Source organism: Salmo salar, chromosome 05, assembly GCF_965601325.2.
Source record: "Salmo salar chromosome 05, fSalSal1, whole genome shotgun sequence".
Lineage (NCBI taxonomy): Eukaryota > Metazoa > Chordata > Actinopteri > Salmoniformes > Salmonidae > Salmo > Salmo salar.
Window position 1 is genome coordinate 53,390,319 of NC_138295.1, and position 51,833 is coordinate 53,442,151.

The following is a 51,833-nucleotide window of genomic DNA, read 5'->3' on the forward strand; positions in this document are numbered from 1 at the left end:
AGCCGAATGTGATGGACCTGAGCTGGCACGGTTACACGTGGTCTGCGTTGTGAGGCCGGTTCGACATCCTGACAATTTTTCTAAAACGACGTTGGAGGCAGTTTATTGTAGCGAAATGAAGATTCAATTCCATGGCAACAGCTCCGGTGGATATTTCTGAAGTCTGCCTGTCAATTGCATGGTCCCTTGAAATTTTAGGCATCTGTAGCATTGTGTTGTGACAAAACTGCACATTTTAGAGTGGCCTTTTATTGTCCACAGCACAAGGTGCACCTTGTCATACTTGAGTAAAAGGAAATATACCTTAATAGAAAATGACAAAAGTCACTGAGTACAATACTACTTGAGTAAAAGTCTAAAATAATTTGGTTTCAAATATACTTAGGTATTAAAAGTCAATGGAATTTCTAAAATGTACTCAAGAATCAAACGTAAAAGTATAAACCCTTTCAAATTCCTTATATTAAGCAAACCAGATGGAACAATGTTCATTTTTTATTGACGCATAGCCCGGGGCACACTCCAACACTCAAGACATAATTTACATATGAAGCATTTGTGTTTAGTGACGCCGCCAGATCGGAGGCAGTAGGGATGACCATGTTCACTTGATAAGTGAATTGGACCATTTTCCTGTAAAAATTAAAATAGAACTTTTGGGAGTCAGGGAAAATGTTTGGAGTAAAAAGTACATTATTTTCTTCAGGAATGTAGTGTACAACCGTGGCCAAAAGTCTTGAGAATGACACAAATATTAATTTCCAAAGTTTGCTGCTTCAGTGTCTTTAGATATTTGTCAGATGTTACTATGGAATACTGAAGTATGATTACAAGCATTTCATAAGTGTCAAAGGCTTTTATTGACAATTACCACGGGCGGAAATCCCGGGGGGGACAGGGGGGACACGACCCCCCCATCCTGGGAAAAATATGATTTGTCCCCCCCAATATATCACTGAAACATAACTATGTAATTTAAATAATATTAATAATATGCAATGAAAGCAATTGTGCTGATTATAGACACTTAAAAGCGCGTTTTTAAGTTTCAAAAGATTGCGACCCCCCCACCCTTTGCCTCACAATGGTTTGATCCACTGCCAGTTCCTTAGTTGGCAAGGTAACAGAGGGGTCGTATCCACTGTCTGAAAGGCACTCAATGAACGTAACTGACGTGAGGTTAATCCAGTCAATCGCGCACACACACTAGCTGAATATGCAGAGCTAGCGCGCAAATATTAACTATTAAGCTAGCTAGTACCTATTCCATTTATGTGGCCTCGTCAAAGATGGAATCTTTGCTATCGTCAATTTATTCCAAGATCAGCATGCAGATGATGTAAGTTAGTGCTTCAAAGTCCCTGTGATAAGGTTAGCGATAAACTGAAGTCCAAACTGAACAGAACTACACTCTCTTCTACCATTGTCTTAAATATATTTAATGGTCTCGTTGCAAAAGCTAAATTGTCGCAAGGGAACTTTTATTTATTTATTTTATTTCACCTTTATTTAACCCGGGTAGCAAAGATTATAGCAAACACCACTGAAACGGAATTGGTGCTCGCTAGCTTTGCAAATTCAGCTATTGTTGGAAGCCAGCCAATATGAAACAAACTATTCAAATTACAAAAAGTTGCAGCATATGTTGTGTAAATGGTGAACTCATACAGCTGTCAACTCTTGTCATTTTAATCCGTTTCACATTTGCTAGCTACCTTTTAGATCGAAGCCCAAATAGAATGATAAAAGATAAGATGATAGAAGCCCATCTCCTACTGTAAATAACCTACACACTGTGTGTGTGTAGCCAGCCAGCCAGCCAGGTAGAAAAATGGCAGAAAAATAAAAGACGGACATCAGAGTATTTTTCAGTACACCAAAACGCAAAGTAAGAACCCTAGTAGCCTAATATCTCAAAGACTAGTTGATAAAATGTTCATAAGAAAGAAATGAAATTCTAATGGAAATGTTTCACAATGATGTCATTAGGCAGAGCAGGCAACAGATGGCACACAGACAGCAGAGTTGGGGACAGATATGCAGGGACAGACTGGCAGAGACAGGGAGTCTCAGGTAAGTTTGTTGAGTCTTTGTTTGGCAACATTATGAAAGGTTCTCAATTTTTTTGACTTGTAAAATAGGAACATAATTGGAAAATGCCATGGATACCCCCACTCTCAACTTAAACTGGTGACTGAACTAAGATTTGTTAAAGGCAATGGTATTGCTGTTGTGATTAGTTGTGTAGTTTTGGGTACCGGTAGTTAGGAGTACGGAAAACACCTTATTTCTTTGGTTCCTCAATATACATTTACCATATTACAATGTAGGCTATGTGTTACAGCACTACTTTTGGTGTCCCCCTCAGGAATTGCTCTTGAGAAAATTTCATATAATTGTCCCCTCCAAAGTTGATATCAGATTTTCGCCCCTGACAATTACATGAAGTTGATGCAAAGAGTCAATAACTTCTGGGCCACATCCTGACTGATTGCAGCCCATTCTTGCATAATCAATGCTTGGAGTTTGTCAGAATTTGTGGGTTTTTGTTTGTCCACACGCCTCTTGAGGATTGACCACAAGTTCTCAATGGGATTAAGGTCTGAGGAGTTCTGGCCATGGACCAAAAATATCAATGTTCCCCGAGCCACTTAGTTATCACTTTTGCCTTATGGCAAGGTGCTCCATCATGCTGGAAAAGGCATTGTTCGTCACCAAACTGTTCCTGAATGGTTGGGAGAAGTTGCTCTCGGAGGATGTGTTGGTACCATTCTTTATTCATGGCTGTGTTCTTAGGCAAAATTGTGAGTGAGCCCACTCCCTTGGCTGAGAAGTAACCCCACACACAAATGGTCTCAGGATGCTTTACTGTTGGCATGACACAGGACTGATGGTAGCGCTCACCTTGTCTTCTCCGGACAAGCTTTTTTCCAGATGCCCCAAACAATCGGAAAGGGGATTCATCAGAGAAAATGACTTTACCCCAGTCCTCAGCAGTCCAATCCCTGTACCTTTTGCAGAATATCAGTCTGTCCCTCATGGTTTTCCTGGAGAGAAGTGGCTTCTTTGCTGCCCTTCTTGACACCAGGCCATCCTCCAAAAGTCTTCGCCTCACTGTGCGTGCAGATGCACTCACACCTGCCTGCTGCCATTCCTGAGCAAGCTCTGTACTGGTTGTGCCCCGATCCCGCAGCTGAATCAACTTTAGGAGACGGTCCTGGCGCTTGCTGGACTTTCTTGGGCGCCCTGAAGCCTTCTTCACAACAATTGAACCACTCTCCTTGAAGTTCTTGATGATCCGATAAATGGTTGATTTAGGTGCAATCTTACTGGCAGCAATACCCTTGCCTGTGAAGCCCTTTTTGTGCAAAGCAATGATGACGGCATGTGTCTCCTTACAAATAACCATGGTTGACACAGGAAGAACAATGAATCCAAGCACCACCCTCCTTTTGAAGCTTCCAGTCTGTTATTCAAACTTAATCAGCATGACAGAGTGATCTCCAGCCTTGTCCTCGTCAACACTCACACCTGTGTTAACGTTAGAATCAGTCAGCTGGTCTTTTTGTGGCAGGGCTGAAATGCAGTGGACATGTTTTTTGGGGATTCAGTTCATTTGTATTGCAAAGAGGGACTTTGCAATTAATTGCAATTAATCTGATCACTCTTCATAACATTCTGGAGTATATGCAAATTGCCATCATTCAAACTGAGGCAGCAGACTATGAAAATTAATATTTGTGTCATTCTCAAAACTTTTGGCCACGACTGTAGTAAAAATTGGCTAAATAGTAATGTACAGATACCCCAAACTACTTAAGTAAAAATACTTTAAAGTAATTAAGTACTTTACACCATTGCTGAATGGATAGTTGTGGACCTGTGTGTAGCCTATATTTCTGCAGCTGGAACAGTGTGCAGGTGGAAAACATTAGTAATACAATCCGTCATTACCCTGGTTAAATACAGATCGGAGGTGAAACACAAACTCAAGACAAGTGGTTCAACAATATTAGACCTCTTTTATTTTTCTCTTGCAGTAAACTTTGTCATTGGATTTTTCCCAAAGAAAAATAAACAAATAAAAAAATGTCTTAAATTATTTTTTAATTAACAAAGAAATTATACATGGAAGCCTAGTGTTAGAGGACTCCATCCTTAGGTTTTCTTTGAATCCACGTCATCAGTGAGCTGGAGGTTTGCTGGTCGGCCAGAGGACCTAGAGGCTCATTGTCCAAATTTGCCCTTTACAATGTTACCTTTAGACAAAATCTCATATAACCTCATAAGCAAAACACCAACTGCAGCAGAGGACTCATGCTGGGTCCAAAGCTACAGGAAGGGAAAAATCCCTATCCCATTCTTCCCCCAAAACTTTCTGGGGAAAGCTGAAAGTGCTCGTGTAGGGATCCTGAACCCCAAAAGACACCAAATGGATAGCGTCTATGAAATTGCCTCTATGCCATGCATGAGTGATATTAGGACTGGTGGTATTGCCCTAGGATAGTGAAATACCCTTCTCTCTTCATCACTTTCCCCCTCTCTGTTCAGAGCATCAGTCCAACATAGGTTAACATTCCCATAATTTCCAGCTTTTCTAGAATACTGGCTAAAAGATTCCCGATTTCGTGCTTATTCCATCCGAATCCCGGTTATCTACCGACCGGGATATCTCGAAAAACTGGGAAATTTGTGGAAATTACCAGAATTTTGCAACCTTTAGTACAACAAAGTTTGACAGATTTCCTGACCAATCAACACCTTACTATCAATTAAATCAAACCCCTAAACGTAATCCCACAACCCTCCTTTAGAATTATCCGTCTCTACATCGCTATCAACAAATGACAGAGGAGCAAATGTCTAAGTGTTGGAGAAAATGTGAGGAGCTACTGCTTCAGTTTGACAGCTTTGTCTTAACCTACATAATAAAAGTAAAAGGGAAACATTTTGCATACCTGTCAATAAAATAGGCATATAGAGCCACAAGAAGAACTTCTCAACAACAGACAAAGCAAAATGCAACATGGATCCTTGGCCATTTTTTACTCTCAAAACTTAGAACAAATGCAGAGAAAAACAATCTTTTTTTTTCTTTTCCAGACCGAGTTTAAAAGAAACAAGGTGCACAATCCTATCAACACATTTAATTTGAGTTGGAGAAACACTTCAAGACTGGGTAACACTTAAAGTCAAGACTTCTTGTGCTCTCTTCCTGTTGACCAATATTCCAAAAACTTAAAAAAAGGATTGTAAATCAAAAACTTTAAGTAGAGACTTTCAGAGCTGGAGAGGGGCTGAGTGTGACCTCATACTCCAATTGAAAAGCCCACTAGAGATGAAACAAAGCAACTTCCTGTGGCCTCAATACTCATCCTCCAATGAGGACACTGACTATCGGGGCCTCGCTTTGACCTCGAACCTCTGAGCCGTCTGCAGGCTACACTACCAGAGGCCGGAGGCTTCTGCTTGTGGTGTTTCCCTCCAACACGCTCCTTCTTGAAGAGGGTTTAGAAGTGGTTGACTCCTAGCTCATAATGAGAGATTGGGGAGTGATGGAGTGCTCTCCTCTTCTTTACCGTATAGGCCCAATACCCCCAGCCTTGGAGCAACGGAGGTCGAGGTGATGTCGTTGGCGTTCTTAAAAAAAAGGTGAAAGGTCGTCGTCGTCACCTTCGTGGAATCCCCTCGCCAAACTGGTTTCCTCCAATCCTGCCTCGGCATGTGAAAGAGGAGGGCAGTGCATAGTGCAGAGCTGTGACATGACATTCACTCAATGTTGTTTTCGTTTTAGAGGGGTGAATGAAACATTGACAAACGGAATATCGATGGTGCTTTTTCCCCCCTCCTCACAGACACACACAGACGTACACACACACAGACAGCCTCAGGGTTTGGGAGGGGGTAGGGGAGGAGTGCCTTGCATCCTGCTGCCTCCATACTGTATGTGGTGTTGGGCCCGCTAGTCTAGCTGGGCCGGCACTGCACCTGGCCGTCTGAGCTGTCCTCATCGTCCGAGCCCTCTGGCCCGCGGCCGCTGAGGCCCGTGATGCGGTAACCCATGTTGAGCAGCATGACCTCCAGGGGGTCGGCATTCATACGCCGCTGGTTGGCTGCAGCAGCGCCCTCCATGTCCTCCACCACGCGCCCGTTCCCACTCTCACTCTCCGTCTGGATGACAGAGGGCAAAAGGATGGAGAGAAAGAAAGGTAAGAAAAGGGTTCACTTCTGGTGTATTGTAAAGTCAACCTTTTTATTTTTATTTTTTTACATCAGACTACTACAAAAGGAGGCCATAGGAAAGGATAGATCATACTGCAGCCTCAATTGTGACAATCCAATAACCAGATGTACTACTGTGTTTATTTATTGCATAATCCTTGATAGTTTTTAATCCATGTATTGGCAGTAAAAAAAATGTTTTGCAACAAATACATTCAATCAAAGAATCAATCATGTTAGTGATTGAATGGATTGCTTTTTAAATGCATCTACTCTATGTATAGTGTCCTTGGTGCTGAGCTGTTAGCTTTTTTTTACATCCTGTTTCTTGCTGTATGTAGCCTACCATTCCACACAAAAGAAGTTTGCTCATTGGGGAAATTAAGTTATTTGAATTTAATAGAATTTAATAAATGTTGTTAATGACCTCCGGCCTGGGGTTCCAGAGCCGCACCACAGGGTCGATGCCGCTGGTAGCCAGGAAGCAGTAACTGGGGTGAGGCTGCAGGCAGTTGACTATGGACTCGTCCCCCTGGAGGATCCGCACCAGGTTAGCGGTCTCCTTCTCCCAGATGAAAAAGGAGCCGTCGTCGGAGCCGCTCACAATGTACTGGCCTTTACTGTGAGTGGGGGGGGGGATTATATATACACACACACACTAAACAAAAATACAAACGCAACAATCTCAAAGATTTTACGGAGTTACAGTTCATATAAGGAAAATCAGCCAATTTAAATAAATTCATTTGGCCCTAATCTATAGATTTCACATGACTGGGAATACAGATATGCATCTGTTGGTCACAGATACCTTAAAAAAAAAGTATCTGGCGTGACCATTTGCCTCATGCAACGCCACACATCTCCTTCGTATGAAGTTGATCAGCCTGTTGATTGTGACCTGTGGAATATTGTCCCACTCCTCTTCAATGATTGTGCGAAGTTGCTGGAAATAGGCGGGAACTGGAACAATCTGTCGTACACGTCGATCCAGAGCATCCCAAACGTGCTCAACGGGTGACATCTCTGGTGAGTATGCAGGCCATGAAGAACTGGGACATTTTCAGCTTCCAGGAATTGTGTACAGATCCTTGAAACATGTGGCCGTGCGTTATCATGCTGAAACACGAGGTGATGGCAGCGGATGAATGGCACAATGGGCCTCAAGACCTGTGCATTCAAACTGCCATAGATAAAATGCAATTGTATTCATCATCCATAGCTTAAGCCTGCCCATACCATAACCCCACCTCCACTATGGGGCACTCTGTTCACAACGTTGACGTCAGCAAACCGCTTGCCCACATGACGCCATACACATGGTCTGTGGCTGGGAGGCCAGTTGGACGTACTGCCAAATTCTCAAAAACGAGAGAGCCGTCTTATGGTAGAGAAATGAACATTTCATTATCTGGCAACAGCTCTGGTGGACATTCCTGCAGTCAGCATGCCAATTGCATGCTCCATGCACATTTTAGAGTGGCCTTTTAATGTCCCCAGCACAAGGTGCACTTGTGTAATGATCATGCGGTTTAATCAGCTTCTTGATATGCCACACCTGTCAGATGGATGGACTTTCTTGGCAAAAGAGAAATGCTCACTCAGGGATGTAAATCATTTTTGGTTGTGGAGAAATACGCTTTTTGTGCGTATGAAACATTTCTGGGATCTTTTATTTCACCTCATGAAACATAGGACGAACACTTTATATGTTGCATTTAAATTTTTGAACGGGAGAGAGAGTCAACTATTAAACCTTGTCATCGTTTGATACTGCACACATTTACGGCAGACATTTCCGTAACATTTCATTTGAAGGGTACTTAAATAAGGACTTCATAACGCATTCATAATCAAAACGTTCATAAGCAGTACATGAGCATTCTTTTATTCTTATGTCAACTACCACAATTTGATACCTTATGAACTGCTCATGAATGCGTTATGAAGTTCTTCAGGAGGCACCAAAGTTTCTATAGAACAGCATCATGTGTTTTCTTTTAAAAGGTCTAAAAAATGTTGTTGTACACTTATATACAGTGCATATGAAAAGTATTCAGACACCCTTTTCCATATTTTGTTACATTACAGCCTTATTCTAAAATGGATTAAAAAAATACTCAATCTACACACAATACCCCATAAAGACAAAGCGAAATACCTTATTTACATAAGTATTCAGACCCTTTGCTATGAGACTTCGAAATTTAGCTCAGGTGCATCCTGTTTCCATTGATCACCCTTGATATGCTTCTACAACTTGATTGGAGTACACCTGTGGTAAATTCTATTGATTGGACATGATTTAGAAAGGCACACACATTTTGGGGAATATTCAGAGGTGGAAAGTTTCTGTGGGAATATATGGGAATTAACGGAAATATATGCAAATGAATATTAACACCATTTACAATGTAGATGTTTTTTGCATTGGATATATTTACCATATCATATGGAGACAGACACATAAACCTTTTACCTTATCATAAGTAGACAATTGCAAATGATTAAATCCTTCCAATAGAAAAAAAAAAAAAAAACTGTTACGAATTTAACTTCAAATAAGTTGACTCTTCACATGGGATGATTTCATGGAACAACAAAAGAAAGGGAATATTGAATGATCCATCGCATCTCCCAAAAACTTTTCAACATTCATCTGTAAAATGATAACCAAAGCTTTAGTTTCTAGACTATCTTCCTCTCAGGCTTCCGTCTTCTCCCTGGACCTCCTCAATGTCCACCTCTTGAACATCAGACTCTGAGGTCTCATCTTCACTGTCACTTTCCAACCTTGTTGAGGATGGCTCGTTGTCAGGCTCAAAAAGCCTCAAATTTTCCCGGATGGCCACCAATTTTTCAACCCTTGTATTGGTCAGCCTGTTGCGTGCTTTGGTGTGTGTGTTCCCAAACAAGGACCAGTTGTGCTCTGAGGCGGCTGATGTTGGTGGGATTTGGAGGATGATGGAGGCAACAGGGGAAAGAACCAAGAACCTTGCCCAAGGTGGCGAGACACGATAGTGATGACACCATAGGCCTTGTTGATCTGCACCAGACAGGATGCTCTTGCCAGCATACTTGGTGTCCAACATGTACGCTGCTGCGTGTATGGGCTTCAAGCAGAAGTCTTTACGCTTTCTGATGCATTTCAGAACTGCAGTTTCCTCTGCTTGGAGCAACAGTGAAGTGGACAGGGCAGTACGGATTTCTTCTTTTAAATCTGCAAGCAGAGTCTGAATATCAGACAGGATGGCATTGTCTCCCTCAATCCGTGCAATGGCTACTGCTATAGATTTCAGGAGTTTCAGGCTGCTTAACACTCTCTCCCAAAATACATCATCCAGGAGGATCCTCTTGATGGGCTGTCCATATGGGCATACTGTGATAGGGCCATTTCTTGGAGAGACTTCTTCCCCCCTCAAGGAGACTGTCAAACATGATGACAACACCACCCCAACAGAGGTTGCTGGGCAGCTTCAATGTGGTGCTCTTATTCTTCTCACTTTGCTTGGTGAGGTAGATTGCTGCTATAACTTGATGACCCTTCACATACCTAACCATTTCCTTGGCTCTCTTGTAGAGTGTATCCATTGTTTCCAGTGCCATGATATCCTTGAAGATTCAATGCATGAGCAGCACAGCCAATTGGTGTGATGTGAGGGTAGGACTCCTCCACTTTAGACGAAGCAGCCTTCATGTTCGCAGCATTGTCTGTCACCAGTGCAAATACCTTCTGTGGTCCAAGGTCATTGATGACTGCCTTCAGCTCATCTGTAATGTAGAGACCGGTGTGTCTCTTGTCCCTTGTGTCTGTGCACTTGTAGAATACTGGTTGAGGGGTTGAGATGATGTAGTTAATTATTCCTTGCCCACGAACATTCAACCACCAATCAGAGATGATTGCAATAAAGTCTGCTTTCTCTATGATTTGCTTGACCTTCACTTGAACTCTGTTGAACTCTGCATCCAGCAAATGAGTAGACAAAGCATGTCTGGTTGGAGGGGTGTATGCTGGGCGAAGAACATTCAGAAATCTCTTCCAATACCTGTGAGCATCAGAGGTGAACCAGTTGCATACACAGCTCAAGCAAGACATTCATAAGCATTTCTCTGACTACGTTCCTCCACTGAGTCAAAAAAACTTCTGATTCCTGTTGCAATCGATAACGTGTCTGATTCATAATTTTCACCTCGAAATAGAAGTAGAGGGACTTTTGTCAGAGGTTACTTGTGAGCGCTGAGGGAAATGTAAGCACTTGGCCAGATGATTCTGCATCTTTGTTGCATTTTTCACATATGATTTGGCACAGTATTTGCAAATGTACACAGCTTTTCCTTCTACATTAGCTGCAGTGTAATTTCTCCACACATCACATAGTGCCCGTGGCATTTTCCTGTAAAGATTAGAAAAAAAATAGTAAAAAACAAACAAATACAATTCCATGTATAGATAAATAGTTAAGCAGTTAAATTAAACAACTCCTTTGTAAGATAAATATTTTAAAATGAAACATATATGGAAACAGGTGAATTAACACTCAGTTAGCAGGATCAAGCAAGCTAAAACCCACATGGTAGCAAAAATGAACTAGCAGAAATTGTTAACAAGTTAGAAATTATTTTAAAAAACACTGTTGTAGGCTACTATTTACTAGTTAACAAAAAATCATATAGGTCATAAAATATATTCACCCCACCCAGTATTGTAATCAAAACTTACCAGAAAGCATGTAGATCTTGGCTCAGTGTAGTCGTGTGGGCTCAATAGCATCTCATTAGTGTGCAAGATCTTGAGAATCAGCTGTACTTGTGACGGTAGAATGTACTGTGCATGCAGACGGTTTCAAGTCCAATGAATTGGGGATAGTTTAACCAAAATATGCCACAAGACCTAGAATTGCCTTATGTGTATCCCACAAAAAAGGTTCACTGTTATAAGCTAACTTTTTTGATTAATTTAAGCAAAATTCCCCAAATTCACGGGCTTAACTTCCCATGGAAAAATTCCGTAAATTTACCGGAAAGTTTCCTACCCTTCACAACCGTACACACACCGGTCTATAAGGTCCCACAGTTGACAGTGCATGTCAGAGCAAAAACCAAAGCCATGAGGTTGAAGGAATTGTCCGTAGAGCTCCGATACAGGATTGTGTCGAGGCACAGATCTGGGGAAGGTTACTAAAAAATGTCTGCAGCATTGAATGTCTCCAAGAACACAGTGGCCTCCATCATTGTTAAATAGAAGAAGTTTGGAACCACCAAGACTCTTCCTAGAGCTGTCCGCCTGGCCAAATTGAGCAATCGGGGGAGAAGGGCCTTGGTCAGGGAGGTGACCAAGAACCCGATGGTCACTCTGACAGAGCTCCAGAGTTCCTCTGTGGAGATGGGAGAACCTTCCAGAAGGACAACCATCTCCGCAGGACTCCACCAATCAGGCCTTTATGGTAGAGTGGCCAGACGGAAGCCACTCTTCAGTAAAAGGCATATGACAGCCTGCTTGCCAAAAGGCATCTAAACAAGATTCTCTGGTCTGATGAAACCAAGATTGAACTCTTTGGCCTGAATGTCAAGTCTGGAGGAAACCTGGCACCATCCCTACAGTGAAGCATGGTGGTGGAAGCATGGTGGTGGAAGCATCAGGGACTGGGAGACTAGTCATGATCGAGGGAAAGATGAACGGAGCAAAGTACAGCGAGATCCTTGATGAAAACCTGCTCCTGAGCACTCAGGACCTCAGACTGGGGCGAAGGTTCACTTTCCAACAGGACAACGACCCTAAGCACACAGCCAAGACAACGCAGGAGTGGCTTCGGGACAAGTCTCTGAATGTCCTTGAGTGGCCCAGCCAGAGCTCGGACTTGAACCCGATCGAACATCTCTGGAGACCTGAAAATAGCTGTGCAGCTACGCTCACCATCCAACTTGACAGATCTTGAGGATCTGCAGAGAATGGGAGAAACTCCCCAAATATAGGGTTGCCAAGATTGTAGCATCATACCCAAGAAGGCTTGAGGCTGTAATCGCTGCCAAAGTTGCTTCAACAAAGTACTGAGTCTGAATACTTGTGATGTGATTTTTATTTATTTTTACATTTGCAAAAATGTCTAAACCTGTTTTTGATTGGTCATTATGGGGTATTGTGTGTAGATTGATGACGCATTTATTTTTTATTTTTTATCAATTTTAGAGTAAAGCTATAACGTAACAAAATGTGATAAAGTAAAGTGGTCTGAATACTTTCCCGAATGCACTGTATCCTCCCAAAAATGTAATGGGGAAACATAACCAACGTTTTAGAAGGCAGTGTCTTCTTCAGGGTTGACTATGCATTAGCCGTCAGCTCATGCTTTTTTTTAGGTCAGCAACTAATATTAACGTATTGTGTTTTTATAGAAGGTATAATATATCAGTGTCTAAAATGCTCCACTGACCTGCCAAAGAAGTTGGCCTCCTTGATGTCTGTGGTGGTGTTACAATGACCACAGTAGCGGTGTTTGTAGTCATAGCTGCGCTCTCTCAAGACGACCTCGTCTTCCGGGATGGACTCCTTCCTGCTGAATGTGTGGAAGCGGATTGAGCTGTTGCCCTTTTTGTCTTCAGCTACAAACAGACACGACATGGAAATAAACAACAACAACTACTAAACAATGCATTATATCAAATCCGTACACTAATTAACACTGTATTAATTTGCGCAATTGCCCTTGTGGAATACATAAGGTATTTTGAATTGAATCAATATCATATAAAAAACATATTGTAAGTCAAATGTGGAAAGGTGATGGGAAAAGTCAGAGGTCAGCCAAAATCACACTTTATTTGTGGGGGGGGGGGGGGGGAACAGACGATTACCCAACCCAGCATCACCATTAACCCCTTCTCACCAGAGTCCATCTTGGAGAAGAGGGCGGCCTTGATATCCTTATCTAGGGCGTCGCAGGCGCTGCTGTGGGCTTGCTCGGGGAACTTGCCCTTGAAGTCATCCAAGCACTCCAGAGCCTCGGCCACGTACTTCAGCTCAAAGAGGCAGCGTGCCAGCCGGAAGTGGGCCTTCAGGTGCCCAGGGTTGAGGGACAGGGCTTTCAGACAATCCCTCAGCCCATCATAGTGGTCACCGTCCCTGGGGGAGAGAGAGAACACATCACACAACAGTAAATACCACACACACACACACACACACACACACACACACACACACACACACACACACACACACACACGTACCAGCATAGTGGTAAACCGCTTTAAACGTGATGAAACAAGGACGTTATAGCTTTTTTTCTTCCGTTGCAAAACATTTTGCTACAGTATGCCCTACTGAACATGACCATGTTCTGTAATAGGAGAAACACAGAAGGAGAGTAAACAAGGCTAATGGGTTAGCTCGGGCTCTAGGTCGAAAAAGCTGCCGTACCACTTGCGCTTCATGTAGGCGGCGGCGCGGTTCCCGTAGAGCATGGCGTTGTGGCTGGCCTCGTGGATGCCCAGACTGTAGAACTGGATGGCCTGCGTCCACTGCTGCCGCGCAAACGCGTCGTTGGCCTGCTGCTTTATCCGCTCCAAGTGAGGCGGCAGCTCGCCAGAACTAGGGAAGAAAGATGAGGACAAGATGAGAAAGCGATGAGAGAAACTAGGGATGTCACCCCCCCCCCGCCCGCCCCATAGCGTAGTGTTTCTATAAATACACTGGGGCTAGGCTGTTGCTAAATGTAACATGTGGGTGAAAATGAACGATTAAAATCAAACATGAGAAAAAGATTACCCAGAGAAAACTTTGCTTTCTGCGAATCGAAGACGGCTGGCTGGCAAGTGAATTCCATTTGACACACCGTTGGTTGTCTTTCCATTCTGAACATCTGTTGGGAGATCAAGATTTTAGAAATCCCCATACAGTTCTGGGCATTACAAAGTTGTACTGCAGCACAGTAAAGAACGTTTGCCGCAAAGTGGATGTAACTGCACTGACAGCAACATTTTTCAAAAATGCATTTCATTACATGGTTTATTGCCAAGTGATTGATAATGACCTTGGTGGTTGATGTCACCCTGCGAGAGAGTAATTTGTCACATAGACAATGTACCTTGATGTAGATTGCTGCTGCAAGGCATTTTGAAGAATTCACTTTTTAATGCCCAGATCTGTATCTAAACTATGGGCAGAGTTTCAGCAAGCAACTGCATCCCTCCATTGGTCATAAATAATACATTCTGTATATGTCATTTTAATGGCCAAATACTCTAGTAAGTTTTGGGCTATTTCCATAGTTATACCTGTTAATTGGCACTTTTTGGGAAGCAGATAGGTGTACGGCTTCTGTTTGAACGTCAAGTCAAATAGATACACCTGCAGACAAGAGAAAACACATTCCCGGCAAAGTTACCGTTTTGAACCAACCAAAGGTAATCATCAACTTTAATGATTTGGTTTGAGAGTTAAAGTAGTATGCTTGTTGGAATTCAAACCCGACAATCTGAGAAAGAGATGGTTTTTTGCCTAGTGAGCTGACCTGGAGGCATAACTTCTAGGACGTTTCCTCTTCTAGGAAGCAGCCTTACCTGTTCTCCTCCCATGTTAACTAGCAGCTCGGTGCCGTCGGGGCTGAAGGTGACGTAGGTGGCCACTAGGACCCTCAGGCGGTTATTGTAGTCAGGGAGCTTCACTGGCAGGTGCCCTGAGGTAACGGAACAAGAAGAAATTGGGTGAGAGGCATACAGAATCACCTTACCTGTCCCACTAGTTTAGTTCCATGTACTGCAAATGACTGTGTTAAAACCCACACATTGTCCATGTGTGTTTTTACTGTTTATAATACATTGTAGATACTGTATGGGCTTCATAGAAAGTGTTCACAGCAGTTTTTTTTATTAATACATTTGGGGCAATAAGCCAAACGATCACACACACACACACACACACACACACACACACACACACACACACACACACACACCTGCGACATAATACTGCCCCGCTCCGTCTGGGATGGGCTTCTGCCTGTCGCAGAATGTGTGCACTCCTGCCGATGTGCTCTGACTCGCAGACTTCCTGTGAATGGAAGTGGAGGAGAGAAACATAAATGATTAACAAATCATGCTCCCTCTGTGTATATAAGAAGTCTCAAAGCTGAGATAATAACATCGGTATGACTGATGATAGTCCAGAGTAGTAGGGAGACATATTAGACGATCTATCCAATAGTCGTGCATATTCCTTACGTGATATGAAATGAAAAACTATTCAATTAAACTCAGAATTTGACAGTCAGGCAGTGAGAGCTAAATCCTAACTTCAGACTTGAGATGACTTGGACTTTCAGGTCAATGGAAACATGAGTCACATGCATCGATCTCAAGTTAGGATTCGAGCCTGACTACTACACACCTGTGGTTGTGGATCATGCGCATGTCATAGAGGCGTACAAAGGGCCCGTTGGCCCCCACTGCTAGATAGTTATTATTTTGCGGGTTGACAGCCAAACACTTGGCCTCCACCAGCTGACCACAGTATTCCGTCAGGTCGATGAGCACTTCTGAACGCTTACTGCTTTCTCTCAGGTCATATTGCCTAAAACAGTAGTAGAAGAAAGCACATCATGAGGACATCAATCATCTCCAGAGAGTCAGAACTAAGCTCTTTAAAATATTGTTTGTTTTGAATTCTAATCAAATACTAGACTTTTGCAAGGTTTAATTAAAACTGCAATTTGTGTCCAAAGCCAGCTTGCTCAAAAAGAAACTACTAACTACTATACTCTGTACATGGGATACATATTTTGAGGTTGTAGACTGCTGGTTCGGGTAGTCAAAAACACAAGCCACGATTGCAACATTGGCCCTTTGAGTCATAAGCAGCAGGGGGAGGTCAGGCAGTGATGTACTGTAGAGAGAATAAAATACTAAAGCCCCCCCCCCCATCATTAACTTCCTGTGTCTGAGCTGACCCCCTTATGGGAACCATAGCCTGAAGCCAACCACGCATCTGCAGTAGTCCCCAATGCCCACTGCGCACCTTAGCTTTGAAGGGTAGTTAAAGGGTATTCTCTGGAGATACATTAACCTCCAAGACAGTGTGTGATGGAAGTGCTTCTGGAAGCATGTAGCCACAGAGACCCAGAGAAGAAGTCCCTGGGAAAGCCAAGGAACTGGTAGGGAACAGCTTGAGGTAAGAAAGGGGCCCATGGCATAACATTTCCATTCCAACCATACTGTTTCATGTCATCTTTTCACCTTCGATATTCTACTACAAGCCAGTAGAAATAACATGATGCATCTGACAATGTATCTGACAGTGTCACCTTAACCAATAAACATCTTTGGATGCGACAAGGATGCTCCAATGGTTAGCTAGCTACTGGGGCTCTGACCTGATGATGCCGTCCTCCGCAGCACTCCAGAAGGTGTTAGGCCACATGGGGGCCGTAGCAATGCGCTTGACGCGGTTGGTGTGGTCAGAGAACATGTGGATGGTCTCCTTGACCGACACGTCGTGCACGTGAACCTTGGTGTCCGCTGCACCCGTCACGAGGATACGGTCACCTGAGTGAGGGAGAAACTGCAAGTGGGGGACGGGAAAAAAGGAGAGGATAAAATAAGAAAGAAGCTTCATTTCTACACACAGACTTTCCCATCAAGCGGTTTATGTTTTTACCTTCACAGAGAAGATGTTTGCTGCATGCCCTGTGTGCATAGTGGTGAGCTTCTTGTGTTTGAAGGGGTCCCAGATGATGCAATGTTGGTCATCTGAGCCCGATGCCAGCAGACTGCATAGAACAAGAGTAAACATTACAGATAGGCCAACATAAATGTAGAAGTGATAAATATGGTCATTTAAATAGAACCCTGGTTTCAGCTCAGGACTTACTCTCCCTGTTCGTTCCATTCCAGGCAGTTCACACACCCAGTGTGGCCCTGTTGACACAACAGATACAGGCTGTCAGATTGGCAAAGGCATTAATGTTGTATGTGTGCAGTCACACCACACACACACACACACACACACACATCACCTGCAACTCTGCCTCCAGTCCAAGTCTACTGATGAAGGGGTCTGTGACATGATACTGCCTTTGGAAGCCCAATGCTCTCTTGTCCTGCAGACATTAAGGCAAAACATCACCGGTCTCTCAACAAAATCTCCTGTCTCACTCTGTCCAACATAATTAAAGCATTTCGGTGAATACTAGTGTTCATTATTGAATAGATTGCAATGCATATTGCATTTCAGAGTTGTTGATTTTGCTCATGTATCCTGAAAAGAAAATATGAAAATGTTAAATTTTGTAGGAATTAGTTAGGGCAGTTCGTTTATTTCATTAAAAAAACAAAAAAACATTGGACTCACCCTGATCTGCCTGTGCAGGATGTCTCTGGTGATGTTCACAGCAGACATGGCCTCACAGCAAGTCATAGAGCACGGACTAGAGGTGCAGGGTCCGAGGGTCAAAGGTCAGATGGCATCTGCACAGTCTCTAGGAATTGGCTGCAATTTGAGAAATAGAATAGAACGGACATCACACAAAGAACATGCTTACTTAAATAGGATTAATGTGCAAACATAGATGTTTGTTTCTCTACTAGGTACATCAGTCAATGGACACTGGAGTCATTTACACCTAAATTGATGAGGGGTTCCCAAGTGTTTGAGGTTTAAATACTGAAACATAACTGTTAGCTAACTACAACAACAACTGGTTATATCTCAGCTAGCCAAGCGGTGGTCTTCAGACAGCTATGTACACAACATTCCTTCCTAATACTAGCCATTGCGACTGGTGATGTTTACATTAGCCAATTAACGTTAACGGTAGCTAGCTGGATTAGCTGCTGGGAAGCTAGCTACCAATAGCCAATAACAACAAGCCGTATACGCACAGTGACAGCAGTCTAGGTTGGCCTCCCAAAAATACAGACATACAAATACAGCTCCGTCATCTTAACTAGATATTTCTAGCATTCCCCCCAAAAAGCGTTGTACCTGTGTCGTCTGGGCTTCAACTCGAAATCGTTACAAATCTTTGCCCAAATTTCCAGATTACGATAGAGCCAGCTATCCTGCCAGTTACTGTCTGAGCTACAGTAGCTAGCTAGCTGAGCTAACGTGAGATTATTTAGTCAAGGAACAGGGAATTCTCTATGCTCTAGTTCTCTATCTAGCACTTTAGCTACTCCTTACCAATGAAAGTCAAACTGTAACAAGAGCGCTTCATATGACATATTTTGGTAAGAATTTACAAGTGTTGACTGTCAATGCTTACTTACATGGGTTTATCAACTGACTGAACCCTCCCACTACCCTTACGTGAAATAGCTGACGTGAACTAGCCTTTGGATATGAATTTTAGGAAGATAATTATGAGTACACCGCTCTGTGAATTGCACCGCTGTTTTTCTTCGTCGCACGACTGTACTGTTGAGTGACAGGTCAACTCTACAAATGAAAAAGTTGCAAAAATCCTTTGCATGTTTTTTTTTCTTCTTTTTTTTCTCAAGTGTGTAAAGTATTTAAGTAAAATACTTTAAAATACTACTTAAGTATTTTTTGGGGGGGATATCTCTACTTTACTATTTATATTTTTGACACCTTTTACTTTACTACATTCATAAACAAAATTATGTACTTTTTACTCCATACATTTTTTCCTGTCAAGCAAAAGTAGTAGTTACATTTTGAATGCTTAGCAGGACAGAAAAACATCCATGGTTATCCCTACTGCCTCTGATCTGGTGGACTGGCTAAACATAAATGCTTCATTTGTAAATTATGTCTAAGTGTTTGAGTGCACCTGTCTATCCGTCAATTTTAAAAATCATGAACATTGTACATCTGGTTTGCTTAATATAAGGAATTTGACATTCTTTATACTTTTACCTTTGATATTTAAGTATATTTTAGCAATTACTTTTACTTTTGATACTTTAGTATATTTAAAGCCAAATACTTTGACTTTTACTCAAGTAATATTTTACTGTGTGACTTTTACTTTTCTATTAAGGTATCTTTACTTTTACTCAAGTATGAAAATTGGATACTTTATCCATGTCTGTATTTTTCTACTTATTAACCTAATGCAATATGAGATCAGCAATGACATTCAGCACTGTTTTCCTGGTGAGATGTATGAAGGAGTGTGGCCTGTGGGACAAAATAATGAATTAATAATAAATTAATCCTGAAATAATTCATAAAATAATAGATATCCTGATACATATGTAAATGTAAATCAGGATATATAAATGTATCAAGACAGTCGTGAAGAGGTCTCGACAAAGCCTGTCCCCCCTCAGGAAACTAAAAAGATTTGGCATGGGTCGTCAGATCTTCAAAAGGTTCTACAGCTGAAACATTGAGAGCATCCTGACTGGTTGCATCACTGCCTGGTACGGCAACTGCTCGTCCTCCGACCGCAAGGCACTACAGAGGGTATTGCGTTCGGCCCAGTACATCACTGGGGCTAAGCTGCCTGCCATCCAGGACCTCAACAACAAGCGGTGTCAGAGGAAGGCCCTAAAAATTGTCAACGACCCCAGCCACCCCAGTCATAGAATGTTCTCTCTACTACCGCATGGCAAGCGGTACTGGAGCGCCAAGTCTAGGACCAAAAGGCTTCTCAACAGTTTTTACACCCAAGCCATAAGACTCCTGAACAAGTAATCAAATGGCTACCCAGACTATTTGCATTGTCGTCGTCGTCCCCCCCCCCCCCCCACAACCCCTCTTTTACGCTGCTGCTACTCTCTGTTAATCATATATGCATAGTCACTTTAACCATACCTACATCGCTAGTTATTTGTTTACTGTTGTTTTTATTTCTTTACTTATCTATTGTTCACTTAATACCTATTTTTTTTACTTTAAAATCCCACTGTTGATTAGGGCCTGTAAGTAAGCATTTCACTGCACGTGTCAAATAAACTTTGATTTGAAATGGTATTTCATTACTCTCAATCATGATATTACTGTATGTCAGTGAGACTGGTCCAGTGGCATGGACAATCGTCCCATAAAGTGGAAAGCCCCTGTAGACATTCACTAGTGCTCACCGTTGTATCAACATTATGATATCAGATCAGTGCAGATGAGGACAGGAAGCGGTTTTAGAGTATTGACATTTTGAAATGGAGAAGCAAAGAACTCAGCTTCGCAGAAGTCACAGGTGAACCTTGCTGCTGTGCAATTAACATAACAACCAAAGAGGTAGTGCTGAATTTCCCCAAACTTCTTTGCAACTTCTATTTATTACAGCTGGTGGTCTGTCTTGGTGAGGCAAAGTGTTCAGTTCACAAGCTGGAGACAGGCATCCAAGGGTAAGCACCCATTCTATGGATGTTCAACTTCTTTCTTAGAGAAATTCTGAATGTGAGATTTATCCCTTGGCAAAGCTTGGCACAGAGGCTTCTTCTACACACTCTGAGGAAGGCATAGCAGCCAAAATACGTACGTATGTGGTTTTAATTATCCTTGTGGACATGACAAGATCATAAAGGCATTAACTTACACAAAAAATGAGGAGTGACACGGTATTTCTTCAAATATGAACATTTTATCACGAGTCATCCAAAGACTATCTTCAAAATGTTTTGTACACCTGTTTTCACCCAGGCAGCACTCTCCGCCTCTAATTCTATGATCGATTTGTTGTGACATAAACTGAAACTTGGAACAAAGTGTGCTTTTTTCTTCTTCTGTGTATGTCAGAAAGTCAATGCCATGGTTCTGGAGATTGTGTGGAGACTATTGTCACCAGTGCAGTGGAGTCTGTGTCTTCTATCCCTTCTGCTTCCCATAGTATCAATGATATGTGCGATCCGTTCAAAAAGGTAATACTTCTTCCTGTATTATGGCCCTTTATGAGCATTTTTTTAGGTATTGCTGACATCCTGTCTGCATTCTTCCGTTAGTAGAAAGACGTCCAGGTTGTCATTGGCTGAAATGGGACCGATCTCTGGTGAAAGGGTCAGTGTACAAAATACCTGGGAATGTACCATTCACCTTACCAATTCATTTACATTACCATTGACTGTTGTTTGTGGATGTCCTACTCCAGAAAATAGTACAACTTAACGTAAAGCTGGAATTCAAATGTATGGAATAATCAAACTGAACTGAAAGCAATGGCTCCCTCTGCTAATACCTATATGATTGCTCATTGCAGCCCCCAGATTCAATTGAGGTCACAACCTCAGAACTAAGGAAGAACATCATTGGACCAGCATCCTCAAAAAGAAAGTCAACCCAGTCCCAAAGAGAACACAGAGGTCAGAGTCAGTTGTTCATTACACTTGGAGTTGGACATGTTTCCCCACATCACACTCAGCTCACTGTTTATGTTTCACTCTATGCAGGGTCTTTCCCAGGGCAGGATACCCCAAGGTCGGTGAAGAAGGCTTTGAGGCAGTTGCCTCCCTTACCTGAGCTAGAGAAGAGCAGTGTCCGACGACACAGCAGCTACACTGGGTCCGTAGTGTATGACGTTGTCGCCACAGAGGTTTGTAATCCATGGCCCACTACAGACAACAAGGCTTCTCAACAACAGACAGCAGATGGCAGCAACCACCTGGAGGAGGTAGATGAAAAGGGGGAAGTTCCGTTCCCTGTCTATGCCACAGTCAACAAAACCAAAGTTTGCTCGAACTCATCAAGACGTTCACCACTGTATGCCAAAGTGAACAAGACTAGCCCCCGGACTGTGAAATCTTAACTACTGTTCTGCAGTGACTGATAATAAGTCAACACTGTGACTGACATGTCCTCCAAATGCTAAATAGTCTACTGTGTTTTATGCCAACAGTTTATTTGAGATAATTGCTTCAAATGCCAATCTGATTCTTGTAAACGGATGGCAAGTGTAATCCAATAGATAACAAGAGTAAAAAGTATCACTCAGAGTCAAATGCATAAATTCGTTTAGTTCTTTCTGAAATGTTAATATGCGTATGTTTCTTATGTTGTTTCTCAGGCCCACAACGCTACAAAGACACAGAAATGACTTCTGTTGTAATTTACTTGAGTCTCAAGACAATAAATTAAGTTTGTTTGCTCTATGTTCAATAATTCTACTGCACAATCTACCAATTCTATCATAATCAGATCAAAGGACTACGCCAGACAAATGGAACGTTCCCATGTTTCCCATCTATTTTAAAATGGGCAGGACTCTGAAGTTGCTAGCAGCTTGTAGTGTTGTTAAGAGTCAAATCAGAGACGGTTAGCTAGCTGAACTCTAGAACAGCAGCTGGCAGAGGAGAACGAATTCTTGACCCGAAATTACACATGTGCTAATCTCGGCACACTCAAGGAGTTCATTTTCGAGTATTGCAGAAAAGGTAGGTTTAGGTGACGAAGTTCTGTTTCGCTGTCGCTATGTGTTGCAAACGTTACTGATAGTTAATGTTATGTCTTTAACGCAATTTAGCTAACGTTCGACTTTGTATTGAGCTGGCTAGCTAATATTTGCTAGGCTGTACAGCCTACTAGCTTATCTAGCTAACTTGTTTAATAAAAAGCTAAAACACAATAGACATTTTAAGTTAGCTAGCCATCGACTTTATATTATAGTTGCGTTAGGTAGGTAACAGTAGGTAGTTAGCTAGTTAAAGTTAGGGTCCATGTTATTCCTTCCCCCCATTGAAGTTAACATTTTACAATGGTTAAAATAAGGGTTATGGTATGGTTTACTGTATGCACGTCCCAAGGATTCCGGATAGCACTGACCGTGTTCGCTATGTAACGTTATTTAGCTAACCAATAGACCAATATCTAACTGGCGTAAACTATATAGAAAGCGAGATATGTGTGGCGAATTTAATAATCTGTGTGGCGAACTAACGTCAACTGGAATATGAGATCATCAGCTGATGTTGACACTGAGTGTTTCTGATATAACTGTAGCATCCCCCTCGCTCTCTTGGCTCTTAAATTCAGTTTAGACTCTCTCACACCCCTCCATTAAACCACTCAAGCCCTCGTTATGTAATTTCGAGTTGCGTGTTCTTGCCAGCACAGTTGATCTGTGTCTGCCCAGAAATACTCACTGAAATTCCTGATGTTCCTCTGTTGCTGTGGCTCTACTTTGTAGTCTCTTGAGCAATTGCTGTGTTATTATATAACAAAGGGGAGGGAAGGGCTTGTGTTTAGTTCCTTCCTATACTTTTCTCTCACTGTTCTGCACATCACATTGCTCTAGGGCTAGAACATTTGTCCACTCAAGGAGCAGCTTCAGCAGGACACAACGTTTTGAAACGTCCAGATATAAATATGCTATGTAGAACAAACATGCATCTCCAACATGTAGAACAAGGAGTCATGTTGACTCTATTTATGGCATTTCTATCTGCAACTGAATGTGGCCCAGAACTTCACACAGATGTTCATATTATCACTCTCTTTTCTTGACAGGTGACGTGAGTGGAATGACCACCTCACAGAGATACCTGGAGTCTAAGATGACAGGTAAAGCTTCCCAGTCTAAACAGTTTGTGCCTATATTATGACATTTTGGTGTTTGGCAGGTTTTTTCCCGGCTGTTCGTGCACACCACATTTTTTTCTTGAGGCAAGTTCAAGTTTGGTAGCAAGAGTCTACTCCCCTTCGTTGGTGATTGGTCAACAGTACTACTCCAAGTAGGAGTGTTTGTCATTCAACCAGAGTCTACTAGTTTTCATGCAAAAAAATTCACTTGAGAAATACTGCACCCCACAAAAAAAATGCATAACTAAGATGTCCTCGGCAAAAACGTCAAAATGAATGACAGTTTTCTTGATTTATCTTAGATTAATAAAGACTATTTTGAGGAAGGGTTTCTGGCAATGTTGCTACGGTGGCTCAAGTGGGACAAACAACAATATTGCCTTCTCGTTTTTATTTTATTTTTAAGCAGAGGTCTTTAGGGAGTATGAGAACACACTGTCGCTTCGCCTAACCAAGTTCTGCTTGGAGCAAACAGAACCTATGTAGCTGTGCGGGTGCCTTTAGCCTCATCAAAATGAAGAGGGGGGGGGGGAGGAAAACACTGTTAGTGTCACCTTGTGGATGTTGGTTGTGCTTTTCGCACATCATGTATGCGTTCCAGCTGGGTTTCCTGACATGGAGTGGCAGACGCCAGCTGTGTCTGAGAAGTTCCAGAGCCGCTTTGGCCGCCGGCCTGGGACAGCGGACAGTGGGGACACGGGGCTAGGCGCCACCCCATCTGACAGCACAGAAGGTGAGAACGTAGTCCCCCCCCCCCCCCCCCCCTGCTCTGACTTCCTGTCGTGTACTACCACAACACCCATGCTTATTATGCAACATGTCGTATAGCTCAGTTCTGAAACACACCCCCCCACACAGCCGTACAAACTGTACTCTATGTTCACGGCGGTGAGTAATGTTAGTTACACTGCTGATGGCTGACTAGCTCACGTGTTAAATGTGTTATAAAAGTTTGCTTTTTGTTCAGATCAGCCTCGGTGAATATCAATTTGAAATGCCTTAGTTCCAGAGATGCCAGACATTCAGAGAGTTGGAAAACAATTATCAGGTGTATGAGGTGATTATCATGTTTATTGGCCTAATCGCAATGCTGTCGTCAGGTAAGCCCAAAATCTCAAGGTATGTGTGACTCTCCAGACTTTCATTTAAGTCATTCAGCAGACGCTCTTACCCAGAGTGACTTACAGGAACAATTTGGCTGGGGGATTCGAACCAGTGGCCTTTAGGTTACTGGTCCAACAGTCTTAACCGCTAGGGTACCTGCCGCCCTACCTACCATATCAACTTCAGAGCAGTCGATGTGAATGAAAAGGAGAAATCCACAGCAGCTTGCTGTTTTCTCTCTGCGACTGTTAAGTTTGGAACAAGGGGTCGGAGGTCAGCATCCTCTATGTTGTTGCGTATAGCCTATTTATAGGCAGGGTGATGTGCTCATGATCCTTGGATGCTCAGGAGATTTACAGGGGTAGATTACATTCCTTTGCCAGGTGGCTCTGCCAACCTAATTGGGGGTTAGGGGGGTGGAATGCTAGGACTGGATGGCTAAATGGAAACTCTGAACCCTTACCCCCCCCCCCCCCCCCCCCCCCCCTTCTTCTTTGCTGAGTGATGCATGTAATGCTTACAGATTAGCTGCACCCGATGGGGTTTAAATTGGAACATAATTTGGGAAGTACTAGGACTGGAGGTGTATGTACTGTCCGTATGCCCAAGTGAAGGTGAGACTGGAGTGCTTTATTGGTATGTCTGTGTGTTTGCCTGTGGTAAGCCTATTTGTGAGTCTATAGTTTTTTTTCTTCTAATAATTGGGCGTGAGTCCATTAAACTATTGTAATAACGCCATGCCATCTGCATTCACAATTGAACACTGAAAGGAGAATTGCATTTAACGAGACGCTTCTATTTGGGCTGTCAAGCAAGCTAGTGCCGCTGATACACCCATGCTGTAACTGATAATAGTGCTTAGCAACATAAGTCTTGACCCCTTCAACTCCATTCTAAACCGTCAAAGGAAATGGTCAGTGTGGACATAGTGTAGTGTCAGAGAGTTCAGAGGTCAGTCTGACAGGTCATCCTTCTGTATTGTATTTCTATTTGTGATACATTTATGTTTTGGTCACAGTTATTCCGGTACTGCTGGAGTAGCATATATTTGCTGAATTAGGTTTTGAGTGAGCTTATAAACCATTAACTGCGGGAGAATTATCTCTCAACTTCAATTCCACGTAGGCCTAGTTTGTTCTCCCTCAAAGCGTCAGAGCTGTTTGGACTTGTCCTAGCCAGACAGACTCATAAATCAGTCGAGCCTCGAGGGCACCTGCACATTTTAATTTGAAGAATGTTTTCACCGGAAGAGCCTCTGTCTTTGCCAGTTCCTTCCCGTTGTGTGCTAACTAATTTATTTTCCAATGCCTTTTCTAAGCACGGCTCTGTCCAAAATGAGGCGTGTCATTTTGGGGGGAGGTTTTTAGCCTCCCTCTCATTTGTTTTTAGTCTCGCTTTTTGGGGTGTACGCATGTGACTTGCACGGGGCGGTGGGAGAGGGCTAGGTGCTTAAATAAGCAGCCGGCACAGATCACTCCGTAACCTGAGAGTGGGGCTATAAATAGCCCTAACCTTTCCTGCCTGTGTCTGTTTGTGTGTGGTTGCTCCGAGCTCTGTACAGGGCAACCTGGCTTGGTTATTCTCTAGGACAATACTCCCTGCTGTACAAGGCCTTCCTGCCCGCGACACCACACTGCTGTCAGCCTAGAACCTTCGAGCCTCCAGAAGAAAAAAAATGCATTGGAAGGAATTCGGCAACAGTATTAAACATCTTGCTGCTGCAGCTCACCCCTTCCGCTGGGCTGTTAAAAAATGTCACGTCTAATAACACGTTTATCCCAGTGTCGGACTGAGTGCCAGGTGAGCAGTACTCTGTCGGTTTCTCTTTTAAATAGCTGTAATGAAGTAGGGCTTGTGTCTGGGGTCTGCTGTCACACAGGCCTAGTTGTTGTTGTTTTTTACTAGTTTCCAGTGCTTTAAACGCAGAGTTTTCTTCATTTGGAAACTGATGTGTCTAACGGTTTCCATTTCAAAATATAGCTTTCTAGCCATTATGACGGAGTCAAAATGAGGTGCTTCTTTGGTGTGTAGTCTAATGATCTGAGGTTAGGCTATTTGCCTGTCTGTTCTTGCATGTGGTAAGGAGGTTGGTGAATGAATGGTCTTTTCTGTCGGCAATGAATAAAAGCAAACATGACTGTCTTGTTAAGATTTATTTGAATTACACTGCCCTTTTTTAAAATGCATTGGAATGGACCAGGGACATTCCCTAAGACGCATGTTCTAGTCGCTAAGGTCTACTTACCAGGTCAGTCAGTACTAGTGGTGTCACCTGGGCCACCCACTGACCCCAGTCACGGTGATATGAAGCATACTACACACCATCTGAAAATAGTGTAGCTGGTGTTGGGTACGTACACCATACCAACTCTCTGTAAAGGAATCTTAAGCCAGAGATTGTTTGGAGAAAGGAATAGTTGTACTCTGTTTTCAAGGCCATTCACTGAATTCCATGCCGCCTGAGTGGCAGTTTTTGTTCACCACTTCCCAGTGAAAGCAAAGTACCTTTTATTGTTACTAAATGAATGCTGCTTCAAATTCGTACCCAACTCTAACAGTTCCTTTCTCTTCCCCTCCCAGATTTCTGCAGTTCCAGCAGCAGCCCCTCGTTCCAGCCCATCCGCAGTCAGATTCCCATCCCCACTGCCCATGTCATGCCTTCCACGGCCGGACCACCGGCCTCCAATCCCCGGCCCTGTTCCCAAGAAGATTCCCAGGCTTCTGCCGAGGCACACCGGCCCTCCTCGGGCTCCCGAACCTCCGGTGGAACCTCCAACTCGAAGTCGTCCTCCCTCTCCAAATCAGCCTCTTCACCCAACCTGGACATGGCACAAGGCGGCGCGGGGCGAGCCGACCCCACCGGGCCAAAGCCGGACTGCCTGAACCGCTACCGCAGCCTGGTGAACGGACTAGACCACTCTCTGTTCCCCTCGGGGGACCACTCTTGCATGGATGAGGGCCAGAGGTTCGACATGCCCACCATGGAGCCCACAATGAACCAATCTGCTCTGCTGGCGGGCTACTGCCCCGACTTCCGACTCAGGCTCCAGATGACCAGCCTGGGGGAGACTCCCGAGGGCAACAGGGAGGCCTACAGGGGTGCCATGGAGCACTCGTACAAGGCTCTCCCTGAGATGAGGCCAGGGGTCCCCGGAGCTCCAGACCCCTACAGCCAGAGGAGCAGCCAGCCAGGTGGAACTGGGGCTGGGTCAGCAGATGTGTACCCCAGCTCTCTGTATCTACAGACCCAGGCTCTGCTGAGGGAGGCCAAGGCCTATGAACCCATGCTGCAGGAGAGATGCAGCGAGCTGCCCAGCTGGCAACAGCAGCACAAGCAGCAGCTGGAGAGTCTCCGCATGCAAGTGGAGCAGATGCAGGTGAGCTGAGCATTTGGACCAAAGAACAGCTAGCGTTGACTGACCCCATTTCACTCTGGAGTACACATGTAGTTCTCAACATTAGACCTGCTCAAAATGCCAATGTTAGGACAACGGAAAACATTTTAATTGAGGAAAGTGGTTGAATGTTGCCAAATTTAGAGAAGATGACCTCCTTGGTGAAGGAGGCTGTTCGGTGTTCTTTATAGTTGAGTCGGTAATGTCCAATACGTCGTGTGTTTGCGCAGATGATGACTGCTGGAGTGGGCCAGCACCCAGCTCTCTACTCCACCCCCTCCATGCCACCAGAGGCCAGGAAGTGGGACGAGGTGCTCAAAGCCAACGAGAGCATTCTGAAGGAGCTCGCCATAGAGAGGTACACACCTATTACCTCAGGTTGAAAAGGTAACCGAACTCACTCCGGCCCTGCTTGAACAAAAGAACCAGGTGCACGACTTCGCGGTAAACCCAAGAAAGTATTCCTTACCCCAGGACACTTCAACTGGTGACTATCCAGGAATATAAGGGAAAAAGTGCCTGCATAGATCTGTTTTTTTGGGGTGGGGGGGGCAAACTGGCTTAGGTTCTGGCGTAGCACGCCTTCAGAGCCATGGTTAGGCTAAAAAATAAGCCCTGATCCATGAAGACGCTCCTTTAAAGTGTCCTGGGGTAAGGGATATCTAATGCCCTACCCAGAAAAGCAAAATATTTTCTCTATTATTACAGCGGGCTGTATCAGGGGAAGTGTGTGTGTGTGTGGTATCTGACCATGTCACTGGGGTTCACTCTGGGCTGTGTTGTTGTTGTAGACAGAAGCAGCAGATGTCTCAGCTGGAGCTGCGGGAGAGCGAGCTGCAGGTCCACGGAGGCCTGCTCGGCCGCGGCGCTCCGTACGGCGACGCGTGTCTGCTCCGTCTGCAGGTGAGCTGAACACACTCGCACATCCTTTCGCATTTTTCATCTCTCTTATCCAGAGTCACACACAGACTTCAGGAGCTGATGCTGCACGACCACGGATGACCTCAAAAGTCTTCCCTGTGTGTCTTCCAGGAGGCTCAGAGGGAGAATGCCTTCCTACGGGCCCAGTTTGCAGAGCGCGGTGACTGCGCCGCCCAGGAGGAGGCAGAGCGCCGCCTCGGTGCCGTGGAGGCGGAGACGCGGCGTCTGAACGGTGCGCTGAGGGAGACCAGCGAGAGGCACGCCGAGGAGATGAAGAAGCAGGAGGAGAGGGTGAGAAGCTGAGCGTCGGGCCACAACATCCCACCGCTACATTGATGGTCCCATTGCTAATTATATAAACTGATTCCCTTTTCGAATTACACAACGTGACAGTTATTTAATGTGACTTAATAACTGGGTGGGTGTGTGTGGTGTTGCAGTCGGGAATGTTTCTATTTATAAAAAAGTGACCGTTATTCCGTACTTGACGTTGTGTGTGTGTGTGTGTGTGTGTGTGTGTGTGTGTGTGTGTGTGTGTGTGTGTGTGTGTGTGTAGATTCGCAGCCGGGACAAGCACATCAACAGCCTGAAGAAGAAGTGCCAGAAGGAGGCAGAGCAGAACCGAGAGAAGCAGCAGCGCATCGAGACTCTGGAGCGCTACCTCGCTGACCTGCCCACTATGGAGGACTACCAGGGCCAGCGCAAACAGGTCAAAACCAGCACAGACCGCATTACACACACATACCTTAGTCTCACTCAATACAACTACGTCCTACCTCGTCAACGTCCCAGGTCGTCTTTTTATTGCCGACTGGCGATGGCGTTCACTGTCTCAGGAATCACATTAATACGATGTATAAATCTTCTGATATTCGCAGCGTGTGTTGTGTGCGTTTTTAGCTGTCGGAGGTGGAGCAGCGGGCGTTCCAGCTGCAGGGCCGGGTCAGAGAGCTGGAGGTGTGTCTGGAGGAGGCTCGCTCACACATCCGGGAGAAGGACACCCAGCTGGAGGAGCAGAGACGCAGGGAGAGGGAGCTGCTCACCACTGTCACCAGGTACACACACACACACACACATTCTGACATGATCGCATACCAGGTGTACACACACACTCATTTTAACATGCATGCATACTCGTATAACCTACTTTGTTTGTATAATGACCTGTTTTGGTAATTAGTTGTGTGTGTCAGTTTACAAGAGCGGGTGCAGGAGGGCCTGGAGGACGGGGCAAGGTTACCCTCCCTGGATGTGGAGAAACTCCGAGGGGAGAACAGCAGCCTGAGAGAGGAACAGCAGACACTTAAAAAGGCCAGTCTTCATCTTGTTCCTTCTTTCTTGGCCTACTTCAGCTTTTGCATTTGACATTTCACCGGTACCTTACATTCTGAAATGTTGCGCTGCTTTTTGTGGCTGTCGTCTAGTGCTGGTTCTAAAACGTTCCGTTCTTCTCTCTTTCTCCAGGTCATAGAGAAGCAGCTGAGGATGATGACGAAACTGGGCACCCAGATCGTAGTACGTGATACGAATGGAATCTGTTTACACCTTGGATGATATCTCTATTAGTAACCTAATATGGTCTTACTAGCCATGCCTAACCCATATCCAACCTCTTGTGTGTGTGTAGACCCTGGAGGAGCAGGTGTCTCAGGAGGAGAGCAGCTCCCATGCTCTGAGAGAGAAGGTTTGTTCTAAAGAGCAGGGTTTGCTCCAGCTCCACACAGCCATGAAGGAGGTGAGACGCTAGGACAGGATTACACCGCTACTGGAAATAATGCTCTGTTCCATGTTCTGAGTGGAATTGTCTTGAGAACCTCCAGAACTCATGTTCTGTCCTAATGCATAAAATGATGAACTGGACAACAGGTTCAGTATTTATTTATTCATTATCCATGCACATAAGTATTGAAATTGAACCTTTTGGAGTGCTGTAACTGTCCATTTTTTTTATTTTACACGCTGTATCTATGACGATTCTCCAGCACCCAACTATTTTAGGTGTAGGAAGAACTTTGAGTTGAATATGTCGCCTATTTCTGTAATTCCTAACGGTGTGTTTTCTGCATCTTCCCAGCTGTCGGCCCAGAACCAGGAACTAACGGAGCAGAACCTGACCCTCCATGAGCGTCTGGAGGACTCGGAGAAGGTGAACCTGGACCGGACGTCGTCCTCGCTGCGGCCGGCCGGGGCCCGCCTCACCCAGCGTCTTCACGGGGAGATGGCCTCATGCCTCTGCGACCTGCGCTCCCTCTGCAACGTCCTGACCCAGCGGTCACAGGGCCGAGACCCTAACCTCTCGCTGCTGCTTGGCGTTTCCTGTGAGTGATGACCACCGCGCCGCTATAGGGTTTAGTATCATTTAAAGAAGAAAAAAAGGCTGCTGCTATTTTTCACTTAATCCTGAAACGCTTCTAATCAGTTGTAGCTTGAGCGATGGTAAAAGTCGAAGATGAATGTTTGATCAATTTAAGTGTTGCAGCCACAGAATACTTCCAGCTATATACATGTGTAACATGGTTCGTTTTTCAAGTGTTGTAATACGTTGTCGTCATACTTCCAGGTCCAGTCACCTAATCCTGAAAATGTTTGGTTATTTAAGGGGGGGTAATGTGTGTGTGTGTGTGTGTGTGTGTATATATATATATATATATATATATATATATATACACACACAATTATATTAGTGTTTTTTAGGATGAATTTACCTCTGCCAGATGCCTTATGTTTTTGTGCTGAAAACCATTTGCGCTACATTTTTGGCCAATTTTGAAGACCGTTCTAAAACGAACAGGCTACATTCTGAGAAAAGAAAGTCACTTTCATAGTGTGGAGTAACTGTTTCTTCTTCTCCCCAGCTCCCCCGCCCATGGCAGAGCAGGTGGAGGACTGGCTGAGTCCTGAGGTCCTCCAGAGGAAGTTGACTGAAGCCCAGCAGCTGCGTCGTGATGTGGAGGAGCTCCGCACCACCATCTCAGACCGCTATGCCCAGGACATGGGAGAGAACTGCATTACCCAGTAGCCCCAGCTGCTAGCCTCTAAAACAGACTGAACAATCAGGCTAATGGGGTAAGGCTTCCATATTGGCCTTGCTTCTTCTACTCTCTTCATTGAGTATGAACTGGAATCTCATGTTGGCCCTTTGGGGAAGGAATCCTTGATCAGATCATGCATTTCAGTCAAAGGGCTTACGGTGGAAGAACTGTTTTCAAACCAGTGTGTTTTTTGATTGTATAAATGTTTTACTGATGTGTTTTTGTCTTTGTGTTGTCAAAGATGCCCTCCGCTCTTTTTATGACGCACACAGATGGGGTGGTTATCTTTTTCAATAAATAACACTTTTTTATTATTTACATCTTCCCTCTGGGGAAATAATGTTGGATGTGGTTGACAATCAACTGAAATATTTTATTCTGTTTTTGAGTGATTCAACAGGGAATGTTACTAACCCACCATTATTTAAAATGGTACATTTGCAGCATTGAAGTCTGGCGTGTGGGTGGCGTTTAACAGTGGTAGGGCTAATACTGAAAATACATTCTGTCAGCATTATAACTGAGATATTGTTCAGAGACATCTGTCCCGTCTGTACAATTGCACAGTTAAATTTTTTCATGTTTGCAGATATCCCTCAGGTAGTGGGCTTGCTTTGATCAAAAATGTAAATGTTCTGGGCTTTTGCTGTCGTCACCAGTTAAATTTGCTAGTGGCTTTCTTTCTCAAAACGTTACTTATTTTAGTGTTTCAGCTAACAGAGCAACTCAATACATTCCTTAAACATTGCTTTGTGGGTTGTCCTCTAAGAAGAAGTTATCTCCATCACAGCTAGTTATGGGGATAACGGTCTGTGACAATGAGGACTGAAGCCATTTTACACACTCCTTAACAGTATTTGTGGTACTGGTTTGTTGGTAACGGTCTGTTCAGTCTTACAGAGCAACATACTGTAATCTAACAGGTTAGTCCTTGTGCCTACTTTGTCCTTATACACTGTGTTCACTTTGGTGCCCATATCTGTACTATGTAAATGTCTATGCCATCCGTGTGGATAGTATTATTTTATTTCCATCTAATAGCGAGAAATGTTTTGGTTTCAAATGAATAACTTAACTAATGGATGTCAGTATTTTGCCATGAAAAAGAATAATAAATGTGCCACATGACTAAACAATTACTTTCATCGAGTTTGTTTCAGTGTTCGAAGAGCAAAAAAAACAGTGGTTTAATTTATTGATGGAACGTCACGTCAAATGTTTTCCTTCAGTTGACGATCATCATGACACTAAGTTGGGACAGACATTTGGATGTCTAACATTGTCTAGATGAGACTAATGTGAGTTCTCATTTGAGCTTTAACAAAGTTGGACAAACTTGCCTTATGTCAAATATTTTGCAAAAATGTAAATGTTTATATTAAATATATTTTTATCCTTAATTGTATTTACACATTTTAGAAATAAAGTTTGTTTTCAATAAGTTGGCTTGGTGATCCCTACATGATGAATTGTAATTTACTTTGAAATCCTTACATTTTAAAGGTAGAGTCAGCGATATGACATGGATGCATAGTGGGCCAATTTTCCGCAACAACTAAGATCATTGGCGCGCCAGGCTAAATGTCTCTGCTGTTTTGGTCCCTAAGAGTGTGAAGCGAACCCATGCCCATGTACAAATACTGTGTGTGTGAGAGCGAAGTCTTGCATCTTGCTCATGCAATGTTATTTTGCTAAATCTACTTTTTTTTTTTTTTAAGCAGTCATGGTTCAAGGTGAATTATCTACATCAATAATTATGCAAGTGTTCCTATGGAATTTAGGATTTTCCCATGTCATGATCCTGGAAAAGATAGTTATTTAAGTGTTGGCACCCCCTAGTGTCACATCCCTATCAGATCTGAATATACGTGTTTATGAAAGTAAATGCAGTATTTTATAACCATGAGGAGAGTGACAAGGCGATTTGTTGTTCCGTCATTGAGGGGGGCCTGGCCTAGTCCTAAGCAGCAGAGCAGCATTGGGAGTGAGCCCACAGGAGAGGAGTGTCTGAGAGTCCTCACTGTACCGCCGCTGTGGGAACGCACTGATGATGTCATATGCTGTGGCATCTGTACATCTGAAATTGTGAGGGGGGGAGAGAGAGTTGATAGTGATGGCATAGCACAGGACTGGGCTTTCATAACATGTCAAACAGACTGGGATGTGACTTTGTTCTGCTATGCAGATTTTTCGTCACTGATCATTTGGACAAATCGTGATTCACATTTAGAGGAGTGGATACTTTGCTAGCCTTGTCATTTTCAAGCACGTCATCCCCGAGAATTTAATCAAGCATCTGATGCAATTATGCCAGATATATATTTTAAATGTAAGGGGTGGATCAGCTTTAATATTGCAAATAGATTGATAAAAGTCAATGTAATTGTCTGCATTTCCCCATATTTAAAAAAATAAATAATACAGTGCCAGTCAAAAGTTTGAACACACCTACTCAAGGGTTTTTCTCAATATTTTTACTTTGTAGAATAATAGTGAAGTCATCTAAACTATGAAATAACACATCTGGAATCAACAAGTGTTAAACAAATCAATATATTTTACATTCTTCAAAGTACCCTTTGCTTTGACAGATTTGCACACACTTGGCATTCTCTCAACCAGCTTCACCTGGAATACTTTTCCAATAGTCTTGAAGGAGTTCCCACATATGCTGAGCACTTGTTGGCTGCTTATCCTTCACTCTGCGGTCCAACTCATCCCAAACCATGTCAATTTGGTTGAGGTCGGGTGATTGTGGAGCCCAGGTCATCTGATGTGTCACTCTCCTTCTTTGGTCAAATATCCCTTATACAGCCTGGAGGTGTGTTGGGTCATTGTCCTGTTGAAAAACAAGTCCTAAAAGTGCGAACCAGATGGGATGGCGTATCGCTGCAGAATGCTGTGGTAGCCATGCTGGTTAAGTGTGCCTTGAATTCTAAATAAATCACAGACAATGTCACCAGCAAAGCACCCCCCACACCATCACATATGCTTCATGGTGGGAACCACACAGGCAGAGATACGTTCACCTACTCTGTGTCTCACAAAGACACGACAGTTGAACCAAAAACCTCAAATTTGGACTCAGCAGACCAAAGGACAGATTTCCACCGGTCTAATGTCCATTGCTCGTGTTTCTTGACCCAAGTAAATCTCCTCTTATTGGTGTTGTCCTAGTAGTGGTTTCTTTGCTGCAATATGACCATGAAGGCCTGATCCTCTGAACAGTTGATGCTGAGATGTCTCTCTTTACTTGAACTCTGAAGCATTTATTTGGGCTGCAATTTCTGAGGCTGGTAACACTAACTTATCCTCTGCAGCAGAGGTAACGCTGGGTCTTCCTTTCCTGTGGTGGTCCTCATGAGAGCCAGTTTCATCATAGTGCTTGATGTTTTTTGCGACTGCACTTGAAGAAACGTTAAAAGTTCGTAATTTTCCGTATTGACTGACCTTCATGTCTTCAAGTAAAGATGGACTGCCATTTCTCTTTGCGTATTTTAGCTGTTCTTGCCATAATATGGACTTTTACCAAATAGGGCTATCTTATGTATACAGCCCACCTTGTCACAATACAACTGATTTGGCTCAAATGTATTAAGAAGGAAAGAAATTCCACAAGTTAACTTTCAACAAGGCACACCTGTTAATTTAAATGCATTCCAGGTGACTACCTCATGGTTTAGAGAATGCCAAGAGTGTGCAAATCTGTCATCAAGGCAAAGTGTAGCTACTTTGAAGAACCTAAAATATATTTTTATTTGTTTAACACTTTTTTTTGGTTACTACATGATTCCATATGTTTATTTAATAGTTTTGATGTCTTCATGATTATTCTACAATGTAGAAAATAGTAAAAATAAAGAAAAACCCTTGAATAAGTAGGTGTCAACTTTTGACTGGTACTGTATATATATATATAGTATATATATATATATATATATACACTACCGTTTCAAATTTGGGGTCACTTAGAAATGTCCTTGTTTTTTAAAAAGAAAATCTATTTTTTTTTGTCCATTACAATAACATCAAATTGATCAGAAATAAAATGTAGACATTGTTAATGTTGTAAATTACTTTTGTAGCTGGAAACTGCTTTTTTTAAATGGAATATCTACATAGGCGTACAGAGGCCCGTTATCAGCATCCATCACTCCTGTGTTCCAATGGCACGTTGTGTTAGCTAATCCAAGTTTATTTTAAAAGGAAAATTGATCATTAGAAAATCCTTTCGCAATTATGTTAGCACAGCTGAAAACTGTTGTTCTGATTTAAAGAAGCAATAACACTGGTCTTCTTTTAGACTAGTTGAGTATCTGGAGAATTGGCATTTGTGGGTTCGATTACAGATTCAAAATGGCCAGAAACAAATAACTTTCTTCTGAAACTCGTCAGTCTATTCTTGTTCTGAATACTTATTTACGTAAGTATTCAGACCCTTTGCTATGAGACTCGAAATTGAGCTCAGGTGCATCCTGTTTCCATTGATCACCCTTGATGTTTCTACAACTTGATTGGAGTCCACCTGTGGTAAATTCATTTGGTTGGACATGGTTTGGAAAGGCACACACCTGTCTATATAAGGTCCTACAGTTGACAAGTGCATGTCAGGGCAAAAACCAAGCCATGAGGTCTAAGGAATTGTCCGTTGAGCTCCGAGACAGGATTGTGTCGAGGCACAGATCTGGGGAAGGGTACCAAAACATTTCTGCAGCATTGAAAGTCCCCAAGAACACAGAGGCCTCAGTCATTCTTAAATGGAACAAGTTTGGAACCACCAAGACTCTTCCTAGAGCTGGCCGCCCAGCCAAACTGAGCAATCGGGGAGAAGGGCCTTGGTCAGGGAGGTGACTAAGAACCCGATAAAACTCTGGAGCTCTGTCAGACTGACCAGAGTAGAATTCCTCTGTGGAAATTGGAGAACCTTCCAGAAAGAAAACCATCTCTGCAGCACTCCACCAATCAGGCCTTTTATGGTAGAGTGGCCAGACTGAAGCCACTCCCCAGTAAGAGGCACATCACAGCCCACTTGGAGTTTGCAAAAGGCACCTAAAGACTCTCAGACCATGAGAAACAAGATTCTCTGGTCTGATGAAACCAAGATTCAACTCTTCAGCCTGAATGCCAAGCGTCACTTCGAGGAAACCTGGCACCATCCCTACGGTGAAGCATGGTGGTGGCAGCATTATGCTGTGGGGATGTTTTTCAACGGCAGGGACTGGGAGACTAGTCAGGATCGAGGCTAAGATGAATGGGGCAAAGTACAGAGATATCCTTGATGAAAACCTGCTCCAGAGGGCTCAGGACCTCAGACTGGGGCGAAGGTTCACCTTCCAACAGGACAACGATCCTAAGCCCACAGCCAAAACAACGCAGGAGTGGCTTCGGGATAAGTCTCTGAATGTCCTTGAGTGGTCCAGCCAGAGCCCAGACTTGAACACGATCGAACATCTCTTGAGACCTGAAAAAAGCTGTGCCGCAACGGTCCCCCATTCAACCTGACAGAGCTTGAGAGGATCTGCAGAGAAGAATGGGAAAAACTCCCCAAATACAGATGTGCCAAGCTTGTAGCATCATACCGAAGAAGACTCAAGGCTGTAATCGCTGCCAAAGATGCTTCAACAAAGTACTAAGGGTCTGAATACTTATGTAAATGTGATAATCTAGTTTTATCTATTTTTTAAATTAGATTTTTTTTTTTTTATGTATCCTGTTTTTGCTTTTTCATTATGGGGTATTGTGTACAGATTGAGTGAAAACAAAAGCAAAAAAAAATAAGGCTTTCTGAATGCACTGTACATACTATATACATTTCATAGACACAGTATATTTTACCTAAGTTATTGTTTGTTTTTAGTACCATCCTTCAGCTCCCCTCAACCCCTCTCGTTGAGAGAATGCCAAGAGTGTGCAAAGTTGTCATCAAGGCAAAGGGTGGCTACTTGGAAGAATCTACTATATAAAAAATATTTTGATTTGTTTAACACTGTTTTTGGTTACTACATGATTCCATGTGTTATTTCATAGTTTTGATGTCTTCATTGTACTATTTTCTACATTGTAGAATAATAAAAATAAAGAAAAACCCTTGAATGACGTTCTAAAACTTTGGACCAGTAGTGTAGACAGGTGTGTGCCTTTCCCAATCATGTCCATTCAAGTTGTAGAAACATCTCAAAGGGTGATCAATGGAAACAGGATGCACCTCAGCTCAATTTCGAGTCTTATAGCAAAAGGTCTGAATACTTGCGTAAATAACGGTTTGTTTATTATTTTTAATACATTTGCAAAAACCTATTTTCGCTTTGTCATTATGGTGTGTAGATTGCAGAGGATTTTTTGTATTTATTATTCCATGTGGAAAAAGTCAAGGGGTCTGAATACTTTCCAAAGGCACTGCATATAACATTCTACCGTTGCAAGAATTTTGTATAATTTAAATTAAAGGACTTGTAAGTTTTGAATCTGGTGTTATTTTGTGTATCAGTTCATAAACCATGTGCAATGGAATCGGTTCATCGGAAATCTCTTCCCAACTATTTTGCAATCTGTATGGCACAGCTGTCAATCTCTGAGTCCTTGAATGAAACTGGTATACTTTATTTATTTATCACAATTTTCTTTAACCTATTTTGGTCTTTAACCTATTGTGAACTTTAATGCAGGGTCAACAGACAAGTTCCTTACTTTCTCCCCCTTCCATTTGCCTCTTCCATTTTTGCGGAATGCAAGATTTTAGTTCTGGGTGTCCGAGATTAACATGACCCAAAAGTCACTGACTGAGATGAAGTACTGTGAATGTGACGGACTTCCTGGGCAAAATACTCAGCACAGCATTTTGTGGTAATGGCTCCCAACCCACCTGTGCTTGTCCAGATACTGGCGCAGGTGACCTATGGTCTCTGAGAAACGCATTTTTATGATGTAGGTGTGCTCGCCATCCTCTGACTTCACCCTCAGTGTGGTGACATCACGGGCCGAGTTGGGGGGATCAGTCTCGTGCAACTCCAACCTGAGTTGGAGTAGAGAGAACAGGTTCATAACCCACATTTAGCAAATGTGTGTCCCTCTTCCAGGGTCTCCTCTGTCACAAGGTCCCACAAGGCCCCCTAGTGGTGGAAGTGAAAGTATTGTGAATAGTTCTAGACACGTGCATACCTCTCTTTCATGGCCTGTAGCTCTGGTGTGTCTATGAGGGTCACAGCATGGCTGTTTGAAGCATCAGAAGAGCCCTAAACACAAGACACAGGCATTTACTAGCATATAGTATACGCGTGTTCATCATCTACAGGTATATGTAGAAACATGTAACAGATCTCAGTCTCACCTGCAGACTGGCTTTCACGGAGTCCCTGATGTCAATCACTCTACCAGCCTTCACCACCACCTTGGGCAGCCTGTTCAGGAATTGGTCCATTGTCAGTTTTCTGCCTGTGGGTAAGTCAATGTTCAAGTCAGAGCAAAAGAGGCTTGGGGTGAATCTCAAGTGATATACATATAGTTGAACCAACTTCAAGTATGAAATTCAATTATTTCATTGATTCCTTGCGTCCTCTCCTCGCCTCCTCAAAGAAGATCCAAGATTTCTCCCCGTCTCATGCATGTTCAGGAGGAGGAGAGGACTCGAGGAATCCCCAAAAATACAATTGAGATTCGACCCCTGCAGTTGGTTCAACTGGAGTGTAAAGTGTAGCATGTGTTTTGGGGAACAAATTGAAGCGATACAGAGGGGACCGACCGGGTATCTGGGAGACGGTACAGTAGGCGTGTTCTAAGCTGTCTGTTGATTTCTCCCCCTCTGTACATCCAACCACAGCCTGCCCCTTCCCAGGGAACTCCGCCCACGGTCGCCTCTCGTGGAACTCCTCCTCTCGCCTGTCGTGAACCTGTGTACACCAAAAGAGGACATCCCACTACTCACCACAAAACAAACAGGAAATACATTGTCCATGTAGTCAGTTTTCCTACCGTAAGCACATTTTGAAATTCACGCATGCACACAAAGCACACACACACACCTGAAAGGGCACCCCGTCTGCAAACCTGTCCTGTAGCTCAGAAGGGAAGTATCCGTCCATCAGGTCTTGCATGCACTGCTGCAAAGTCATGAGCGGTAGGATGTCAGACACATTGGACTGAGATACGAACTGAGCTTTCTGTACTTATTCTGTCTGCTACAATCTGAGAGAGAGTCAACATATGGAAACATTGAAATCAAAGAATCTTCAGTGAAAATGTATCTAAAGTCATGACTGGTTCAAATACCTAGTCTGTTTCAGTACCTGGTCTAGGTGTGTTGTACACTCTCGTAATAACCTTAACAGTAGCTGATTTGGTTCTGGGTGCTGAGATTATGTACTGACTAGCCAGTCGGAGTGTAGCGAGTATTCCCTATATAGTCTCTGTCTGTACCTGTGTGCTGGCTTCCTGGTAAGAGCGGAAGGGCCCATTGAACATGAAGATGCCATTGCTGTAGAGCCGTAGTGGAATGAGGTGCTGCTGGGCCAGCTGTGCCCCTCTGGACGTGACCCTGACGTAGGACTCTCCCTCCCCAGCCAAGATGTTCAACTGCTGGATGTTCTGGAGCACCAGGTCAAAGTTTATCTGGAAGTTCCTCCTGGCCACAGAGGTCTCTGCAAAACACAGGCCACCATAATAAGTGAATGCATAATTAAAGATTTTCTGTTTGAAAATCATCCAGGCATCACATGAGCAGGGGCGGAAATCCCTGGGGGGACACGACCCCCCCCATCCTGGGAAAAATATGATTTGTCCCCCCCAATATATCACTGAAACATAACTATGTAATTTAAATAATATTAATAATATGCAATGAAAGCAATTGTGCTGATTATAGACACTTAATAGCGCATTTTTAAGTTTCAAAAGATTGCGACCCCCCCACCCTTTGCCTCACAATGGTTTGATCCACTGCCAGTTCCTTAGTTGGCAAGGTAACAGAGGGGTCGTGTCTACTGTCTGAAAGGCACTCAATGAACGTAACTGACGTGAGGTTAATCCAGTCAATCGCGCGCACACACTAGCTGAATATGCAGAGCTAGCGCGCAAATATAAACTATTAAGCTAGCTAGTACCTATTCCATTTATGTGGCCTCGTCAAAGATGGAATCTTTGCTATCGTCAATTTATTCCAAGATCAGCATGCAGATGATGTAAATTAGTGCTTCAAAGTCCCTGTGATAAGGTTAACGATAAACTGAAGTCCAAACTGAACAGAACTACACTCTCTTCTACCATTGTCTTAAATATATTTAATGGTCTCGGTACAAAAGCTAAATTGTCGCAAGGGAACTTTTATTTATTTATTTTATTTCACCTTTATTTAACCCGGGTAGCAAAGATTATAGAAAACACCACTGAAACGGAATTGGTGCTCGCTAGCTTTGCAAATTCAGCTATTGTTGGAAGCCAGCCAATATGAAACAAACTATTAAAATTACAAAAGGTTGCAGCATATGTTGTGTAAATGGTGAACTCATACAGCTGTCAACACGTGTCATTTTAATCCGTTTCACATTTGCTAGCTACCTTTTAGATCGAAGCCCAAATAGAATGATAAAAGATAAGATGATAGAAGCCCATCTCCTACTGTAAATAACCTACACACTGTGTGTGTGTGTAGCCAGCCAGCCAGGTAGAAAAATGGCAAAAAAATAAAAGATGGACATCAGAGTATTTTTCAGTACACCAAAACGCAAAGTAAGAACCCTAGGAGCCTAATATCTCAAAGACTAGTTGATAAAATGTTCATAAGAAAGAAATGAAATTCTAATGGAAATTTCACAATGATGTCATTAGGCAGAGCAGGCAACAGATGGCACACAGACAGCAAAGTTGAGGACAGATATGCAGGGACAGACTGGCAGAGAAAGGGAGTCTCAGGTAAGTTTGTTGAGTCTTTGTTTGGCAACATTATGAAAGGTTCTCAATTTTTTTGACTTGTAAAATAGGAACATAATTGGAAAATGCCATGGATACCCCCACTCTCAACTTAAACTGGTGACTGAACTAAGATTTGTTAAAGGCAATGGTATTGCTGTTGTGATCAGTTGTGTAGTTTTGGGTACCGGTAGTTAGGAGTACGGCAAACACCTTATTTCTTTGGTTCCTCAATATACATTTACCATATTACAATGTAGGCTATGTGTTACGGCACTACTTTTGGTGTCCCCCTCAGGAATTGCTCTTGAGAAAATTTCATGTAATTGTCCCATCCAAAGTTGATATCAGATTTTCGCCCCTGCACATGAGCACAGCTCGTGAAACTTTAACTGGTGCATTGAAACAATGGCAGCTCCTTTGTACTGTTGGAAATTACCGTTTGAAGATGTGATTTGATTAGGTTAAACTTGGCTGCCTGTTAAGGAGGGTGTACTGTTACAGCATGTTCAGATAGAAATGTATCATGTAGAAAGAATATGATTGCCTGTCAGATAGAATCTGACGGAATCTTAGCAGCTCTATTAATTATATTTCTATCTGCAACATAAGGCTCAGCACTTAACTCCCTGGTTCCTTTACCTGGTTGCCACACCCCTCTCTCGGAGCTCTGGGTCTGCTCAGCTTCCTCTGCTTCCTGTTGACTGGCTGTGTCGTGCTCCTCTCCGCTCCCCACCCAGATCATGCCGTAGTCGTTCAGAAACCGCTGAGTGGGGAAAAAACCCACTGTGAGTTTAAAGAAAACGTTGCAGTGACATCAGTTAAAGAGGTGAACTAAACTATATAGAACAGACTTGGAGATGACTCAACCACCACAACTCAACTTCTCTGTTATACTGTATGTAGAAAAGTTCAAGTCTAAATTGGACATGCACTGACTTCATAAGATATATTGTAAATCACACAGACACAGGTTAGTGCTTCTGTGGCTTTCAATACAGTGTGGTCCATCTATGTCTGTGCAATGTACCAAACTGATAGCTGAGGACCAAAAAAAACATTGCTCCGTTGTATCACCATGGCGACTATGGTCTTACCTCCATCTCCAATACCTGGCCCTGAAGCTTGTGGCATGTTTTTATGAGCTCATCCTCTCTGCACCTATCACTGTTTTTCTCTAAAAACCACAGAAACAGAATGGTTTTGGTTAACCAAACGTGACTTGTTCCATACTCTTAATAATTCTATAAATACATGAATACTAGGCCTACATGGGGCTGTATTTCTATAAATGCATGCATACTAGGCCTACATGGGGCTGTATTTCTATAAATACATGAATACTAGGCCTACATGGGGATATATTTCTATAAATGCATGCATACTAGGCCTACATGGGGCTGTATTTCTATAAATACATGAATACTAGGCCTACATGGGGCTATATTTCTATAAATACATGAATACTAGGCCTACATGGGGCTATATTTCTATAAATACATGCATACTAGGCCTACATGGGGCTATATTTCTATAAATGCATGCATACTAGGCCTACATGGGGCTGTATTTCTATAAATACATGAATACTAGGCCTACATGGGGCTGTATTTCTATAAATACATGAATACTAGGCCTACATGGGGCTGTATTTCTATGAATACATGAATACTAGGCCTACAGTTTTTTTTCTTCTATAAATACATGCATACTAGGCCTACAGGTATTTTTTCTATAAATACATGAATACTAGGCCTCAATGGGGCTGTATTTCTATAAATACATGCATACTAGGCCTACGTGTGTTGTGACTGGAGCTCTGTGGTTCCAGAACTGTATGATATATACGGTAGGCTGAAATAACTACCTGTTGACTTCTGAAGAAGCTTCATTTTCTCCTCCAGAGCTGTAATTATTTTCTCCTTCAAATAGAAAATCACAAAATTAACATAGATATGTTGTCAAGTCAAGAGCTTGGTCTGTACATATATCAATGTTTGGGCATGTACTTCATGCATAGAATACTAGCCGGATGTGTATAGACCACTACTGTCTTTAGTATATGTTTTCAGTGTTGGGGAAGCTACTCTGTAAATATGGTTTACCAAGCTACCAATTACTTCACACTGGAAGAAGTTGAGCTACAGTAAAGCTGCCCTTAAGAGAAATATAGTTTGTTTAACTGAAGCTACTTTGAAAAAGTAGTTCACTACATCAAAACTGCCTTGTAAAAAAGTATTATATCTAAGTCTGAAAAGTCATATAAATGTACTGGGTTGAAAAATATATACAGTGCATTCGGAAAGTATTTAGACCACATTACTTTTTCCACATTTTGTTACGTTACAGGCTCTAAAATGTATTAAATTGCTTTTTTTCCCTCAATCTACATACAATACCCCATAAAGACAAAGCAAAATTGTAGCACATTTTTAAAAAAACATGTAACTGAAATATCACATTTACATAAGTATTCAGACCCTTTACTCAGTACTTTGTTGAAGCACCTTTGGCAGCGATGACAGCCTTGAGTCTTCTTGCGTATGACGCTACAAGCTTGGCACACCTGTATTTGGAGAGTTTCTCCCATTCTCTGTAGATCCTCTCAAGCTCTGTCAGGTTGGATGGGGAGGGTTGCTGCACAGCTATTTTCAGGTCTCTCCAGAGATGTTCGATTGGGTTCAAGTCCGGGCTCTGGCTGGGCCACTCAAGGACATTCAGAGACTTGTCCTGAAGCCACTCCTGCGATGTCTTGGCTGTGTGCTTAGGGTTGTTGTCCTGTTGGAAGGTGAACCGTTGACCCAGTCTGATGTCCTGAACGCACACAGCATGATGCTGCCACCATCATGCGTTACCGTAGGGATGGTGCCAGGTTTCCTCCATACATGACTCTTGGAATTCACGCCAAATAGTTCAATCTTGGATTCAGCAGACCAGAGAATCTTGTTTCTCATAGTCTGAGAGTCTTTAGGTGCCTTTTGGCAAACTCCAAGCGCCTGTCATGTGCCTTTGACTGAGGAGTGGCTTCAGTCTGGCCACTCTACCATAAAGGCCTGATTGGTGGAGTGCTGCAGAGATGGTTGTCCTTCTGGAAGGTTCTCCCATCTCCACAGAGGAACTCTGGAGCTTTGTCAGAGTGATCATCGGGTTCTTGGTCACCTCCCTGACCAACACCCTTCTCACCCTGTTGCTCAGTTTGGCCAGGTGGCCAGCTCTAGGATAGTCTTGGTGGTTCCAAACTTCTTCCATTTAAGAATGACGGAGGCCACTGTGTTCTTGGGGACCTTCAATGCTGCAGACATTTTTTGGCAACCTTCCCCAGATCTGTGCCTCGACACAATCCTGTATCGGAGCGCTACGGACAATTCCTTCAACCTCATGGCTTGGTTTTTGCTCTGACATACACTGTCAACTGGGGGACCTTATATAGACAGGTGTGTGCCTTTCCAAATCATGTCCAATCAATTGAATTTACCACAGGTGGACTCCACTCATGCCCTGTACGCTGTATATTCTTTTGGCAAAACATTGAATGGGTTAATTGCAGTAGTTAGCTACACTGTTACAGTGGCGGCAGGTAGCCTAGTGGTTAGAGCGTTGGACTAGTAACCGAAAGGTTGCTAGATCAAATCCCCGAGCTGACAAGGTAAAAATATGTCGTTCTGCCCCTGAACAAGGCACTGTTCCTAGGCCATCATTGGAAATAAGAATTTGTTCTTAACTGACTTGCCAAGTTAAATAAAGGTTAAATACATTTTAAAAATTAGATGGCAAAAAAGTAATTAACTACTGAAAAGACTATGAATATTTGAATTTCGGTAAACAATCACCAAGCTACTGCAAAATGTAGGTAAATTACTATTTCAATGACATAGTGGAACTACTCCCAAACACTGTCTATTTTCAACTCGACAGCACAACTTTGGAAAATATGTTGCTGCTTGAGGTCTCTTATTACCTCATCATACAAACTATAATAAGTATCTTGCCATTCAAAATATGAGAAGTATCTTATACAAACTATAGTATAAGGAGTCTCTTGCCATGCAAACTATAACGAACAAAGGTCCAACACAGAATACTGATGCAACATTCACACATTTGTTGTTTTTGTTTTTGTTTAGAAAACCTGTATTGGCACCATTTAGCTACTGTTCATACATACTGTAGCAGAAATATGTGCAGACTTGTGTGACAGGCATCCTGTATGTGCAACTTCATCAGCATTCGGTGGTTGAGCTTTCCTTTAAAATGCATGCTTTTGATTGGTTGTTTGCGGAGGATCACAGAGGTTGATGTGGTTGAGGTCGATTTCAGATCTAACCAAAACGCTGTCTCGCTGGAGGTGTTCACAGAAGCGCTGTTACCAGTTTTTTTCCATTGATTGCACTGGAAGTCGCTCTGGATAAGTGTGTGCTAAATAACTAAAATATAATGTACAATGTAATTTCTTTGTCTGAATGTGTGTGGTACTTGGCTCACCTTGTGGTCAATGTCCAGGGCTTGGGTCTTCACCTTGGTCTCCAGCAGGGTCAGCCTCTGCATCATAGAGGACATCAGCTCAAAATCACTAGGGGGTGCACCTGTAGGGTTCAGTCAGAGTTCACTAGATCAGGAAGCGTAATACCTGTATAATAAAGGCTACTGTATGATACTCGGCAGACATTTTTCTCCCCCAAAGTGTCTTACGGTACAATGATGCATACATTTTTACTGATTCTGAGAACACTCTGTTTCAATGTTACTGTACATTATCAGAAACCCAAACTGGCTTTTTGGAAACCCACATTTGTGACCACAGTGCTGTATTAGGAGAATGCACACCACATACTAATCTAACAACCATGCATGAGGTCTCCAGTGTTGTCGAAATGTGATGTGACGTTGGTTGCGGTGGTGAATATTTCAACACAGGGCGAGTTGTAAGGACATCAAACAAACATACAACAACTGTTGCTTTTCCTTTGTTTGGCTTTTGATTTGGAAGGACAGGCAATATCAGTGGCTTGAGCCTGAGGCGTAGGGCGATTCAAAGCAGATACATCACTCAGCAGAGTAGCTTCATATTCTAAAGAAGAAAAAAAAGACAAGAACACAACCAGAATGACCCCAGGTTTTTAAAGAGCTATATTCAGAGGTAGTACATGTTTCAAATAATTGGATATCTCATAGTTAGACTATAGCAGGGTTTCCCAACTGATGACCCGCATGGGTGATTTTATTTGACCATTCAAGTTTGATGAGCAAAAAAGAACACAAAAATTGTATTTATTTTGAAATGTTTTATTGTTAGTCGTAAAAGACTGTAAAAACACCAGCAAATCAGCTCCAAGTTATTTTAATTTCGGGAAATCTGTTCCAAAGTGTTCCCATGCACAATAGAGAGATATGTGATCGTATACCAACCTAAGCAAGGTTGAAATTATTATGATTTAGTAAAATATGATATCTTCTTGTGGTCAATTTGCAGTCTACAAATGATTTGTAATTACGTTCTGCCTCCTGGCCATCTGCTCAAGAAAAATATCGTCTTTGAAATACCTTAATCCCATACCTGCAAATGGATTCTCCTTGAAAGGCACTCTTCTCCTATTTGAGAAAAATGAGCCATCATCAGTAATGCAAATGAACACGGAAATCCATCTAATTGCAGTACTTTCTGTCTAGGAAAAGATCCACTTTGTTTTCTCTTGAACATACCCTTGCTGGTTCATGGGCCCAGGAAGAGGAACACGTCGGTTTTTCCTCAACATTGAAAGTGGTGAGCTCATCTCCTTACGTTCATAAAACACTTGGGATGCACAAATAGGATGCACAAATGGCTAGCAGACTAGTGTAGAGGTCATTTTGTGATTCAACAATGAAAGTTAAAAAAAAGACAATATTTATGAGCACCTGGTTGACATTGAAGCACATAGCAGCTAAAAACGCTAAATAAATGTCCTGAAAGTCTACACTTGGTTCAGTTAATAGGCTTAATAAACGAAATTAACTTGTATTCGTCATGCTAGGAATTTATGAATAACTTACAAGTGAATGACTCTAGATTCTGTAGGTTGGAATATTGTGCTTGCTCTTCTTTTACATCTAGAGGATTGTTTGGAGTTCGTTGCCATTGGTAACGTGGATCGTGACATTTCATTGGCTCGTTGCTGGTTCCAGAATTAAATACACCCTCCTTCACAAGGTGAAGAACCAGCCAAAGGGATACGTTGAAATTTAAAGTGATACATTGTTATTCAAAATATGACATTGTAATCATCCATCGACAAACATTGATATAAACGGAATGATGTACCCAAACACTAGTCTACTTTTGTTTCAAAAGTTGTCACACACCTAGCCCTAGATCAGAATACATACCATGCATGCTATACAAAACATAACAATACAACGCAATACAATACATTAAATGGGGCTATTGGCATATATGGAAATAAAATTGAAGAATACAAAAATACCCATTTGTTTCACTAGTGCCAAATATCAAAACAATTATTTGTAGGCCCTATTAAAGTTAATTTACACTGCTCATGACTGTAAAACAGATCTCTGTACTTGTGCCCATGCAGTCATGGTGCACACATCCCTTTCAGACCCATCATCTTCTAGCTGAAATAAACACAGATACGCTTTTGCTGTTCAGAGACTCAACCCTCTTCAACATTAACGAAGCTCTGGTCTGTGCTGTCTTCATCCTGCTGGTGCTGTCTGTGTTCACAGAGGCCAAGGTGAGGCATCCTTCAACCACAGAGGTCAAGGTAAGAACCAAAAGATGAGTATTAGTAAAGTATTAAGTAGAGATTAGCCATATTAATTGTAGAGTTCATCAATGTAGAGGTCAGAAACTGTATACATATCATCAATAGCACTTACTTGTGATGATTCGTTTCCAGGTATGGTGTTAACGTTTAAGCAACAGCCTAAATTGTTGTGAAATGTCTAAAATGGTCCTATTTACTTTGTCTTTCAGATGAATGGAACCAAAATTCCAGATGTGCTAATGTGCTAAATGCTAATGTGTCTATAGGCCTACCTACAATAAGGGTTGTTCTTGAATTGCAGTGGCATTTGGGCGTGACATTTTGGAGAAAAAAATAATTTCATTTTTCACTATTTAAAAAAAAAAATTAAGATGTATTGGGTACATCTTCCCATTCTAAATGAACTAATATGGTAGCTTAATGCCTTTTAATAATGTTTTACTATTATGATAACTTTGTGCCACCAGCAGGAGTAGTTACACCAGTGATGGTAACTCCAATGACAACATGGAGGACACAGATGCTCGAATCTAAGGTCATTAACCCTTTAAAAATTATTTACTAAACTGTTTTTGTTTCATCATTTTGCTAACAGTGTAATTTCCCTACATTTACAATGTGTAACACAAATTACACTATTTAGACACACCAAATGATCAATGGAATCCTCAAATGTATGAGATACTAAAAGGGTGTAATTAACTAATAATTGTATTTAATATAGACCTCTCCAGTGCAACGGTTTGCAACTGGAGGGAATGCAAGGTCCTTGTATATCTTTGTAATGAGTGATTTTCAAGGTGGTTACACCAATGGGATAAAACTTAGGGACACATATTATATTTGTAAATAATAATAGTTATTTTAATAGCCTGTTTTGTTTTTATTGATCTATACAATATGTGTAATACTTTTGTTTACTTTCTAGAATTCAAAAATAATACATAGATTGATAGCTTTAAATCCCCCAAAACATGTCACTACAATTGTACTGGGTCACTACTGAGACAAGCCAATTTGCTTGGCCTAAGTACTTTAAACAATGCATAGACATAACGTTTTGCAGTATAAAGCACTTGCAGTATGTTTTATGACTGATAAACAGTTCAATATAAACAGAAAACATGTATGATGTGTAACTATTTGTAATTTTGAAGTGTTTTTTCGTAGATGTAAATACCACCGCAATTCAAGAACGACCCATAAAGGGTTCTTCGACTGTCCCAGAGAACCCTGTTTGGTTCTAGGTAGAATATTAAGCACCCTGACTCTTCCGTTTTTGCTGCAGTTGGGGCTGATGGTTGCACCTGCCTTACTTCAAACTCTGTTGTAGCACTTGGTATGCTCTCCTTGCACAAGACTCTGCAGAACTTTTGCAACAACAGTGGCAACAACCTAAGAATAGCTTCAATGACTAGGCCTACTATATTTACCGGTACTGTAGACCTAGCTGACCCGTTTCCATGATTGAACACCATGAAAGACTTAACCCAAATGATCTTGCAATCATCATACAGATACATAAATAAAGTTTTGTATCTACACTCTTCTTGATATTTTCTTTCTCTGTCTGATAGATGGAGCCATATGCAGACTATGCCTATGACATACTGTGGGCTAGGGATAGGCTAGGCATTAGCCTATCCCTAGCCCAATTACAAAATGACAAAACGTTGATAGTGCTGGAAAACGCACAGCAGGACATAGAAGAGACAAGATGTCGAATGGAAAGCAATACCTCCACCTGTTTTCAAAAATGCTTTCACACATACAATGCCTATAGAAAGTCTATACCCCCTTGAACTTTTTGGGGGCATTACAAAGTGGGATTGAATTATATTTAATTGTAATTTTTTGCCATTGATCTACACAAAATACTCCATAATGTCAAAGGGAAAAGAAAATTCTACACATTTGTACAAATGAATAGAAAATGTATAACTAAACTATAGTTGCCGCATAAGTGTTTACCCCCTTCGTTTAGGAAATCCTAAATTAGTTTTGAAGTAACATTTGGGGCTACTCCCGAGTGGCGCATCTGTAAAATTACAACAGACCCGGGTTCGATCCCGGCCTGTGTCACAACCGGCAGTGACCGGGAGTCCCATAAGGCAGTGCACAATTGGCCCAGCGTTGTCCGGGTTAGGGGAGGGTTTGGCTGGGGGGGGGGGGGGGGGGGGGCTTTACTTGGCTCATCGCGCTCTAGCAACTCCTTGTACTGGGCCGGGCGGATGATGTATTAAATGATGCTGTGGGTGATGTATTAAACTACTTAGACACATCAAATATGCAGTCTTCTTCCTGAACTGAGCTGCAGGACAGGAAATAAACTGCTTAGGGATGTCACTGTGAGGTCGTTGGTGATTTTAAAACAGCTACAGAGTTCAATGGCTGTGATGGTAAAAAAAACAGGATGGATCAACAGCATTGTAGTAACCTAATTTACAGAGTGAAAAGAATAATACAAATATACAGAAAAAAAATATTCCACAACATGCAACAAGGCACTAAAGTAATACTGCAAAAAAATACACTGCAAAATAATTAACATTTTGGCCTAAATGCAAAGCCTTATGTTTGAGGCAAATCCAACACAACACATCACTCAGTAACTGCCTCCTTATTTTCAAGCATGGTGGTGGCTGCATCATGGTATGTGTACGCTTGACATCGACAAAGACTGCAGAGTTTTTCAGGATGAAAATAAATGTGATGGAGCTAAACACAGGCAAACTCCTAGAGAAAAACCTGCTTCAGTCTGCTTTACACCAGACTGGGAAAGGAATTCACCTTTCAACAGGACAATAACCGACAACACAAAGCCAAATCTACACTGGAGTTGCTTACCAAGAAGACAGTGAATGTTCCTGAGTGGCCAAGTTACAGTTTTGACTTAAATCTGCTTGGCAAGACTTGAAAATTCCTGTCTAGCTATAATCCCCAACACCTTGACAAAGCTTGAAGAATTTTGAAAATAATAATGGGCAAATGTGGCACAATACAGGTATACAAAGCTCTTATGAGACTT

General features: G+C 42.6%; 3 protein-coding genes across 11 annotated transcripts; 1 reads left to right on the plus strand and 2 right to left on the minus strand.

Annotated features, from left to right (window-relative positions):
* Nucleotides 1-4,002: 4,002 nt before the first annotated feature.
* Nucleotides 4,003-21,770, minus strand: LOC106605082 (WD and tetratricopeptide repeats protein 1). Of its 4 annotated transcripts, none has more exons than XM_014200366.3 (16): nt 21,631-21,770; nt 17,564-17,701; nt 17,229-17,312; nt 17,084-17,130; nt 16,871-16,982; nt 16,587-16,774; nt 15,605-15,787; nt 15,174-15,268; nt 14,779-14,894; nt 14,494-14,566; nt 13,985-14,078; nt 13,637-13,807; nt 13,107-13,342; nt 12,654-12,822; nt 6,650-6,842; nt 4,003-6,171 (listed from the first exon to the last, which is right to left on the minus strand). In XM_014200366.3, exons 2-16 carry the CDS (start codon nt 17,627-17,629, stop codon nt 5,968-5,970), a joined length of 2,031 nt encoding a protein of 676 aa, XP_014055841.1. In that variant the 5' UTR covers nt 17,630-17,701; nt 21,631-21,770; the 3' UTR covers nt 4,003-5,967. The 4 variants fall into 4 exon arrangements, with proteins under 4 accessions (XP_014055841.1, XP_014055842.1, XP_014055843.1 ...); XM_014200367.3 differs by lacking the exon at nt 21,631-21,770 and adding an exon at nt 18,481-18,964; XM_014200368.3 differs by lacking the exon at nt 21,631-21,770 and adding an exon at nt 18,197-18,486.
* On the plus strand, nt 21,770-33,277 carry LOC106605081 (centrosomal protein of 85 kDa). Of its 5 annotated transcripts, none has more exons than XM_082975269.1 (14): nt 21,770-22,549; nt 23,618-23,671; nt 24,291-24,422; nt 27,374-28,170; nt 28,419-28,546; nt 28,980-29,091; nt 29,221-29,400; nt 29,666-29,818; nt 30,010-30,164; nt 30,303-30,420; nt 30,574-30,624; nt 30,737-30,844; nt 31,184-31,427; nt 31,965-33,277. In XM_082975269.1, the coding sequence occupies exons 2-14, from the start codon at nt 23,632-23,634 to the stop codon at nt 32,126-32,128; spliced, it is 2,382 nt and encodes a 793-aa protein (XP_082831395.1). In that variant the 5' UTR covers nt 21,770-22,549; nt 23,618-23,631; the 3' UTR covers nt 32,129-33,277. The 5 variants fall into 5 exon arrangements, with proteins under 5 accessions (XP_082831395.1, XP_014055834.1, XP_082831396.1 ...); XM_014200359.3 differs by having other exon boundaries at nt 21,770-22,545; XM_082975270.1 differs by lacking the exon at nt 24,291-24,422.
* Nucleotides 33,278-33,433: 156 nt separating this feature from the next.
* ubxn11 (UBX domain protein 11) lies at nt 33,434-48,785 on the minus strand. Of its 2 annotated transcripts, XM_045718346.2 has the most exons (15): nt 48,072-48,785; nt 47,742-47,832; nt 47,596-47,630; nt 46,987-47,109; nt 46,524-46,624; nt 43,909-43,963; nt 43,139-43,218; nt 42,684-42,807; nt 40,554-40,774; nt 40,160-40,237; nt 39,880-40,027; nt 39,469-39,572; nt 39,300-39,373; nt 39,004-39,153; nt 33,434-34,218 (listed from the first exon to the last, which is right to left on the minus strand). In XM_045718346.2, the coding sequence occupies exons 1-15, from the start codon at nt 48,181-48,183 to the stop codon at nt 34,077-34,079; spliced, it is 1,638 nt and encodes a 545-aa protein (XP_045574302.2). In that variant the 5' UTR covers nt 48,184-48,785; the 3' UTR covers nt 33,434-34,076. The 2 variants fall into 2 exon arrangements, with proteins under 2 accessions (XP_045574302.2, XP_045574303.2); XM_045718347.2 differs by having other exon boundaries at nt 47,742-48,785.
* Between the last annotated feature and the right edge of the window lie 3,048 nt (nt 48,786-51,833).

Bases quoted from the DNA above. Each gene is read 5' to 3' on its own strand.
- LOC106605082 (XM_014200366.3), bottom strand. From the start codon at position 17,629: ATGACTTGCTGTGAGGCCATGTCTGCTGTGAACATCACCAGAGACATC. The intron at 14,079-14,493 runs GTATAACTATGG...ATCTCCCAACAG, and splicing joins CAAAAAGTGCCAATTAACAG to ATGTTCAGAATGGAAAGACA. The intron at 13,808-13,984 runs GTAATCTTTTTC...TTTCTTCCCTAG, and splicing joins GAAAGCAAAGTTTTCTCTGG to TTCTGGCGAGCTGCCGCCTC.
- LOC106605081 (XM_082975269.1), top strand. From the start codon at position 23,632: ATGACCACCTCACAGAGATACCTGGAGTCTAAGATGACAG. The intron at 29,401-29,665 runs GTGAGAAGCTGA...GTGTGTGTGTAG, and splicing joins TGAAGAAGCAGGAGGAGAGG to ATTCGCAGCCGGGACAAGCA. The intron at 30,845-31,183 runs GTGAGACGCTAG...GCATCTTCCCAG, and splicing joins TCCACACAGCCATGAAGGAG to CTGTCGGCCCAGAACCAGGA.
- ubxn11 (XM_045718346.2), bottom strand. From the start codon at position 48,183: ATGAAATGTCACGATCCACGTTACCAATGGCAACGAACTCCAAACAAT. The intron at 46,625-46,986 runs GTATGTTTGTTT...TGAACCCTACAG, and splicing joins AAGGAAAAGCAACAGTTGTT to GTGCACCCCCTAGTGATTTT. The intron at 40,238-40,553 runs GTACAGACAGAG...ATGACTTTGCAG, and splicing joins ACCAGGAAGCCAGCACACAG to CAGTGCATGCAAGACCTGAT.